Source organism: Gastrolobium bilobum, unplaced genomic scaffold (genome assembly GCF_033153095.1).
Source record: "Gastrolobium bilobum isolate Gb01-03AN ecotype WA unplaced genomic scaffold, APGP_CSIRO_Gbil_v1 utg20650, whole genome shotgun sequence".
In the NCBI taxonomy this organism is placed as follows: Eukaryota; Viridiplantae; Streptophyta; class Magnoliopsida; order Fabales; family Fabaceae; genus Gastrolobium; species Gastrolobium bilobum.
This window is the reverse complement of record NW_026898880.1, coordinates 1-64,178: the sequence shown is the minus strand read 5'-3', so window position 1 is coordinate 64,178 and position 64,178 is coordinate 1. Positions and strand designations below refer to the sequence as shown.

The 64,178-nt window shown below is 35.9% G+C and overlaps 5 protein-coding genes and 3 pseudogenes across 5 annotated transcripts; 5 read left to right on the top strand and 3 right to left on the bottom strand.

Moving 5' to 3' along the window:
• Positions 1-4,104: 4,104 nt before the first annotated feature.
• LOC133285020 (probable long-chain-alcohol O-fatty-acyltransferase 5) lies at positions 4,105-5,176 on the top strand (annotated as a pseudogene).
• Positions 5,177-19,072: 13,896 nt separating this feature from the next.
• LOC133285021 (protein ENHANCED DOWNY MILDEW 2-like) lies at positions 19,073-26,163 on the top strand. Its single transcript, XM_061482167.1, has 12 exons — positions 19,073-19,155; positions 19,633-20,084; positions 20,190-20,286; positions 21,226-21,282; positions 21,417-21,562; positions 22,424-22,520; positions 22,620-22,715; positions 24,029-24,282; positions 24,375-24,458; positions 24,541-24,894; positions 25,044-25,185; positions 25,267-26,163. The coding sequence occupies exons 1-12, from the start codon at positions 19,135-19,137 to the stop codon at positions 25,972-25,974; spliced, it is 2,508 nt and encodes an 835-aa protein (XP_061338151.1). The 5' UTR covers positions 19,073-19,134; the 3' UTR covers positions 25,975-26,163.
• Positions 26,164-28,122: 1,959 nt separating this feature from the next.
• Positions 28,123-29,197, top strand: LOC133285019 (probable long-chain-alcohol O-fatty-acyltransferase 5; annotated as a pseudogene).
• An 805-nt stretch (positions 29,198-30,002) lies between these two features.
• LOC133285022 (V-type proton ATPase subunit e1-like) lies at positions 30,003-32,843 on the bottom strand. The gene is made up of 4 exons (XM_061482168.1): positions 32,808-32,843; positions 32,525-32,660; positions 31,310-31,357; positions 30,003-30,410 (listed from the first exon to the last, which is right to left on the bottom strand). Exons 2-4 carry the CDS (start codon positions 32,620-32,622, stop codon positions 30,344-30,346), a joined length of 213 nt encoding a protein of 70 aa, XP_061338152.1. The 5' UTR covers positions 32,623-32,660; positions 32,808-32,843; the 3' UTR covers positions 30,003-30,343.
• A 9,410-nt stretch (positions 32,844-42,253) lies between these two features.
• Positions 42,254-43,024, bottom strand: LOC133285018 (uncharacterized). The gene has a single exon (XM_061482166.1). It carries the CDS (start codon positions 43,022-43,024, stop codon positions 42,254-42,256), a length of 771 nt encoding a protein of 256 aa, XP_061338150.1.
• A 2,921-nt stretch (positions 43,025-45,945) lies between these two features.
• LOC133285016 (cell division protein FtsZ homolog 1, chloroplastic-like) lies at positions 45,946-49,595 on the top strand. Its single transcript, XM_061482163.1, has 6 exons — positions 45,946-46,288; positions 46,555-46,654; positions 46,788-47,017; positions 47,290-47,457; positions 48,094-48,327; positions 49,177-49,595. Exons 1-6 carry the CDS (start codon positions 46,034-46,036, stop codon positions 49,444-49,446), a joined length of 1,257 nt encoding a protein of 418 aa, XP_061338147.1. The 5' UTR covers positions 45,946-46,033; the 3' UTR covers positions 49,447-49,595.
• Positions 49,596-50,395: 800 nt separating this feature from the next.
• On the bottom strand, positions 50,396-53,284 carry LOC133285017 (syntaxin-51-like). Its single transcript, XM_061482165.1, has 6 exons — positions 53,020-53,284; positions 52,051-52,272; positions 51,250-51,452; positions 51,067-51,167; positions 50,920-50,964; positions 50,396-50,794 (listed from the first exon to the last, which is right to left on the bottom strand). The coding sequence occupies exons 2-6, from the start codon at positions 52,266-52,268 to the stop codon at positions 50,663-50,665; spliced, it is 699 nt and encodes a 232-aa protein (XP_061338149.1). The 5' UTR covers positions 52,269-52,272; positions 53,020-53,284; the 3' UTR covers positions 50,396-50,662.
• A 3,434-nt stretch (positions 53,285-56,718) lies between these two features.
• Positions 56,719-58,192, top strand: LOC133285015 (SKP1-like protein 1A; annotated as a pseudogene).
• The last annotated feature ends 5,986 nt before the right edge of the window (positions 58,193-64,178 follow it).

Genomic DNA, 64,178 nt, shown 5'->3' with positions numbered 1-64,178 from the left:
CAACACACTCTACCCTCCACGGGATACGCCCATGGCTTTACACTAACCCAAACAGATATAAAACTTGTTATTCTTACTTCATTGTAAGTTAATCATTCCCCGTTTGTAGGATCCACTTATTCCATAGTAGTGATGATCATGAGTACCGAACTTAATATAAACTGTTGAAGCATCTATTCTAATATTTGACATTTATTTATATTTTAAAACATGTCATACATTAAAATAAAGTAATTCAATGAAGTGCATGTCAAATTTAAATTACATGACACTTCACGAGCTTCATCTACCTTAAGTAACTTCCAATCTAATTGATAAAATTCAATGCTCGTAAAGGTGATTCAATAGTTAGGTGTGTCAAGTCTTATTACACCCTGAGAAAGTGCCCACATATGTATAGTGCAGCTTTAATGTGAATTTAAATTATACTTTTCCTGATGCATGTTCTTTGGTGGCCTAATGGTTGTTTTTTTTTTTTTTTCCATGTTCTTGTCCATTTTTCCCCTAGTCATCTTATGTGCTTGGATCAGATGATGTAAATGATGGACAACAAGACCAGCGGAATGGAAGGCCACCTCTATTCTCCCTATGGAGCCATCCTGACTGGACCACTAGACACAAGGTCATAGCCCGGGAGAATGGTCACATGACCAGTCAAGTATTACAGATAGAAAACTTTAATACTGAAATGTTGCCAGCTGATCATACTATTGATCGTAATAAAGGTAACAACCTCATGCTAAATCATGATCTCTTAAAGTCAACTAATGATCAGGAAGTTCAAGCATCTATAAATTAAGGTCAGAAAAGAAGTTCACATCATGGTAATGTTAACCAAGAGAGACAACAGGGACAAAAATGTAGGATGAGCAAGTCTCATAAGACATCACGGAAGAGAAAACATATTAGGGAAAATGATACAAGATGACAGGGTGTGGGCTCACCAGCCAAAAGGCAGTCTGTAAATGAAATGACTGAAGGGGTACCTGACCATAGCCAACCCATTCCTATTGATATTATGAATGAAGGTCAGAAAAGAAGTTCACATCATGGTAATGTTAACCAAGAGAGTCAACTGGGACAGAAATGTAGGATGAGCAAGTATGACAAGACATCACGGAAGAGAAAACATATTAGGGAAAATGATACAAGAGGACAGGGTGTGGGCTCACCAGCCAAAAGGCAGGCTGTAAATGAAATGACTGAAGGGGTACCTGACCATAGCCAACCCATTCCTATTGATGAGAGATCCCCAGTTGAAGGTTTTCAGCCTAAATCCGATATGGCCTCTCCACAAGTCGAGGTTGGTGATGACAGTTATCAGTTGGTGATGAGCAAGTCTCTCAAGACATCACGGAAGAGAAAACATATTAGGGAAAATGATACAAGAGGACAGGGTGTGGGCTCACCAGCCAAAAGGCAGGCTGTAAATGAAATGACTGAAGGAGTACCTGACCATAGCCAACCCATTCCTATTGATGAGAGATCCCCAGTTGAAGGCTTTCAGCTTAAATCCGATATGGCCTCTCCACAAGTTGAGGTTGGTGATGACAATTACCAGTTGGTGCCCATCTCAGATGTTGTAAAAACTAATAGTGGGATTACAAATAATAGAAGTGGCACTTTTGAACGTATTGTGCCCCAACCTGGACATCGTTGTGTGCTGAAGGGTTTTGCTTCCGGTCCTCACATTGAATATTCACGCAGGCATTCAGCTGGTTGGCTCGAAGAGTAGTTAAAACATCTGTTGTTTTATTAATTTTTTTTCCTTTACTTCTGCATAATGATGCTACATGTTGTACATAGATGATCTTAAGATGGATGTTGTTTATTTGGTGGTTTATTTAGTTAGGCAGGACCCCGTAGTTATCATTTCAGATCTGGTATGATTAGATTGCTTCTTTGTCCTGGCTTAAATGTTCTGAGCATCTCACCATTGATTATTGTAATCTGATCAAGGAAAGGAAAGAAGCCTTTGAATTGACAGGGTAAATAAATAGTTTATGATGTTTGGTAGTAGTACTGAAATAATTTTTATTGTGCAACATGATAAATCTGCTTCTTTGTGATCATAATCTCAAAACAACATCTTTAAGTAAGGGTAAAAGTGTGGTTGTGTCCGGAGTGATGCACGAGTTGATAGTATTATTACAGTTGATGGATATTTAGCCTTTCCTCAATTTTTGAGGAATGGCGTAGATAATAGCAAAAGGGTTAACCAACCTCAACTTGTGGAGAGGCCATATCAGATTTAGGCTGAAAGCCTTCAACTGGGGATCTCTCATCAATAGGAATGGGTTGGCTATGGTCAGGTACTCCTTCAGTCATTTCATTTACAGCTTGCCTTTTGGCTGGTGAGCTCACACCCTGTCCTCTTGTATCATTTTCCCTAATATGTTTTCTCTTCCGTGATGTCTTGTGAGACTTGCTCATCACCAACTGGTAACTATCATCACCAACCTCGACTTGTGGAGAGGCCATATCGGATTTAGGCTGAAAACCTTCAACTGAGGATCTCTCATCAATAGGAATGGGTTGGCTATGGTTAGGTACCCCTTCAATCATTTCATTTACAGCCTGCCTTTTGGCTGGTGAGCCCACACCCTGTCTTCTTGTATCATTTTCCCTAATATGTTTTCTCTTCCGTGATGTCTTGTCAGACTTGCTCATCCTACATTTCTGTCCCTGTTGACTCTCTTGGTTAACATTACCATGATGTGAACTTCTTTTCTGACCTTCATTCTAATATCAGTAGGAATGGGTTGGCTATGGTCAGGTACCCCTTCAGTCATTTCATTTACAGCCTGCCTTTTGGCTGGTGAGCCCACACCCTGTCCTCTTGTATCATTTTCCCTAATATGTTTTATCTTCTGTGATGTCTTGTGAGACTTGCTCATCCTATATTTCTGTCCCTGTTGTCTCTCTTGGTTAACATTACCATGATGTGAACTTCTTTTCTGACCTTCGTTTATAGATGCTTCTTTTCCGACAATTGAGTTTCAACTTGTAAAAATTGGTTTAGCGCATCATATATGTCATGTTTCTGGCACGTTATTTTGGAAATGATTAGGTGTGACTTGTTTTTTTTGAACCGTGATAAAATTGGGTTATGTAATTAAAATTTTTGAAAAAAATAAACTTGATAGAATTTATTCTATTTATTTTCATTTTATTTCACTATCTTTTTGTGTATTTATGAAATAATTAAATAAAAATTTATATAATCATAAAATATTTAAATAGTAACATAATAAATTTATACCATATTTATCATATTTCGTTTTGTTTTATCTCATCTGTTTTTATTCTGTTTTATTCGTAAACCATCATGTTCTAGTTTGTTACAGCTTAAATGCAAGGCTATACATTTGTTATTCTCCCCTCGTTTTGCACTTCGGACTAAAATAATATAAATCTCAAAGCTCTAACTCGGCATGTGGGTGAATGATATTTCGCAAGAGCGCACGCGTTGTGATCACGTGACATTGCGAAAGACAACCAACCAAGCACATGTGACCACTACATGATGCTGCATTTTTTTTTTTTTTTTGGTTTGTCTAATTACCAAGCTTAAATATTCAGGTCGATGCAAAATAAATAATTTTCTATATATTCACATAAATTTATATTTCTTCAATTATTGTTTTTAAGACTTGATATTTGTCATTTTAAATGACATAAGTTATGTCATTTTAGGAGAGAGATAGACACAAAATGAAAAACATGAGAGAGTGAAAATGAGTGTTTTTTTTTAATTTAAAATTTAAATAAAAAAATTTATTTTGTGTCTATCTCTCTCTTAAAATGACATAACTTTTTTTTTTTGATAACAAAATGACATAACTTTATGTCATTTAAAATATGACAACCACGTTTTCCTTATTTTTAAAATAAGTAATCAAATATATAAACTAAAGTAATTGGATGTCTTTCACCAAAAAAAAAAGTAATTGGATGTCACCATCGTTGATATCAATACAAAAAGTAAAAAGTATTGTAGGGTTGCTATTGCTAGTTGGATTCTTTGTCAACAAAGCTTTTTCAGATTAGAATCATAAGTGGCTGAGCAAAAGAGGGAGAAGGGGCTAGGTACAGAAGAAGAGCATGTTGAGCTCAAAATGTATGGAATTGGAAGTAGAAATTAAGAGCTTAATAAAGGCATGGCTTTCAGTGATAGCCTCTCTATGTTACTGTTATTTCATATCAACAAACATACCCAAAGGCATGTTCAGGTTTCTATCCATATCCCCAGTTTTGTACTTCTTCACTATCCTACCTCTTCAACTCTCCACTGTTCTTCCAACAGGTGTCACTGCCTTCTTCATCACTTGGCTCACCAACTTCAAGCTCCTTCTATTCACCTTTGATTTGGGTCCTCTTTCATCTAACCCACCAAAATCCCTTCTCATTTTCCTCTCCTTTGCTTCCCTCCCAATCATAATCACCCAAAAAAAACATACCCTTCTTACCAAAACCCCTCAAATTTGCATCTTTTTCTTCCAATCAAGGCCTTCCTTTTTGGTCTTTTACTAATTGCCCTAATTCACCACAAACAAAAGTTGCACCCCACAGTTCTTTTGGGTGTTAACTGTAGCCTGTTATATCTATTGGTGGATGTTGTTTTGGGACTCATCAATGTTGTGGTCAATGCTTTACTTGGGATTGAGCTTGAATTGCCGTCTGATGAACCTTACTTTTCAACTTCATTGGGTGATTTCTGGGGAAGAAGGTGGAACCTTATGGTGACTTATCTCCTGCGACACACTGTATACATTCCCGTGAGATTAGTGCTGTCGAAGACTGTATTGGGCCCCCATCGGGCTTCACTGACTGGAGTCATTGCTTCTTTCTAGTGTATGGGCTTATGCCCAAGCTGATATTCTATTACGTCACACGTGCCTCTCCCACGTGGGAGGTCACGTGCTTCTTTGTGCTTCATAGGGCTTGCGTTGTTATAGAGTTTGGTGTCATGAAGTGGTTGGGCCCAAAGTGGAGACTCCATTGGGCTGTGTCTGGACCCATCACGGTGGCTTTTGTCATGGTCACTGCTGCATGGTTCTTCTTTCCACCGCTGTTGCGTGATGGCGTGGATGAGAGATCCATCAAGGAGTTAACCAATTTAGTTGATTGTACAGTGGAAAATTTTTACAGAGGTCCAAGTCTTTTAAGACTGTAGTTTTATGCTATGATGATGCGTTGATACTTTAAAAAATTTAACGTGTTGTCGAAACTCAAAAAAGAATTCAAAAATTGTGTTGCGTAATATTTTTAGTTCCAACTATTAAATTTGTTGTATTACGATTATTATTTTATTGAGTTTAATATAAATATTTGTGATATCTTATGTTTCTTTACAAAATTGATGCGTATTATAAGTTTAATTTTATTTTATTTTAAATTATTGAATATTAAATATAATATATACTACATAAATTAAAAATATTATTTAATATCAAAAAGTGTACTAACGTGTAAAAATCTAAAAAAAATAGAATTAATGTCTTGAAATGCAGTGATGTGTTTTGTGTCCATAGAAAATGACCTATTATTATATTGTTATTATGATCTCATGCATTATTGCACATACCACCTATGATGCACGGACACGGGACACGGGACACGGGACATGACACGACACGACACGCTGACACGTTAATTCTAAAAAATGTCATATTTGGACACGTTTTGATATTAAATAAAAATTTTAATATATATAATATGATTTATATTTAATACATATAAGAATCCATAATAAGTCATATAACCAATTAAATATTTAAATTTTATTACATAAATATAAATATAAATAATTTTTCGTAGTTTGTTAATTTTTAATGTCAAATTTTATAACAGAAAAAAATTAATTTATGAATTATTTTTTTTATATTTAGTTAACAAAAAAAATTTAAGATTTAAAAAAAATAAAAAACAAAAAAATAAATAAAATAAATAAAATAAAAAAAACGTGTCCGAGCGTGTCCCCAAATGTTGACCGCGTGTCTCCAAATATTGACCGCGTGTCGGAACGTGTCGGAGAGTTGACCACGTGTCCTCAAATGTTGACCGCGTGTCGGACGCGTGTCCGAGCGTGTCGGAGTATGTCCGTGTCTGACACGTAAATTTCCAAAGAAAAAGCGTGTCGTGCATGGGAGCATAGCAGTACCACTGCTGTCACCCTTTAGGGGAAAGAAGAATGTCACTCGCCATCAGTTATTTTCTACAGAATTGTACATAAGAAGTCTGAGAGTTGCATGGATGATTTCCCCCTCTCATCAGTTATTTTCTTTATATAGTGATAAACTCCAAGATATAATTTTCTTACATCAACTTATTTCACCAAAATACAAGATACCACTCTACCAACTTCAGAAATGAATAAAAGGTTAAATACAACAATTGCAACATGGTTAATGACAGCCAACAATGGAAAATCCAATTGAAACGCCATTATCCAATAACAAAGATTGTGTTGTGTAGTATTTTTAGTTCCAATTATTAGATTTGTTGTATTACGATTACTATTTTATTGAGTTTAATATAAATATTTGTAATATCTTATGTTTCTTTGCAAAATTGATAAGTATTATAAGTTTAACTTCATTTTTTTGTTAAATTATTGAATATTAAATATAATATGTACTTTTATACAAAAAAAATATAATATACGCTACATAAATTAAAAATATTATTTAATATCAAAACATGTCAAAATTGAGTTGACAATTCCTAGTTGACTTTGTTGATCTTATGGCAGGTTCATCAGAAGATGATTCTCACTCTTGCAGCTAGCATAATGTATTGGTGCTTGCAACAACAAAGTGAAGATGCAGATTCATTTCCTTCACCTGCTGATACTGCTACTACCACCACACCTGAAGCATCCCCAACCCCGTTTGTGGTGAAGATGAAATTTCCTCACTTGGTGGTGAATTCTCCAACTTCAGTGTTGATAATGCCACCTCTGACACAACAGTCTCTTCACAACTTGAGTCTGATGGTGTTCCTGCGAGAGATGAGCTATTATGAGTCTAGTTTGTAAAGCTTTACACGACATGAGATGAGTCTAAAATGTTTTTGTTAGAGCAACAAAATGTAGCAAAGCTCAAGATGCACCTCCTACAAGGTGTCAACCTCCAAAAAAAGTTATAGAATAGATGTGAATAGTTTGTACAAAAATATCTTGTTCTTTGGAGAATAATGCTAAATGAGAGAGAACAGAATAAAGAAGAGAGAGGAAAATGAAAACTGATCTATAGGGGTATATATAATCAACTTCACCCTTGTTGTTGGGTTCTTCTTTAGGTAGCTTCGACTATTGTCTTTTGTATTTTTTCATTCATTACTTATTCATGTTCATGCTTCATTATAAGCTTTAGGCTCATATGAATGTCTCTCGTCTCAAGCTACACGCATTTCTCTATTATAGTAGGGTAATATTGAATGTGTTATGGATTATTATTGTGACAATAGTCTTATTCTCTCTTAAATAATTCCATATTAATCACTGAAATAAGTTTTAAGTTGTTGGCCTTCATTAATGGTTAACGCTAAGATCACATAAGTGGCAAAGTTCTTTTTATCAAATTAATGAGCCTTTTTCTGTTTTTGGCAGTTACATATACTTTTCCGTTATATCTTGAATGCTAATCAATTTTTATTTATTTTTTGGTAGGTAATGCTAATCAATTTTCTTCTAATAATAATATAAACAAAATAGTAAAACTATTTCCAGTCTAGTTTATTCAACATATGAGAAATTACATTGACTTTTGCTCTATTGAATATAATTCTAAATTCACATTGTTATCTTCGCTTGGAAGAACTAGCCCTTAGTTTCCCCTCACAATGCCCAAATGGATTCAACCCCCAACCGTAGGTCGTAGCTATAGGCCGTAGCTATCAAAATGAAATGAATTTGATGTGCTTTGGAGTTAAAACTAATGAGTAATTGCAAAGTTTGCTTTCATAAAATTTATTTTAATTGTTAGAGCTATTTATTACTTTAGATATATTTGATGCTCAATTGATTTGTAATCAATTAGGTTTATTTTAGACAAAAATTTTATTTTCTTTTTACGAGCGTTTAATGTGATTATGTTATGATTTTTTAGTATTTTTTTATTTTCACTTAATTTTTTTTGTACAATTCTTTTACAACATGAAGTTTTTTTTTCTCGTTTTTTTTAAAATATGTGAAGAATAAAATGATTCAAAAAATTACTACACTTAAAAAGTTCATATGTTCATAAATTCTTGTAATTATTACAAAACTATTAACTTTTTGAAATAAAACATTTAATAATGCCATGAATTTAATATAATTAATATATGATATAATAATATTGATATCTTTACAAAAATATATAGTATTAAATAATTATAAATAGCACAATCGTAACGACTAAGGGATTTTTTTTTAAGATAATTAGCGGCAAAATCTTAGCCACGCGTTGAAGTATAATAGCTGTAGGCATTGTTCATTCTCCCTCTCTCCTCTTCTTGATCTCTTGATAGATAAAGTTTTTTCAATTGTCCTGTAATATATAACGGTATAGTGATTTTTTGTTTTCACAGCTAAATTGTTAAATTTTAGTCGTTGATTTCTGATAATCTGATAATCGAATGATTATAATTTATTAAAAATGAATAATTAATTAATGAGAAAAATATCTATCCTTTTAAAAGATATAAACTTATATCATTTTTTATCCTAACCGTTGATTTCCGTCCATCAACGATTATAATCTATTGGATCAAACTTAATGGGCCAAATTTATTATTAATTAATTAATAATTTTGATCCAATAAATTATAATCGTTGATGGACGAAAATCAACGGTTAGGATCTAAAATGATATAAGCTTATATTCTTTAAAATAACAGATGTTATTTCCTTAATTAATTAATAAGTATGACCCAATAAATTACAACCATAAAATTAACAAAAATTAATGACTAAGATTTAATAATGAGAAATAATAAAAAAAAGATAGTAACTATAACGTTGCATTTATAATTTACAATTTGTTTTAATCAATTAAGATGTGAATAATAACCGTTAAAACGTTAAAATAAAAGCCAAATCAAATCTATAATCAAATTTGATTAGATTCTTATATCTGTTCTAAGCGAATTTTCAATTAGGCCCATTGACCAGCAATTCCAATTTGCAAAGTAAGTATAAGATTCTGTTTTGATATGAAGATTTCATTACTATTCGTTAAAAACAAATCTTTAAACAATCTGTGAAGATAATTTCCTATATTAAAGGCCTAAAGCAATGCAATGTATAATCGCGCGAAAATCTGGTGAGGGATTTCAACAATTACAGTTGTATGTAGGCGTTGTTACTCCTTTTAATCCTTATTCTTCTTCTTCTCTCATTGTTTTCTTACACTCTCTTCTCTGTTCTCTCTTTCTTCCAAGTATGGGCTAAATTGTTATGATTCGGTGATAGAGTACTCTTATTGTAATGTAGTCAGTATTGTTTTAACTTTGTTACATGATTTTTGTTTCAGTTGCTTAATAAAGTTCTTATTTTTATTCTTGTTGACTTATCGAGAGAGAGCTGCAAGATAATTAGGGTTTAGGCTATAGAGATATAGGTGAACTCAGAAAGCTATTATGCATTGTGGTTTAACTAATTTAATTAGTTAATTGTGGGTAGAGAGATCATTCACACCACAAAATCAAATAGAACTTGCACTTAATGATTCATAACTATGTTGGCCATAGAGATGTGGGACTTAGTATACATGTAGAGTTGGTGAGAGCCCTTGCATGCATTAGTGTTCTGGTTACTGAATGGATAATTGTTGTAGCATGGTTACTGCATTCTGGTGAAGTTGCAATAATGGGGAAATTGATCCCAATCTATCTTTAATACTTGGAAAACCTATTTTATTACTGCATTCTTTTAGTTAATTATTAGTTTTATTGTTTAATTAGTCATTAACCTCTTCCAAATTATCTTTGTTACCTTGATTGCTTCACATTGATCCCAACTTTATAGTTTTCTTCGTGGGAACGATATCTGGACTCACACATCCACTTTATTACTTGTTGACACATGCACTTGCGTAATGTGTGATTGATAAAGGGGTACACAATTGCACAACAGTAGTCTACCAACAACCGGATAGGGTGCTTAGACAGTTTGGCTTTCGTCAGCCCATCCCCGGTCCCCCCATCGGCTCTTCTGTTCTGATTACTACTACCCTTAGGGGGAAGTCTGATGTCGATTGGTACGATAGGCATGCGGTATACATTGCACAGTGGCATAATAGGGATAACCTTGTGCTGCAGAATCTTGAGGAGATGCACGGTGATGGGAACTTATCAGTCAATAGCACATATATCCAGTGGTATAATAGTGTGACCCGACGCTGGCTGACTTCGACCGTAGCTCAGCAAGGACACGTGGTATGTTATATTATTACGTGACCGCATTTTGAATAATCTTTTTTACATTACTACCAACGTTTTTTACTTTAGAAGCCTTTTAAATTCATTGCAGGTTGATAGAGTCCAGACGATCATCCAGATGGCGCAGCCTCATTCTCAAGATGTATTCACAATGCACCATGTTCTTTATGAGGCAGAGCGGGCATTAGCAGCTTGTTATGAGGGTTACCGCATCACTGAGCCGGGGGAGGATGTTCCTCTGCCTATTACGCGTTAGACACAGGTGCCACCGCATGAGGACCATCGGTCTCGACGTGCACACATCGAGGGATATTCTTTGCACCACATTCGTCCGGTTGTTGTAGATAGGCCCGTCCGTGTGCCCCCTCTTCCAGAGCGACCCCTAGGGATGTTCTTTACTCCTGGGTATCCTTCGGGACCATCGCAGCAGTATTTTTGGCTCCCAGATATTAATCAATCTAGTTCAGGCCCTTCTTGCAGTGGTCAAGCGTATTGTGCACCGCAGAATCCCATGCCCCCTGTAGGAAGCAGTGTACAACCCACTCAGGGCTTAGATCAGTTTGTAAAGGGCTACACGCCTATTATGCATCCAGACCCATATATGGCCACCCCTCCTGCGTATTCCACCAGTTTGTTGACGCCCTCACTAGAGGGTCATATGCCGCATTTTTCACGCGAAGATATTGACCAGGCCATGAGTGATGTGATTCTGCCTGATGATGCACAACATGTGGATGAGCATCCACGCATACAAAGGAACCCTGATAGGGAGGCTAGATATCGATGCTACCTCTCACCCTTTGAGCATAACACTAGACTGTGTCTTGGTGATCATCGGCCCCAGTGACTGTTTTCTATTTATGTTGTTTTTTGATACCATGGTGTGATGTCATGTGATGTAGTATAGACTGTTTCACTTATTTATTTCTTTTGGATACCATGGTGTGATGACTTGTGATATACTATGGACTGTTTTATTACGGGCCTATTATGTTTCGGAATCCATGACGGGGTGATGTCATTTATTGTTATATGGATTGTTATATTGATTTATGTTGTAAATAATATTGATTTAGTTATTATTTAGTTTTTATTTAGTCATTTATTGTTGTATTGGGCCAAGCCCTTTGTTGTATTGGGCCAAGCCCATTAGGTTAAAAGTAGGTCAAATATTCTCTATAAATAGAGAACCCTTTGTACAGATTATTTACAATTCTATAATATATTAGAATACCCTTTTTCAAGTTGGTATCAGAGCTCTCGATCTGAGGGCTTTGCTTCCGCATATATTATCTTCTTTTTTAACAAAACCCTAATTTCTTTGCCTCTTGCCGCCACCGGAAAATTTTTCCGGGGACCTTTTGGACCAAGGGGACCATTGTTGACCTTATTTTTCCTCCGATCTATCATTCTACGCAGTGTTCCTCCGCCACAAACGACCGAAACACCTCCGATCGCCTCCAATCAGATCTGTCTTCACCGTTTGGACCACTTTCCGGCGACTTTTCAACCGCGACCACCCACAGACAGGTGTGCGCTCACCGGACGACCACACCAGAAAAATCTCAGCCGGCGAAGCCCATCCACGCGCTCTCACGCGCCGCCCCTTTCCCGGCGAGTGAATCCCACGCGCAGCTCCTTTCTCCGGCGCGTGGAGGCGCGTGCGGCCGTGTTTTTGGACCGGACCACCACCATTCTTCTCGTCTTCTGTCTGGATCTGTAATTTTTTTTCTGATCAGAGGTCAATTGATATTCTGTTTGGTTGATTTTATCGCTGGTTGTTAACTTTTTTTGTTAAAGAATGGCTGAGCATGATAGTTCTTCGATCTTATCTGGTAAGAGCACACGTTCTATATCTCTTCTTGCTTCTTGCACTGATTTTAAAACCTCATGGATTTTGGATTCTGGTGCAACTGATCATATGGCTTGTCGTACTGAGTTATTTTGTTCTTATCATCCTACTGTTGGTAGTCATACTATATCCGTAGCTGATGGATCCCATAAATCAGTTATTGGTTCTGGTAACATTCAAATTCAACCTTCCTTGTTTCTTAAAAATGTTCTTTATGTTCCTCAGCTTTCTACTAATCTTATCTCCACTCAAAAACTTACAACTGATTTGAATTGTTCTATCACATTTTTTCCTTCTCATTGTCTTATTCAGGATCTTACCACGAAGAAGACAATTGGAGTTGCTAATGAACAGGATGGGTTGTATCATCTCCTTCCAGACCATGCTAGCAAAAATCAGTTATTAATGACACGTCATCCTTCTACTGCAGAGTCTATGATTTGGCTCCATCACAAGCGTCTCGGGCATCCACCATTTAGTCTTTTGAAGTCTATGTTCCCCTCTCTGTTTCTCAATAAGTCGGTTGAGACCTTTCATTGTGATGTTTGTGAATTTGCAAAACACCATCGAGTGTCATTTCCTTCTAGCACTATTAAAAGCAGAGAACCTTTTTCTCTTATCCATTCTGATGTTTGGGGCCCTTCTAAAGTGCACAGTGTTTCAGGTGCTAGATGGTTTGTTTCTTTTATTGACGATTGTACTCGGATAACATGGATATACTTGATGAAAGACAAGTCTGAAGTACCAGAGATATTTATTCGGTTTCATCACATGGTTGAGACTCAGTTTGGTAAGGGTATTAAAAGACTCAGATCTGGTAATGGTACTGAGTACGTCAATCAACGCCTGTCACAATTCATTTCAGACAGAGGTATGATTCATGAGCTCACATGTGTTGATACCCCTCAACAAAACGGGGTTGCTGAAAGGAAAAATCGTCACCTTCTTGAAGTTGCTAGAGCACTACTTTTTCAGACATCTGTTCCTAGTTCTTATTGGGGAGAAGCAGTATTAGCTGCAACTTTTTTGATCAACCGTTTACCTTCACGGGTCCTTAACAATATCAGTCTTATTCATTCCATGACTTCATTCTTTCCTTCTGTTCCCATATTGCAGAGCCTTCCACCAAGAGTGTTTGGATGTGTTGCCTTTGTCCATGTTCATAAACAACATCGGAGTAAGTTGGATCCTAGGGCTCTTAAGTGTGTCTTCCTTGGTTATAACCCTTATAAAAAAGGGTACAAGTGTTATCATCCACCAAGTCGGAAATTTTTTGTTTCAATGGATGTCACCTTTCAAGAATCTGAATCTTATTTCCTGGGTCCTCATCGTCAGGGGGAGAATAGTTCTTCAGAAGACTCGTCCCCTTCCTTCTTTGAGTCTGGATCAATCTTCTCTCTTCCTAGTGTGTCTGCTCCTGGTGTGTCAGAACCTTCAAATACACCTGAGATACAACCCATACTGTCTCACCAGCAACCTCAATCGTCTGAACCACTGGTAAGTCCTGAATCTCCTATTTCTTCTGAATCTCCTGTTTCTGATTCTAATATTATTTCCTCTCATGATTTGTCTATTTCTTCTGATATCTCTAATGACTTACCCATTGCTTCTACTTCTGATGACTTACCTATTGCTCTTAGAAAAGGAAAAAGATCTTGTCACAAGAAAACTTGTTCCTCTTGTCCCTCTTGTACTCAATACCCTATCTCCCACTTTGTTTCCTCTGCTAATCTTTCTGTGCAGCACAAAAGCTTTGTTTCAGCACTAGATTCTATTGCAATCCCAAAATCAGTACATGAAGCCTTGAAAGATAGGAATTGGGCTCAAGCCATGCAAGAGGAGATGAATGCTTTGGAGAAAAATAAAACATGGGAGGTTATTGATAGACCCAACGGAAAGAAAGCAGTAGGGTGCAGATGGGTTTATACCCTGAAATATAATTCTGATGGCACTCTTGAGAGATATAAGGCTCGATTAGTGGCCAAAGGTTACACTCAAACCTATGGCATTGATTATGAAGAAACCTTTGCTCCAGTTGCAAAGATGAATACAGTGAGAATCTTATTATCCCTTGCTGCCCATTACAATTGGGATATAAATCAATTTGATGTGAAAAATGCTTTCCTCAATGGTGAGTTAGAAGAAGAAGTCTACATGGAAATCCCGCCTGGTTTTGATTCTGTGAAGGGGGAAAATAAAGTTTGTAGATTAAAAAAGGCCTTGTATGGATTGAAGCAGTCACCTCGTGCTTGGTTTGGAAGATTTACTAAGGTTATGATGACCTTAGGATACAGACAGAGCCAAGGAGATCACACTCTTTTCTTCAAGCACTCCCAAAATGGGAAGCTTACTGTGCTCCTTGTATATGTTGATGATATTATTATCACAGGTGATGATTTTGTGGAGAGACAGATTCTGCAAACACGGCTTGCCTCTGAGTTTGAAATCAAAGACCTTGGGAAACTGAGATATTTCCTAGGGATAGAAGTAGCTCATTCAAGCAAAGGAATTTTTATCAGCCAGAGGAAATATGTTCTTGATCTTCTCAAAGAAGCAGGAAAGCTCGGGTGTAAACCCTCTAATACTCCTATTGAGCAGAATCACAAGATGGGCTATGAAGAAGAGAGTCCTCCAGTTGATAAAGGACAATATCAACGGCTAGTTGGGAAATTGATATATCTGGCCCATACTAGACCAGACCTAGCTTATGCTGTTAGTGTTGTCAGTCAGTTTATGCACGATCCAAAAGAAAAACACATGCAGGCAGTAGAGAGAATTCTTCAGTATCTTAAAGGTACTCCTGGTAAAGGATTGTTATTCCGACGTGATGGCAATCTATCTTTAGAAGTCTACACAGATGCTGATTATGCTGGATCCGTGACTGACCGTCGTTCTACCACTGGTTATTGCATGTTTCTTTGCGGTAACTTGGTGACATGGAGAAGTAAGAAACAAGATGTGGTTGCCAGATCAAGTGCAGAAGCTGAATTTCGAGCTATGGCTCAAGGCATTTGTGAGTTACTGTGGCTGAAAATTGTTCTTGATGATCTCAAAATAAAATGTGAGGGACCTATGAAGCTGCTATGTGATAATAAGTCCGCTATTTGTATAGCTCATAATCCAGTTCAACATGATCGGACTAAACATATTGAGGTTGACCGCCATTTCATCAAAGAGAAACTTGATAGCGGGTTGATTACCACTCCATACATTCCCACTGGGCGTCAATTGGCTGATCTATTAACAAAGGGGCTTCCTTCAGACAGATTTCAAGAACTTACTAGCAAGCTGGGAATGATAAATATTTATTCCTCAGCTTGAGGGGGAGTGTTGTAAATAATATTGATTTAGTTATTATTTAGTTTTTATTTAGTCATTTATTGTTGTATTGGGCCAAGCCCTTTGTTGTATTGGGCCAAGCCCATTAGGTTAAAAGTAGGTCAAATATTCTCTATAAATAGAGAACCCTTTGTACAGATTATTTACAATTCTATAATATATTAGAATACCCTTTTTCAAGTATTTATTTACTTTTCATTAACATACATACAAACGGTAACATTAATATTTTTGAAAAAAGACAGTTGAATTAACATTGCCATAAACTACAGTAGATCAACAATCCGTAGGCTGGCGTGAAGGACAATTACGTCTATTGTGTCCAACAACCCTACAATAACCGCAATGTGTGCGAGTAGTGGTCCCTTCCCGGATGTCCATCTCATTTTGTATGCAGGTACTTTTAGGCCGACCTTTCTTACGTCTCATAGCTACATCTGGGATAATACTTGGTCCCTGGCTTGGTGGTATGAAATCCTCATTGCCAATCGGGTACCATTGCCTTGAGTACACCTGACATTGATATTGGGCACTATATGCAGGATCAATGTATTGAAATGGGTCATGGTTTGTGGAGGTGCAAGCTGCTATGACATGACTACATGGGTACCTATAAGCCGTGAATTCACCACATTGACATGTCCTATCAGCTAATGAAACCGACCATTTTTTACCGCCCCGATGAGTACGTTGGTTTTACGATTCCTGCACCTCAAATCGTGTCTTTTGAGGATCATAACATGTAACAAAGTGTGTTGCGGCTTTTTGTTGATTTGCAACATATGCTTGCCAAAGTACTTTGGTGAATCGGTTACCCCATTCCATCTCTTCACGGGCCTCTTGGCCATGTTCCAAAAAATATTAAGCTAATCGGGCATATGTGAGTCGCACCAAGGACGTGATAGGAAGGATTCTGCCACCTTTGAGGACCTTGTTTACACACTCTGTCAAGTTAGTGGTCATGTGACCAAACCTTCTGCCCTCTACATCGTATGCAATGCTCCATTTCTCCTTCGGTACACGATCTATCCATGCGGCTATTTGAGGACTAGCTTCTTTTAATTTTTCTAATCCTGCATCAAAATCCAATCGGGAAGTTGTATAACCTGCATAGAATTATAAGGTCAGATATCGATGACACATGGTATGGTTAATCAGATTCCTGAATTATAAGTTGTATAACCTGCATAGAATTATACCTAGCTTCTTCAGTTGCTTCTTTAACATCACATTCTTGAATTTATGGTTAAAATTACTGGCAAGATGTCTAATACAGTACACATGGTATGCTTTTGGTGGTTGCCATCCAAGCGCTGCATTGTTGACTGCAGACAGTATGGCCGCATGTCGAACAGAAATAAGACAGAAGCCATCTTTTTCTGTCACATGCATCCGTATTAATGCTAAAAACCATGACCAATCATCAAGATTCTCTCCAGAAACCACCGCAAAAGCAATTGGCAGAACATAATTATTGCCATCCACAGTTGTAGCAATTAATAGGGTCCCCCGATATTTCCCATATAAGTGGGTACCATCTATCTCAATAACCGGCTTGCAAGACTTGAAGGCGTCGGCACACTGTTTGAAAGTCCAAAATACCCTACGAAACACCTTTCGAGATGTATCCAGCCGATTATCAACAAATTGATCTGCCAAATCCAGCTTCTAAACAGCCCCTTGTGAAAATAGCGACATGTAATCTAACCATCTTGGAAGAAACGCGTAAGACTCATCCCAATCCCCATAAATTTTGACAATTGCCTTTTGTTTTGCCTTCCACGCTTTCCTGTACGATATATGAAACCCATGATTTGTTGCTATCCTTTCTTGGATTAGAGCAATTTTAATACACGGCTCCTCTCTAATCATTCCTGCATTTGTCGAAGATTTATATGTTAAATACTTTAAAAAAATCTTGACACCAATTTTCTGGAGTTTTACAAATTAGAGTCCAGTTGTTTGTGATCTCGAGAAAGAGTTAGGTTAACACAATTATGTTCGTTAACCCATTTGTCGATAACCCATTCAATGCCGCCCCTTTTAACGTGTGCCCTCATCCTCCGCAGACAACCGTTGTTATGATTTTCACATACCATGATTAATCTTTTGGTATCACTTTTTGACACAACAACTGTACGATGCTCAGCCATACAAAATTGCTTTATTGCCATCTGCACATCGTGCTTGTTCTCAAACACTTGATCTTTATACAGCTCTTGACCCATCTTCCAGTTAGGTTCTTGTGTTCCATCCACAGTTGTAATCAAATAGGTTTATTTTAGACAAAAAATTTATTTTCTTTTTACGAGCGTTTAATGTGATTATGTTATGATTTTTTAGTATTTTTTTATTTTCACTTAATTTTTTTTTTGTACAATTCTTTTACAACATGAAGTTTTTCCTTTTTCTTTTCTCGTTTTTTTTAAAAATATGTGAAGAATAAATGATTCAAAAAATTACTACACTTAAAAAGTTCATATGTTCATAAAATCTTGTAATTATTACAAAACTATTAACTTTTGAAATAAAAAATTTAATAATGTCATGAATTTAATATAATTAATATATGATATAATAATATTGATATCTTTACAAAAATATATAGTATTAAATAATTATAAATAGCACAATCGTAACGACTAAGGGATTCTTTTTTTAAGATAATTAGCGGCAAAATCTTAGCCACGCGTTGAAGTATAATAGCTGTAGGCATTGTTCATTCTCCCTCTCTCCTCTTCTTGATCTCTTGATAGATAAAGTTGTTTCAATTGTCCTGTAATTTATAACGGTATAGTGATTTTTTGTTTTCACGGCTAAATTGTTAAATTTTAATCGTTGATTTATGATAATCGAATGATTATAATTTATTAAAAATTAATAATTAATTAATGGAAAAAAATCTATCCTTTTAAAAGATATAAACTTATATCATTTTTTATCATAACCGTTGATTTTCATCTATCAACGATTATAATCTATTGGATCAAACTTAATGGGCCAAATTTATTATTAATTAATTAATAATTTTGATCCAATAAATTATAACCGTTGATAAACGGAAATCAACGGATATGATCTAAAATGATATAAGTTTATATTCTTTAAAATGACAGATGTTATTTCCTTAATTAATTAATAAATATGACCTAATAAATTACAACCATAAAATTAACAGAAATTAATGGATAAGATTTAATAATGATAAATAATAAAAAAAAGATAGCAACTATAACATTACATTTATAATTTACAATTTGTTTTAATCAATTAAGATGCGAATAATAACCGTTAAAACGTTAAAATAAAAGCCAAATCAAATCTATAATCAAATTTGATTAGATTCTTATATCTGTTCTAAGCAAATTTCAAATTAGGCCCATTGACCAGCAATTCCAATTTGCAAAGTAAGTATAAGATTCTGTTTTGATATGAAGATTTCATTACTATTCGTAAAAAACAAATCTTTAAACAATCTGTGAAGATAATTTCCTATATTAAAGGCCTAAAGCAATGCAATGTATAATCGCGAAAATCTGGTGAGGGATTTCAGCAATTACAGTTGTATGTACGCGTTGTTACTCCTTTTAATCCTTATTCTTCTTCTTCTTCTCTCATTGTTTTCTTACACTCTCTTCTCTGTTCTCTCTTTCTTTCTGCCTTTCTTGCTATTCAAGGTTGCTTCACTACTCCATGATGCTGCTGCATTGTCATTCTTTTTCATTTTTTAAATTATTCAAAGTTCTCCTTTTTCGATTTTAGGGTTTAGGGTTCTACTTGTTTTCCGAAGTTTATTCTGTTTCTGTTGATTTCCACTACCGTTGCATGTTGCAATTAATTATGTTTCTGTTGATTTCCACTACCGTTGCATGTTGCAATTAATTACTCCCGTTCACCCATGGCTACGATTGGTGATATCTGGGAAGGATTTAATTTTAAACCCTAAGCCGTTAAGGTTTTTTGTTGTGTACATTTATTTTATCGGTTACTCACTCCTTTATTTGATTTTTTTTTAGTGTGTGAAGCAGTCTTTTGGGATGAGAAGGGATATGGCGTATTCAAATGACGAAGCTGAGGCCGTGTCTTTGTGCGTGTCAAATTACCACCTTGAAGATGAAAAGGATATGCCGGTATCTTTTTCTGTGTTGCCAGTTCAATGGGGTGATTCTGAGAATTCTGATGATGCCAACAAAGAGCAGGTATTCCTGCATGGTTTGGCCGATAATGGGCCGCAGAAGATTTTCATGCAAGTCATGGGGTGGAGATTTGATCTTTCCAATGCGAAACCTGAGATATCCTTGCTATCAAAGGATAGAAAGTGGATCAAGCTTCAGAAACCAAGGAAGAGCTTTATGGATACTATAAGGACCATTTTAGTCACCATTCACTTCCTGCATCGTGTAAAGCTGAATCCCCAAACATCTGCAAAATCTGTCTGGGATAACTTGTGTAAAAATAAGGAGTTGAGGTGTGTTTTTTTTTTCCAGACTTCTGGTTTTTTCATTTTCTGATACTAATTTCTGCAAAGTACATTTCGTGACATACTTTTTTTTTTTTTGGAAATTATTTCTAGCTCTTATGGTTTTAAGCCTTCTCAAAATGATATATCGGAACATATGCCTTTAATTGGTGAAGCTGCCAAAAGGGATGCCGCCTTATCTAAATCCAAGGTTTGTATTTCCTTTTTCAAAGACATTGTGGTATTAAACTAGAAAACTAGCATTTTTTCCCTCTTCTCCTTCTCCTACTCCCCTTTGGAAACTAATGATTAATTATGGTTTGAGTTTAACATTATACTTTCAGTAAATTAGTTAAACTAACTGCTAGTTGCTAGAAGCTAAAATTTATATTTTCCTTAATTTAAAATTTCCTTGAGGTGTGTGTTAGTTGATGCAAGACTTAGAGCTGTTTTTGGGTTATCTTCTTGGTTTCAAGTCTTAGAATGACAGATCATATGATTATACTTTATCATATTTTTTGAGTAGTTCAAGTAAATGGTTTTAGTTTCATAGGTAAGCGAGCATTACATTTTGAAGTAGATTTTTAATGGAGCGGTGTCTATCAAGACTCAGGAGACTTTATTAAAGGAGGATGTTAAGTGGTGGAATTTGTGAATGTCAATAGTCTTGTTAACAGCATAGGTTTACATTGTTAGCAGGAGGGGATGAATGCATAATAATAATTGTATCATAACGAATCCTTTGAATTTCATTTTAAGTAGGCTACATAAACCTTCTTTGTACTTGGAATTAGATCATGGATCTATGACATTTCTAGTTTGAGAATATGGAGTTCATGAAGTGGATTGTGCACAAACTTGAATTATTACAAGCTGTTTGATCTCAGATACTGTCTTACCTTTAGCAGTTTATATTTGTGACGAAGTGTTGGTTGATTCATGTCTCTGTTTCTTTTAATTTTCTCCTTGTTTTGCAACTCTCTTTTTTTCTCCTTTTACTTGGTTCTTTTGCTAAAAATTTTGCTTATACAAACTAACAAAATTTGAATGCTACTTTCCTTTCAATAAAAGCCTTGGTGTTACAAGGCTTGATTGTAGTTGTTCCCATCATATGTGCTTCATTTTAATGACAATTACATGATGATTTCAGCAGTTTTTGCTCTTGGTTTTGGAGAAGAAGTTGGGGATTCAGAAACTTTCGAATGAGGTTTGTTAAATATTTATTTTTCCTTCCATGAAGATGATCTTCTCTGATATTTTTGTTCCTTTTTTTTTTTCTTTTTATTCAAGTCATATTTATTGTTTTTAATATTTTCTTAAGATTTTAATGCTTGATTTCAGAAAGTTAAAGATTTGGCTCAACCTCAATGTATAGTTGATGATAATGACAATGATATGATAGATGAACCTAGTGAAGAGTCAGAAGCAGAGGAGGATTTGTTGGATTCTGTTTGTGCACTTTGTGACAACGGTGGTAAACTTTTGTGGTATGAATTCTTTTTCATATGGGTTAATTTATTATAATGTTTTATTTCTGTCTTGTGTATCTTTGACTATAGATAATTTTGTTAAGAATTATAGGAATAGTAACTCTGAATAGTGATATATTATATTCACATGGTGTGTAATAATGATATATGAAATGCTATTAAAATGGTTCTATTTATACTAATCTTTAAGTCAAGTACTAGTACCATATGACCAAGGTTATCAAATCGTGATTGTGTGTGTGTAAGATTTAAAGACATGTGCGCACACACACTCTCGCGTGCGCACGCACGTGTGTATGTGTGTGTGGGGTGCTAAATGTGTGAATAAAAGAAAAAATCATTAGTCATAAGGTCATATAGTTGATTCTTGTCATCAACATATATCTAAGCTCATAAATAAAAAAATCATAATACATAACTGCATATGTAACCTAGTCTAAAAGTAGTTATCCTCCTACTTATCAGTCATCAAGTCTAGCATTATTACTATAACGATGAGTTGAGTCATCATCTAACATAATTAATCCTTCATCTTCTTCCTCTTCAGTCTTACTATCATCATCTCCTATACCTTATTCATTAGTATGAATGCCTTTTCCTTTATCATTCTTGTGGCAATTCCCTTACTCCTACCCTAACAAGTTGAGGTTTAATGGGGAGTGGTTTTATTTATTTATTTATTTTGGATGACTAATTGATTATATAATATATTCTAAAGAAATTCTAAATGAGTCTAAACTTACTCTAAATAAATTCTAACAAATTCCTTATAATGAATTACATGATTTTCTCATTTGCCTACTTGTAGAATAGTATTTGCTTATATTCATAATTTTAACTTATTGAATGATAATGCAGTTGCGATGGAGCGTGCATGAGGTCATTTCATGCTACTGGGGAGGATGGTAGAGACTCTAATTGTGATTCTCTTGGTTTTACGCGGAAGGAAGTCAATGTATGATAATGTTATTTTCTTTTTATATGTATTTTAGCTGTCCTTTTCCACTTCATATAATCATGTAGAAATTTGTTTTCTTGTGGCAAAAATTTGCAGGTGATCCAGAGCTTCTATTGTAAGAATTGTAAATATAATCAGCACCAATGTTTTGCATGTGGCAAGCTGGGATCTTCTGATAAAGTTAAGTGTGAGGTATGGCTATGGCAAATAAAATCGCTTGCTCTTTACTTGTTGATTAGTTCATTTATATATTTTTCCATAGCCGGATGATGTGCCACCTAATCCTTGTTAGTCTTTTTAATACAAATTATTCTTTGTTACAATTTTAATCGAGGAGAAAGAGCTTTTAGCATATTCGGCTTTGCTTCTACTTTTAATGTAAGGTTTTGGTGATGTATGTGGTGGCACCTTGTTGTAAACGCAAACATCAATGAAGGTCCTAATGGCCACTGAAGATCTCTTGTGCAATTCATTATCTCTATTGCTTTATATTTTGGTTTCTTTGGGGTTTATTGAGTCATGGATCATTCAGTAAATGAGTTGTTTCCTGGCTGGAATGGCTAACCAGAGATCTCAAAAGTTTTGGACGAAGTAGCTATACCTCATTTGAAAGACATGTTTCTGTATTTATACTATTTTTTATTTAATTTTATATTATAGATGCAATGTTTTATTTTCTTTATAAGCCTTCCAGTTCAGATGAGCTGGATGTCAAACGATTTGCACAGAATCTCTGAAAATGATTGGAGCTGATTTTTTTTTTTTTTTTTTGCTACACACATTCTGTAGCCAGCCCAAGCCTGCCTATTGAACAAATTTTTGGGGGAAATACCTTGTATGTTGTAGACCTTATGACCTGAAATGTGAGAAGGGGAAGGGCAATTCCCATATATTTTCCACAACATGCGCTTTGAATCTCTCACTTGCTTTTTGTATTTTTCTCTTCAACAAATATTGACATCCACAAAAATAACCTTCTTTATGGATGCTTTAAATCTGTATTTCAAGAGTTCATGCTGCCTTTATCAGGGATTGAGTTGCCATGATGTTGGTGTTTGACTTTGCAGTACATTGTTTGATTCCTTTGAATTATGATGATTTAAGCCCTATCCAAAAGTATGAGGCAACCTGTTTAAATGGAAAACGCCTAGTTTATAAAAGATAAATTAAATTTTTGCTCAACAGTTTCTTTTACTTATTTTCCGTACAGCCTTGATAAGTTAGGAAAACATTAAGGTTTTGGTGAACCTTGTAAAATTGGCTGTGCTTCCAACCTTACCTTCCACATGCCAAGTTAATTTGTTTATGTATCCTTGTTCTCCTATCATGCATTCCTGTGAAATATTGATTTGAAGACTTAGTTCTCCTGCTTCAAAGTCTGTAATATCTGTTCTTGATTTCGATTGATTTGTTAAGATATTAATGGCTTTTGGAAACAAGAGGCTTTTCTCCGGAGCCTCCTTCTGTTGTACGGAACTAAGTTATTTTGGGAATTCCTCTTTCAGGTCACTAAATGTTCTTCTGCAACCTGTGGCCGTTTTTATCATCCACGTTGTGTTGCGAAGTTACTTCCCATGGTAGTTAAGTCTAAGCATGTTGGAGAGGAATTTGAGAAAAATATCGCCGATGGTCATCCTTTTATTTGTCCTGTTCATTATTGTTGTGTCTGTAAAGAATTGGAAAATAAGATGGAACCTGAGTTGCAAATGGCTGTTTGTAGGCGTTGTCCAAAGTCCTATCATCGCAAATGTTTGCCAAGGTTATTTCTCTCCTTTTCTGTGTTTCTTGTCTTCATTTTAATATTTTAATTGATATTGTCCAGACAACTGACTCTCAAGTTGCTTTTATCAGACAGATCTCTTTTGATGATGAAGATAATTTACCAAGGGCTTGGGAAGGTCTTCTATCAAACAATCGTATTCTTATATATTGTTTGTAAGTGTTATATCGGTGTTTTTGTTTTTTCAATTAGCCCTTTGAGACGCTACTTAAGTTTTTTTACTGTTACTTGGAACAGAAATCATGAGATTGCTGATGAACTTGGGACTCCCAAAAGAGATCATTTAAAATTCCCCAATGTTAAAGGCACTGTTCCAGAAATTAATGGTGCTGATGAGAGGACAAAACCTGCGGACAAAGGGAGAGTTATACTGAAGGAGAACAATGTTGGCAAAGATAAGGGACCTAATTTGATTGGAAGACTGTCATCTGGGGAACTTAGTAAGAAGAACAAATCAAAGTCAAATGAAATGAATAAGGGTTATGAGCGAATCAAGCCTGTCAATCAGGTTGATAATGAGACCCCGTTGGTTGAGCCTATTAGAAAGTTGAGTTGTTCACTGCCTCTATCAGATGCTGATTCAAAGAAGAGGTGTCTAATCTGACTTCTGAGTTGCTTATTTTCTTGCTATTGATTCTTTTTGTTCTTTCAAGAGTATTTCTTTAATGGTTGGCATTATGATGTAATTCCGTTGATTCTTGTCTGAAACTTGAATGCTGACATTATTTCCTCCCATGTAGTTTGTTGGCTTTGTTTAAAGAAGTTAGATCATCAGTTACGTTGGAGAGTGTAAAGCACAAGCTTGCTTCTACTCATACTCACGCATTCAGAAATGTTCTGGAGGAGACCATTACAATGGAGAAGCTGGAAGGATCAGTCGATGTACGTACCCATTTTTATTACTGTGGTGTCTCTTTGTGGATCTTCTTGTACGATTATGTGTTCTGTCTTGTGTATATACAGGCTGCTCGAACACCTCTAAGGAAGCTAGAGAGTGAGTGCAGCATTCAGGATGTAGAAGCTGTTTGTGACCCTGATGTTCTGAAACATACTATTGATCATACTATTGATCGTAATAAAGGTAACAACCTCATGCTAAATCATGATCTCTTAAAGTCAACTAATGATCAGGAAGTTCAAGCATCTATAAATGAAGGTCAGAAAAGAAGTTCACATCATGGTAATGTTAACCAAGAGAGACAACAGGGACAGAAATGTAGGATGAGCAAGTCTCACAAGACATCACGGAAGAGAAAACACATTAGGGAAAATGAGACAAGAGGACAGGGTGTGGGCTCACCAGCCAAAAGGCAGGCTGTAAATGAAATGACTGAAGGGGTACCTGACCATAGCCAACCCATTCTTATTGATGAGAGATCCCCAGTTGCTGACCATAGCCAACCCATTCTTATTGATGAGAGATCCCCAGTTGAAGGTTTTCAGCCTAAATCCGATATGGCATCTCCACAAGTTGAGGTTGGTGATGACAATTACCAGTTGGTGCCGGTCTCAGATGTTGTAAAAAACAATAGTGGGATTACAAATAATAGAAGTGGCACTTCTGAACGTATTGTGCCCCAACCTGGACATCGTTGTGTGCTGAAGGGTTTTGCTTCCGGTCCTCACGTTGAATATTCACGCAGGCATTCAGCTGGTTGGCTCGAAGAGTAGTTAAAACATATGTTGTTTTATTAATTTTTTTTCCTTTACTTCTGCATAATGATGCTACATGCTGTACATAGATGATCTTAAGATGGAGGTTGTTTATTTGGTGGTTTATTTAGTTAGGCAGGACCCTGTAGTTATCATTTCAGATCTGGTATGATTAGATTGCTTCTTTGTCCTGGCTTAAATGTTCTGAGCATCTCACCATTGATTATAGTAATCTGATCAAGGAAAGGAAAGAAGCCTTTGAATTGACAGGGTAAATAAATAGATGATGTTTGGTAGTAGTACTGAAATAATTTTTATTGTGCAACATGATAAATCTGCTTCTTTGTGATCATAATCTCAAAACAGCATTTTTAAGTAAGGGTAAAATTGTGGTTGAGTCCGGAGTGATGCACGAGTTGATAGTATTATTACAGTTGATGGATATTTAGCCTTTCCTCAATTTTTGAGGAATGGCGTAGATAACAGCAAAAGGCTATAGAAGCCTCTACAATGAGCACCTAAAAACCAAAATTGCGACAATTGAGTTTCAACTTGTAAAAATTGGTTTAGCGCATCATATTCTGGCACATTATTTTGGAAATGATTAGGTGTGACTTGTTTGTTTTGAACCGTGATAAAATTGAGTTATGTAATTAAATTTTTTGAAAAAAAATAAACTTGATAGAATTTATTCTATTTATTTTCATTTTATTTCACTATCTTTTTGTGTATTTATGAAATAATTAAATAAAAATTTATATTATCATAAAATATTTAAATAGTAACATAATAAATTTATACCATATTTATCATATTTCGTTTTATTTTATCTCATCTGTTTTTATTCTGTTTTATTCGTAAACCATCATGTTCTAGTTTGTTACAGCTTAAATGCAAGGCTGTACATTTGTTATTTTCCCCTCGTTTTGCACTTCGGAATAAAATAATATAAATCTCAAAGCTCTAACTCGGCACGTGGGTGAATGATATTTCGCAAGAGCGCACACGTTGTGATCACGTGACATTGCGAAAGACAACCAACCAAGCACATGTGACCACTACATGATGCTGCATTTTTTTTTTTTTGGTTTGTCTAATTACCAAGCTTAAATATTCAGGTCGATGCAAAATAAATAATTTTCTATATATTCACATAAATTTGTATTTCTTCAATTATTGTTTTTAAGGCTTGATGTTTGTCATTTTAAATGACATAAGTTAGGGGTGTTCGCGGTCTGGATTGGATCAGTTTTGTAAGTAAAAATCATCCGATCCAATCCAATTTTTTGGATGGGATCGGTTTTCGGTTTTTTAAAAATCCTGAAATTTATTTCATGGTTATTGTGGAAATAACATCTTTTGTATATATTGGCTTTGTAAATCTTATTTTTTTTAAAATACAAAAGAATCAGTAAACAATAATATAATTTTTTTTATGGGCAATGAGATATGAAGCTCTACACAATTAAAATTTTGTTAATGAGATGTGACTAGATTTTTTCTTAAGTTTAGATGATGAATTATGGATCTTGGGTTTAGAAATTTGTAGGCTATGATTTGGAAAAGGCCCATGTAGGTAGAGAGAAATTAATATATTGGATCGGTTTGGATTGGATCGGTTTTCATCAATCAATCCGAATACCGATCCAATCCAATTAAAATTTGCGGTTTTTTTTCGGTCTTCGATTTTCGGTTTTCGGTTTTCAGTTTTTTGGTTCGGTTTCTGCGGTTTGAATCGGTTGATGAACACCCCTAACATAAGTTATGTCATTTTAAGAGAGAAATAGATACAAAAAACAAAAATCATGAGAGAGAGAAAGTGAGTGTTTTTTTTTAATTTAAAATTTAAATAAAAAAATTTATTCTGTATTTATCTCTTAAAATGACATAACTTTATGTTATTTAAAATATGACAAACACTTTTTCTTTATTTTTAAAATAAGTAATCAAATATATAGACTAAAGTAATTGGATGTCTATTTACCAAAAAAAAAAAAGTAATTGGATGTCACCTCACCACCGTTGATATCAATACAAAAAGCAAAAAGTAAAAAGTATTGTAGGGTTGCTATTGCTAGTTGGATTCTTTGTCAACAAAACTTTTTCAGATTAGAATCATAAAAGTGGCTGAACAAGAGGGAGAAGGGCTAGGTATAGAAGAAGAGCATGTTAAGCTCAAAATGTATGGAATTGGAAGTAGAAATTAAGAGCTTAATGAAGGCATGGCTTTCAGTGATAGCCTCTCTATGTTACTGTTATTTCATATCAACAAACATACCTAAAGGCATATTCAGGTTTCTATCCATATCCCCTGTTTTGTACCTCTTCACTATCCTACCTCTTTCAACTCTCCACTGTTCTTCCAACAGGTGTCACTGCCTTCTTCATCACTTGGCTCACCAACTTCAAGCTCCTTCTATTCACCTTTGATTTGGGCCCTCTTTCATCTAACCCACCAAAATCCCTTCTCATTTTCCTCTCCTTTGCTTCCCTCCCAATCATAATCACCCAAAAAAAAACATACCCTTCTTACCAAAACCCCTCAAATTTGCATCTTTTTCTTCCAATTAAGGCCTTCCCTTTTGTTCTTTTACTAATTGCCCTAATTCACCACAAACAAAAGCTGCACCCCACAGTTCTTTTGGGTGTTCACTGTAGCCTGTTATATCTAATGGTGGATGTTGTTTTGGGACTCATCAACATTGTGGTCAATGCTTTACTTGGGATTGAGCTTGAATTGCCGTCTGATGAACCTTATTTTTCAACTTCATTGGGTGATTTCTGGGGAAGAAGGTGGAACCTTATGGTAACATATCTTCTGCGACACACTGTATACATTCCCGTGAGATCAATGCTGTCGAAGACCTTATTGGGCCCCCATTGGGCTTCATTGGCTGGAGTCATTGCTTCTTTCTTAGTGTCTGGGCTTATGCACGAGTTGATATTCTATTACGTCACATGTGCCTCTCCCACGTGGGAGGTAACGTGCTTCTTTGTGCTTCGTGGGGCGTGCGTGGTTATAGAGTTTGGTGTCATGAAGTGGTTGGGCCCAAAGTGGAGACTCCATTGGGCTGTGTCTGGACCCATCACGGTGGCTTTTGTCATGGTCACTGCTGCATGGTTCTTCTTTCCACCGCTGTTGCGTGATGGCGTGGATGAGAGATCCATCGAGGAGTTAACCAATTTAGTTGATTGTATAGTGGAAAAATTTTACAAAGGTTCAAGTCTTTTAAGACTGTAGTTTTATGCTATAATACATTGATACTTCAAAAAATTTGACGTGTTGCCGAAACTCAAAAAAAAGTTCAAAAATTACATTACGTAATATTTTTAGTTCCAATTATAATATTTATTGTATTACGATTATCATTTTATTGAGTTTAATATAAATATTTGTGTTATCTTATGTTTCTTTGCAAAATTAATGGGTATTATAAGTTTAACTTTATTTTTTGGTTAAATTATTGAATATTAAATATAATATATACTACATAAATTAAAAATATTATTTAATATCAAAATGTGTACTAACATGTCAATATTTAAAAAAAAAATTAGAATTAATGTGTTAAAGTGTAGTGATGTGTTTTGTGTCCATATCGATATCGGTGCAACATAGATTTTATGTAACAAAAATAAGCTTTTCTGTGTTTACTTCTTATTCATGTAATCACGCTTCAAAATTAAAAAAGTAAATAGTACTTAGAAAATAAATATTTAATAATTTGAAATTTTAAAAAATATTTAATTATTTGCTTTTAAAGTCAGGTTATTTGTATCTAGCTAGCTCGATAGCATTTTGTGGCGATCATATGATATATGCTGCATATTACCAACTAACCTTATTTCAATCCCAACTTACGTGCTTTTAAGGCACACAATTATATAGATTTTATGCATAAATTTTAAAATATTTAAGAAAACGACCTATTATTATATTGTCATTATGATCTCATGCATTATTGCACATACCACTGCTGTCACCCTTAGGGAAAAGAAGAATGTCACCCGCCATCAGTTATTTTCTACAGAATTGTACATAAGAAGTCCGAGAGTTGCATGAACGATTTCCCCCTCTCATCAGTTATTTTCTTTATATAGTGATAAACTCCAAGATATAATTTTCTTACATCAACTTATTTCACCAAAATACATGATACCACTCTACCAACTTCAGAAATGACTAAAAGGTTAAATACAACAATTGCAACATGGTTAATGACAGCCAACAATGGAAAATCCAATTGAAACGTCATATTATCCAATAACAAATACATATAGATCCACCCATAGAAAATAATGGAATCATTGAGAGCCGAAATCAAATTCCCTCCAGCAGCCAACATGTGATTCATATTCTCTAACTTACATCCGTTCAGACAGAAATTTATTCGCCCTCACTCAGAATAGGTACTATGAGCGGTTTCATCTGTGCCAGATATACAATCGCCCACCTGGTAAAACAAATGAAGCACCAAATTAAGCTTAGTGTGGCATCTTATCACCCAAAAAAAAGTCATCTTAATGGCAAACAAAACAGGACATAGCTATTCACAAGTTAGAGTTACTATTGGACCAAAAGAAAAAGTACTCATAAATTAATGAACAAAAGTTTATTGACAAAAAAAATATTGAAGATTTTGGAATAAACTATCCCAAAAAAATCACTAATTCAACTAAACAATGTGTTGTTACATTACATCTAAAGGCCAATTTCCTCCCTCCCTTATCTATACTGGACATACTGTCAGATAGCATTTATTCTGTGATGAGGAAGTCAACATCCTCTCTACAAGTGTTCACTGAATTTTATTACATTTCCATTTAATAACATCACGACAACTACATTAGAGTGAATTTACACATCCAGCAAAAGCCAAAGTTTCCCATCACATATTCTTTAGTCTCCTTGTGAAATAAGGCGGCAATATGCCCCACTTTATAAACGAAAGTAAAGCAACAAGGCTTATATTGCCTAAACATATCCCAATTTTACGAAGTTCATCTATTCCTCTTCAATCACTTTTACTTAGTGCTGCTACACAGGACACAAAATTTGACTAAAAAACATTCAAAATTCATGTGGCAGTATCATGGCCATAGATAGCAAAAGGACAGGTATGGAAACAAACAGCCTCAACAGAATTGGTTATAGATACATTCAGCCTAAGAAGTTATTCATTTGGGGGGAGGGGGGAAGAAAAGAAAGATGTTTCTTTTAGTGTATTCCTTTTCCAATTGATCCAATACCTTGCCAGAGAAATAAGCGCACATACACAACGTATGCATGTTCCAATTACTATTCTAACTTTATGCAAACTAAAAGAAGAATGTAAATCAAATATGCACTTACATCATCCAGCAGCATATTGTTGCAGTAAGAACCAAAGTTAGGTGAAATCTGTAACAGAATAATAAGATATTAGTTCATACACAGAAAGGTAAGAGAGGAAATTTTAATTTAAAAAATAAAAATAAAGAGAGAGGAGACACAACAAATATTTAAGGGAGTCATTATCAAGAATAATTAAATCTCTTTCTTCTTCCGATCAACTTATATCATTTTAGAAATCCACTTCAGTACTAAATAAATATAAATGTCAGGTTGTAAAATACAGCAAGATGTTGTCATAAACTATTCATAACGAAATCAGCTATTAAATAGAGCAGCATATTCACAAAGATGTTGACAATATCTGAATCATGTAAATGCAGGTATTCGTAAGGCTTATTAGAAAAAAAAAAACATCATAATTCCTTCAATGATACAATAAGATAAAGCCACAAACCTGGAGGCACTGATCCTATATAGTTTTTAACCGATTTAGATTCGAATAAACATTAGAAAGTTGGCATCCAGAAACATCTTTCTAAAAAAATGCACATTTTTCCCTACCTATCAGTTAAGCCAGATTATGAATTTATTTATTTTCATTTTCTGTAAGATATTCCAAAGTATATTTTGAAAATGGGAATTCTTCTCTGAAATGTTAAGCTTGCAGAGTTATCTTATTATCAAGATGTTCGGCTCTATTTGTCCTAGGTTTGATAATGGAAATCCATAAATTTGAACTAAATGAAGTAAGAAACCATAGAAAACCCATTATGAGATTGTCCAGCCATACCCTAAAACAAAAAAAGCACAACCTAATGCTATAAAGCTCCCGATATGCACCCGGGCGGAAAAGGCAGACACATTATGTGAGTCTTTATCCAAAAATCCCGTGACAACAACACTAATCGTTGTGCCAAGGCTCCTTAAAGCCATAACAATAACATAACCAAATTTAAGATTTGTAAAGTTGAGAAGCCCATAACAACATCCTATTGAATGTTTCCACGCCTATATTAAACCCGAAGGGGAAAATAAAACACAATTTATACCAATTCACCAAACACCAATTATTTGGTTACTTCACTGAAACTACCCAAAAAAAAGTTGTAGTGTACTCCAATTTTGTGCATGATACCCTAATTCAAGCATCCGAATCAAGACATTAAGAACGGGTACAAGACAACAATTCCGACAATGATGCAGAAAGAAATGAGGTTTATAGAAGAAGCTTACAGATTAGCAGAAGGTCCTCTGTTGCAGCAAATTCTGGTACAAAGGCACGCAATAATTCCAATCACTGCGAAAATTAGCGTCGTTACCAAGAAACCCATATTGGTCGTACCAGATCCTGATCAGAGAAAATGGATTCCTGCGATGATGGTCGTGATTTCAGATTCGGCAAGGAAGAAAGCAAATGGTGTGAACAAAAAATTGAAAACGGACCCCTAATATAGGATGTTTGGTTGCCGAGAAAGTGTGGGAAAATGCAAGTGAAAACACAACGATAGGAGATTACCTCTGTGCTATGTAATTCGGCGTCGTATCAGAGATCTCCAGCTGCTATGGGTTTCAATTTGATGAGCTCGCATTCACTCAATACCAACTACACGGGCCCAAACACTCCCTCCTCCTTTCTTGGGCCTACTTATTTTATTTTTTATTATTATAAAGTATAATTATTTTTAATCTAATATTACTTTTATGGAAAATATTTTATAATTTTCGAGGAAAATACAATAAGAAAAGTGACTTGGCTTCTTGAAGTTAAATTATCTTAGCTTAGCTAGAGGCATTTGTAAGGATTTTGCAAACCTTCTTCAATATTTACCATGGGAAAAATACTTTCACAGTTAGGTCTCTTCTGAAGTCAGAGAGAAAGATCTAGAAAATTATTAAAAGAACAATGAGAATTTTTATTCAACAATCGATAACTGAGGTTACATTTCTGTTTTTATGCAAACACACCCTTGACTACTATTTCATGCCACATCTCCCTACAAATGTCATATTCCCCTATCATCTATTTGTTACAATATCTTCCTAACAGTAATAATCCCTAAGCTTTGAAGAAGAGATTCTTTCTCTACTAGTTCTTCTTACTGATGGTTCTCCTCCTCTAACATTCACCTTCTTTTGAATGAGATGGAGAACAAGATGAATCAATGGGTAGCTCAAGGAGATAATTCAACACAACTCTGATGTTAGGAAGCCGAAATATGCAAAGTTTCAAAATGATGGAAGGAGAATAGGAGAAAGAGCCCTATCATAAAGAAAAGTTTTAGATTCTACCTTGTGGTACACTTTCTTCATCCTCCCACAAGAAGACTTTTTTTCTTTGATATTGTGTGAGTATGGAAGTTTAAGAGGCTCATTTAGTAGAATATTCCTAAATTTGGAAGAATAACAATGAACATAAGTACAAAGAAGAGAATAGGATAGAGAATTTTTGGATTTTCTCAACAAAAAGTATCGTGGAAAATTGAAGTGTGAAAGAGTAAATGTGATTGGTTTGAATATTTTTGGCCCTAAGGCCAACCCCATCCTAACCTTTTAAATGAGAAGGCCTCGAGGGTTTAGGGCTGAATAACCCCATTGTATTGAGGGCCAAAATTTAATAGGGCTTTATATGGGACTTAATAGGCTGGCCCTAAGGCTAAAGCCTTTCTTAAAAGCTTTAGTCTCACGCACTTTTTTATGCATTGCATGAGACAAAATTATCTCATGTAACATAATAAACATATTCCTTTTATGTTGTGTTAGATAAAATGTCTACGCAACACAATGATGAATCGAAAAAATATTATTTATGTCTACACATTTAGCAGAGGGGGTTCAAAAGAATATAAACAACATTTCTTTAAAACATTTTTTTAAAGAAAATTTTAAATGCATTAAAAACAAAAGAATATAAACAAGAAAAGAAAAGAAAACTTCAACTTAACATAAAATGACTCATCATAAGCAATAATGCATAAAATTAATAATACAACAACAAAGTTGAAACCATATCCTAATAGGTTCGGCCAGAGCCTGACTCAACCAGGCATACAATAATTTTAATAAAAATTATATGGTTTGGTTCAGTAACTTGTGAAAGACAATGAAAGCTAAAGGCTTTAATGCAATTTCACCAGTTAGATTGTAGGAACAACAGTTCCAACTTATCAATATAAACAAAACCAACAACAGATCTATCAAATTTAAGTAATACAATTAAGAAAGAAACCTGAGATGAGGAAAGAATAAAGTGCCTATTGATAGCAATGCAAAGTCTTTCATCTTCCATAACACTCTCTGTTGTCATTAAAGCAGATTTTGGAACTCTGAGAATAGTTTTCCCCCCTCCTAAGGTCTCTCACCGCACCTATACCTCTACCGCAACATTCTCCAAATAATCCAGGGAAAAGGGTAATATTTGTTAACAAAAACAAGTCAAATGCATCATTATTTAGATTATTATCATTAGCTTCGATTAATTAACCCATAAAACACATGTAATGGGCAAGAGGGAAAAAATGTTCCCCCTGTTAATTTTATATCAACACGAAGAAATTCATTCAGTGATGAAATTGTTGGTGTAATAAAGAAGATAAATTTAATGCAAACTTTAATTGGGTATGATGAATATGCATGATGGTCAGGAAATATAGGAAAGACGAGTGAGTACCCGCCAGAGTAAGGAAAATGAGAGACACAAAGAGAAGAACCCAAAAAGGAGAAAGAGTGTTGATGTTGATTAGTGCTTGTTAAGTTTGATATTTCAAGTTGTGTTACCCAAGCAAAATGCCCCCCAATTATCCCCTCTGTAAATAAATGAATATGCAAGTTACCGTATTCACTTGCAGTTAGTGGCAATAGTGTAGGTCCGCCACTGATGAAACATACAAAAAAAGTGGGTAGAACCCACTTTTTCCCTTTTTCTCTCTTATACTTAATGGGTCGCACCCATTTTTTGTGTATTGCATGAGACAAATTTTCTCTTGCAATATGAGAAACATATTTCCTTTATGAGACAAAATGTCTCATGCAACACAAAAAAAATGAGTGGGGCCAATTTTTTTCCTTTCTCTCTCTTCTCCTTAATCGGTCTCACCCATCTTTTTGTGTTGCATGAGACAATGTCTACTGCAATACACAAAAAGTGGGTGAAACTCGTTTTTTTCTTTTTCTCTCTTCTCCTTAGTGAGTATCACTTACTTTTGTGTGTGTTACCTGTGTTAAATTGTCTCATGCATCATGAGAAACATAGTTCCCTATTACTTTTATGGGAAATATTTTATAATCTTCGGGGAACACAAAACACAAGAAGAAGAGTGACTTGGCTTCCTAGATATTTAAATTATCACAGCTTAATTGGAGGCACTTGTAAGGATTCTGCAAACCTTCATCAGTATTTACTGATATCGAATTTTTAATTTATGTAAAGTAACATTCCAGTCCGCTTCAACCTTGCCTTTCAAAGTGGCAGCCACAATAAGAATAACAACGAGCCGTCCTTCATATTCCTCTGAAAATTTCCCCCTAACTACTTTATTATATCAGATGAGACGTTACAAATGCTTGCTTCTTTTTGAAAAATAGTCCAAACTTCTTCATCGGTTAAGATTGATAATAGAATCTTTTGTTCATAATCTCTCAAACTACAAACTTTTACAAAGAGTGTGGTAATGAGAAACTTACAGCCTTAGTGATCTTTACCTGGGGGAATTCCCATGGCTCCAAAATCAAACTTCTTCTAAACATCATCCAAAATAAGAAGAATCTTTTTTCTTGAGCTAATCTCATGCGCAAGTGTTAGACTTTCTCCCCTTCTTCTTTTTTGGGAAATTTAAATGATAGCACACTTGCAAATTTATCTTGGATCCTTCCCATATATACAGTGCTAAACACAAGCACAAAAAGAAGTTTGTCAAAAAGATGCTATGACTCTGCTTTCTTCGCAACTTGCATCGCCAATGTGATTTTCCCATAACCCCTATCCCTTATAATCAGGTAACCTCATCATCTTTCATTGCCTCCATAAGTTGTTTATAAACAGATTGTCTACTGTCAAACTCCAAACATTACTCTAAAGGAAAATGTTGCATTGCCGAGGAAAGTGTAGTAAAACTTTCAAGTTGTATATACTTACTACCTTTTTTAATACATTTTTCAATGTCCACTTTTTTCTGTTCTAACGTCTTGCCATGGTGGTATCGCCAAAACCAATTAGAACAATGCCCAAAACACCACATCTTGTTTGTCCATGCTTCTATAAGTAACTCATCCCCATTGTTTGTCTCTATCTTAGCTTATTTCAACAACTCATCCAAAACTTCAGCATTCTTCATTGCTTGTTTTGTGGCATGTTTAGCACGATTTTTCACGTTATTTCTTGCGATGATCAAGTTGTCTTTCTCTTTTCTAAGGTTTTCAACAACATTGTTTAAGCAGCAAGGATACCTTAATTCATTTATTGCTCTCCACACCAAATCTTTTCCAAAGTCAAATGCAGGGAAGGTAAGAGTAAAAACACTTCAATTTCCTCCACCAATTGCAAGTTATTTCACCTAAACAGAACAACAATGTTCAATTATACAAAGGGAAAAGTCTTTATTTTTCAATCACTTACCTCCATATAATTTTTCATCCAAACTCAACCCTAACATCATTAAAAACTGAATTAATTTATCTATTTTACCCTTTTTAAAAAAAGAAAACAAATTGGTGATAAAAAGAAAAAAAGGAAAAAAAAAATAAGAACAAATATATTGAAAACTTACATCACTTATATAAAAGACTAAAAAAATGGATCAAATATATCTAAATCAAATAGAAGAAAATAACCGAGGACAAAAAATATAGAAGAAAAAAAGGTCCAAACAAGTTGAAAACTTATAATGATAACATAAAAAATTAAAAGTACAAAAAATAGAAAAAAATCTAAATCAAAAAATAAGAAAATAGACCGAAGACCAAAAACAAATAGAAAATTTTAAAATCAAATATATCTAAATCACGAAAGAAGAAAATAGATTAAACACAAAAAAAAAGAAAAAAATAGGAATTAAAAATATATATCGAAAACTTACAAAACTAATTTATTTTTCTTCTACTTCCTGTTTGTTGTATTCTCTTTGTCTTATTTTTTCTATCTTTTAATAACGATAGAAAAAAATAAAAGTGAAAAAAATAGAAGAATAAAATAACAAGTATATCTAAATCAAAAAGAAAGAAAAAATTAAGAACAAAAAAGCAAAAAAAAAAGAAATTAAATATGTTGAAAACTTTTAACAATATCATAAAAGACTAAAAGTAAAAATAAAAATAGTCTTAATAAAAAAATAAGACAAAAAAGAAATAGTAAGAAAAAGATATTTTCCGGAAATATGTTTCTTATATTGAATGAAAAAATTATCTTACACAACACATAAAAAGTGAGTGAGACCTATTTTTTCTTTCTCTTTCTTCTCCTTAGTCAGTCCCATCTAATTATTATTTTTGTGTTGCATAAGATGAATTATTTTATACTGCGAAACATATTCCCCTTTATAGAAAGTATGTTTCTTTGTTGCATGAAACAATTCTGCCTTATCCAATACACAAAGATTAGGTATACCCACTTTTATCTTTCTCTCTACTTCTTTATATGTTACATAAGATAAAGAGTAAAGTCTATTTTGGATCCCTAACAAAAAAATACGGTCCTCACTTTAGTTCCTTACAAAAAAATAGTCTCAGGTCCCTATGAAATTCAAAGTGGACCCATTTTAGTCCTTTTAAGGGACTAATGTGAATCTTTTTTGAATTTATGAGAGATCACGATTTCAACTAAATGGATCCACTTTGAATTTTTTAAAGACCTCGGGACTAATTTTTTTTAAGAAGGGACTAAAGTAGAAACCAAATTTTTTTTAGGGACTCAAAGATAACATTCAACATACCCTACTTTTATTTTATTATATGGTTCATCCAAAGTCAACTAGTTTGAGTTTGAGAAAACGGTAATGCTAAAATCAACTTCAATGATCAAATGATGGTAGCTCAGTTGACGCTTGGGAGCTGAGCAGGTGGGGAGAGAGCATGTGTTCGAATCTCCTTAGTCCCACAGTTGGGAGGGGTTTTGTTCTGTCCTTGAGACAGAGATGTCCAGCCCAATAGGATGGTGCGTTTATCTTGGATCTAGTGCCCTCTCCAAGGTATCTATGAATGAGATACCCTTGAGTCAAGCAGATCACTGTGCACAGAATACTATGACGGCGTTAGCCAATGAGGTGTGTGTGTGCGCTCAGTGACAACATAACAGTAAGAGAGAGCGTACCGTACCTTTAGAGTTTACCTTGTATTTATAGAGGTTACCTGTGAGTAGTGTGGATGGGCCTTTGGTGCCTCTGGTGAGGGACCATGCCTGCTTGCTATGCTGTCGTATTAGGATTAGTATCCTTGATGGATATCTATCCCTTGTTAATATCAATTTGTATCTTGGATTGCCCCTTGTTGGGCCTACCACTTAATGAGCCCATTATATGGGTCCATAACAGTTGCCCCTCAGTCCGGTTACCTGGGCGTTCGGGTAGTCGGGGTGAACTTATGTGTTCATTTCTTCAGGTTTTTGCCCTTGAATATATTTGCATTTTTGCAAACTTTGCATGCTCCGCTTATTCTGGAATTTTTTCCACGCGGGGTGTCCCTTGCCCCTTTAGTCGACGGGTTGAGCATCAACCCGGTGAGATATTTTGCGCATCCCACCTTCTGGGCCGGGTATAATCTCGAGTTGTCGGGTTAATGGTCGTGTTGTCCCTTAACTCCAGCCTTTATGTTTATTTTGAGTTCTTGGCTTATTCCATATTCATCACCATTTTCCTTCGTTGCATCCCTTTGCAGGTTGAGCATCTTCCATGTTTCCACTCCGGGTTAGGAATAAGCTTAAGTTGTTTGAATCGCATTGGCGGGTTGCCCTCGAGCGCTATACCTTGACTCGGAGTGTGACTTTATTCCTATTTCATTGGTCGACGGGTTGTGCATGAACCCGTCGAGGCGTTCATGGAGTAACCGGGTAGAAGATGCGCTTTAGTAGTCGTGAGTCGACTATTGAGTTGCCTCAAGCGTCAACGTTTAACCCGGTTAACAGCTGCATGCATATATATCTTGTCTTGTCTATTGGTTTTTGAATTGTACTCATTTCAATTTGCCACGTGGTACAACCCGCATGCTTTAGCGTGCTGCAGTCGTTCTATGCCGTCGTTGCGTTTCGTGCGCATTTATTGCAGCATCGTTTCAGTTGTCTAATCATTGCTTTTTGGTGTGAATTGACATCAATGCCCTTGCCCCTTGGCTTTCTCCGTGCTGTGGTTTCCACGTATGATAATTGCGGTTTCCACCCACGATTGTGGCAGTTATGAATTGGGGAGCGGAAAGACCTAAATAGCCTTGACCTTTTCTATTCACGACCCAGTGGGTAGTTGTCATGGCTATATAAGCTTCTGCTGCCCTTTACGTGCTTTCGTTTCGCTTCTGAGCATTGCGCACCAGGCTCATTCTGCTTGCTTTCGTCTGTTTTCCTTCTGAGTATTGTGCATCATCCTCATTTCGTCTGCTCTTTAGCATTTCAGCCTCAGTTTTTTACCTTCTTTTCAGCAGGTACTTTACACATCTTCACTGTTTTGTTGCTTCTGTTTTACGGTTCTGCATTTGAACATTTGTTTTCAGTATTCATTTGTAAATTTGAAGTTGCATATTTTTCTTCTTCGGTTTTCTGATATTTTTCTAGAATCCGCAAAAAACTTCCATAACTTGCGTTTCTCAGAACATTGTGTTCTTTTGTCGTTTTGGTGGTTATCAGCATGTCCTCCTCTTTATCCTCCCTTCTACTATTTGACATTTTAGCCTTTTTCAGTTTCTTGACCAAATGAGGGGGGAAAAACCCTTCTTCTGCAGCTCTGTGTCTTAAAGGGAAGAGGGAGGAGGATCTTGATTTTTTGAATAAGATTCCCCCTGGTGCTCGTTTCTGGCTTTGGGGGATTCTTAGGATTGAAGAGGAAGAGCAGGAAGCTATGCTCCGAGGTTGCCGTGGTGGTAACTCTCGGAGAGTGTCCGATAAATCGAGTCGAGGATTGGGGCGTCGAGGTAGAGGCTCGTCTTGCCGGGTTAGGGATCATCATATCAAAAATAAGCGTGTGTCACACTCATTTCCCCAACCCAGAGCTAAGCCTTCTAGCCGACCTATCATTCATCCGAGATCTTTGTCTCACACCCAGACTTCGCTGCCTCCTTCTTCCCCAAGGAGTGTCCCATGTTAATCTTGCGTTTATATGAGTTCAAAGCTTGTTAGGCAAGGCTGCGACTCTTTGGCCGAGTCGACGCTGGCTACGTGCCGACATGGAGATAAGCCCGTCTCCGCATTAGTAGGAGCAAATGATCCTATTGCAGTATCAGATTTATCATCATCTAGTGATTCTTCTGATAGCCTTTGTGACTCAGGTATTCTGACTCTTTCCTGATTCCTGCCTTTCCTTGTTTTTAGGTTTTATGGCATCCCCTCCTCCAGAGGTAGTAGAAGAGTCGAGTTCCACCGAGTCGTGTCCCCCACATCCCTCTCCCTCTTTAATAGCCCAGTTTCCCTGGGTTACTCATGAAGTTTTAAATACTATTTCGAAGATGGGTTCGGACGACGTTGCGGCCCTTTCAGTGGGGGAGTTAGAGAATTTTGACATAGCCCCTCCTAAAAAAGATGAACCCGTCTGCTCTAGTGGGAGGTCAGGAGAGCCCCATTTCTTTTTCTTTTTCTGAGATGTCGTGACGCAACTCGGCGTCCGCTTCCCCTTGACGGATTTTCAGATTGATGTTCTGAATTACCTTCAAATAGCTCTCACCCAGCTTCACCCCAATGGTTGGGGTTTTATCAAAGCCTTTGAGCGTTTCTGCTTATATCTTGCTATTCCTGCTTCTGTATGTGTATTCTTTTTCTTTTTTCAAGTGCTTACCCCTCGGACTGGTCGGGAACCGGCCGACCGAAAAAGGTGGGTTACCATTCGAGGTATCCCCAAGCGTAAACTTTTTCAGGTATATACTGATTCTTTTAAAAAATTTAAAGACAAGTTCTTTAAAGTTTCTGCCCATCCCGACAAGAGTGTTTGGTTTGTTGACACCTCTCGTGTCGAGGATGGTGAGGGAAAATTCCCTTTGCACTAGTCTTCTAACCATTATCAACTTCCCCCATCTAGTTACCGTTTCCAAGTTACCGAATTGGGTTCGTCTGATATTGACAGTGCCATTGCTATTGGCACGTACCTTCTGTCGCATAAGCATGCTAGTGTCGCATCTCTTCTGTTCAAGTCCCAGGAGGAACTTTATGCTGAATTAATTATGGATTATTTCCTGCAACCCTATGCCTGCGTATTGGTGGTGTTGCCTTTCATATATTTCTCTTTTGCAGTACCCGACATGGATAACCAACAAATGATCCTCCTAATTGGTTGGTCGCGCTGAACCAAACCAAGACGGGTTCCACCGGGTTGACGAAGAAGAGGAAGGCGGCTGAGTTGTCCCAAGGCAATCTTGGTAAGACCAAGGATTCGTCAACGGGTACTCCAGTCGCAGCCAGTGCCAAAGAAAAGTCGAATGCTGCTGATATTCGTGCTTCACCTGGCGCCCGTCAAACCCTGAAAGCCCCTCCTCCTCCAACACCTGAACTTTTTAAGCATATGGTATGGAGGGGAAAAACAAATAGTACTCTCCGGGATGCAGTGTGCGCCCCCCGAGTCCTTCTACAACTCATCCGCTCTTACCACGGCCCAAGTTAGGGAAGTGGAGGAATTGGAGCATTGTTGTTTGAAGATGGCCGAGTTGGCCAGACCCTTGCTCATTCTTAAGCAAAAGTATCTGCGTTCATTAAGTGATGCATCCACATCCCGGGAGGAGAAGGCTAAGACATATGCTTTTGTTGTTTTTGGACCCTTGGGTTTTGATCACGTATTGACGCAATCATCCATCTCTCACAAATTTCTCCACCGCATCTCGGAGATCCCAGCATTGATCAGTTGTGTGGCCCGACCCATCATGGAAGGCACAATATTTGGAGTTGTCCAAACCTCCTCTGTCAAATATAGGCCGGGGTCGGTCCACCTTCTTCATTTCTGTCATTGCTACTTCCCTCCAGATTTGAGAGCGCGACGCATTCAACGGCGTATACTTGTCATATCTTCCAACCCGATCCCTCATGTCCGGGACTCTAGCGCGTGGGTCTTTTTTCTTATTGTCCACCCGTTCTTTCCCCTTTGGGGCCAGGCTCCTCCTTCTCGGGCTAACTCTTTTGCCCTCTTCAGATTGCGCATTTGCAATCTCCATTTGCTCCAGTTCGAGATATTTCTTCGAACGAGTTCTGAATTCCTCCAACGTCCTCATCGGGTCCTTGTAGACCGACTTGGCTAGCCTAGAAGCACCATCTAAACCAGCCACAATGAGGTGTACGTGGACATTCTCTTGCAACCTGGGGACCTGCAATGCAATGTCTTTGAACCGATTAAGATATTTCTGGAGGGTTTCTCCGGGTTGTTGTCGTATCTTTTCGAGAGCGAACTCGGATTTGGGATGCTTTTTGCTGGTTGCAAAGTTTAAGAGGAATTTTTGTCCGAATTCCTCGAATGAGCCTATGAAATTAGCAGGAAGAGTTGAAAACCACGCCTGTGCTGCCACAGTTAGGGTTATGGCGAATATCCGGGATATGAGGGGTTCGTCAATTCCTCGGATATACATGTCCGTGTCGAAAGCGTCTATATGGACTTGTGGATCTTGACTCCCATCGTACTTTGGCAGACATGCCGAGTCGAAGTCCTCCGGGAAGGGAGCGTTCTGTATTTCACCAGTAAAAGGGTTGTTGTTGCACTGCCCCCTACTGTACTTCCTTTTGTATCAGCCGGGTTCCATCCATCCTCGGATGATCCGAGCATTCTGGTCATGATGAGTCCTATTCCGGTCCTCCTGGCCATTGGCCTGTGCCAGATGGTTTTGAGCATTTTGGCCCTCGGCAGCCCGGTTCCCTGGGTTTGGGTTTGCTGCATTCGTTGGGTTGGGCCTTTCTTGATTTTCCACTTCAAGAACCCTGTTTGGCAGGATTAGGTTTCGAGTTCCTTCTCGGCCATTGGTAGGCTGGCCTTCAGTTTCTGTTGCTCCCGGTCCAGTCAGCTGTGTTAAGCGCTGTTCCAGGTCTCGCATTCCCCTATTACTTTCCTCCCATATCGCCCGAAAGTCCTGCTGCCGTTACAGGTTATTACGAGTTTCCAATTCTGCAATCCGCTCCATAATCGCAGCAAATGCATTGTTAGCCAACCGAGTATCTGGATCGGCTGATTGGGCAATATGCGCAGCAAGATCTCCTGGGTGCTGGGAAGAGTTGTTCCTTATTGGAGCCATAATCGCATCAGCCCCCCTGTCTCGACGCGCTGGAGTAGACGCGGTGTCTGAGACGTCATCCTCAACCTGGACATGGTCATAGTCCACGTTGTTTCCGATCTGGTTCTGAGGCTGATTTACCTCTTCCAAGACCGGATCCAACGGTTGATTCTGGTTCTGGGGTCACTGCTGGCTATTACTCCTTGTATGGATTGCCATCCTTTGTCAGGTTAGTGGGGACTTCCAATTCAATGAAGATGAATTCCCCACAGACAGCGCCAATGTTCTGTCCTTGAGACAGAGATGTCCAGCCCAATAGGCTGGTGCGTTTATCTTGGATCTAGTACCCCTCTCCAAGGTATCTATGAATGAGATACCCTTGAGTCAAGCAGATCACTGTGCACAGAATACTACGACGGCGTTAGCCAATGGGGTGTGTGCGTGCGCACAATGACAACATAACAGTAAGAGAGAGGGCGTACCGTACCTTTAGGGTTTACCTTGTATTTATAAAGGCTACCTGTGGGTAGTGTGGATGGGCCTTTGGTGCCTCTGGTGAGTGCTCAAGCCTGCTTGTTATGTTGTCGTATTAGGATTAGTATCCTTGATGGATATCTATCCCTTGTTAATATCAATCCGTATCTTGGATTGCCCCTTGTTGGGCTACAACTTATTGAGCCCATTATATGGGTCCATAACAAGTTTAAAGCCTTAATCCTGGACCCGTCCCGAATTGGATTAGTTGCGAAGTGATGAACCGATTGAAATATTTTCTAAAATCAACTTCAATGAATAATTTTTATTTATTTTTTAACTAAGTGAATGACTCACTAAAGACACAATTGTAAGTAAGACACGAGCTATTGTAAATACACCTTGAACATCCATACATCTATAAAACCATATTATAAGATTTTTTTTTGTTATAAACATATATTGAACTTAAGCACAGATTGTGTGACCTATGATAGAACGACCAAGTTAAATACATATTTATGCAAATATATCTCAACACCTTGGATTAGATAGTGTAAACTGTGATTCTGTGAGTGAGATTCTAACCAAACTTTTTCCATACATCACTTAGAGCCTCTTTGTTTGGTCTTCTCAAGAAAGTAACTTTTATCTCTTTCTTATTTTAAAAGTATTTTTTACAAAAGTTAAAGCTATTTATATTTTTATAAAAATATTTAGTTTTTTAAAAAAATATTCGACTTATGACTTCTGCTTTTTTTAAAAGTTAAAATTTTTAACTTTTGAAAAAAATAAGTTTTTAACTTTTTTTTTGTGACTTCTGCTTTTTTTAAAAGCAGACATCTAAATGAACTAAAAATGATAAGTGTTTTTTTTCAAGAAAAAATAGTTTTTAAAGGGGGGAAAAGCCTATCCAAACGGGCCGTATTTGAATATTTTATTCGTAAATTCAACATGTAGTTAATTAAAAAGAAAAAAGAAAAAAGAAAAAATGAGAGCGTGATAGGAATTCGAAGAAAAAATGTGGGGTCCGTTTGTTCTTAAAAACAGTTTTTTAATTATCCGAAAGAAAAAAAAAACCTCATAATGCTTATTTTATAAAAAGTTTTAAAAATTATATAATCAAATTTAAAAATGGGATAAGTTATTCTACTTATTATTTTTTCCGCCTACAAATCTAAAAGATCATTAGATCAGAATTTTAATTTACATTTTCTTTCTTTCTCCTCTTTAAATTATTGGAGAATGACATATAAAGATAGACAGAAAAAATAGGAGATAGAATAACTTATCCCTTAAAAATATATCTATGTTATTTTTTTGGGGAATGTTATTGTAACAACCAAGTTGTGTTACTACCAATCAATCTCACCGTTAGATCGATTATGTTGATTCAACGGTTATATTTATTTTCATCTTTGTATGGTCATGATTTCTCAAATTTAATACTTTATATTTATTTTCACCTCTGTATGGTTATGATTTTCCATATTTAATGGTTTCACTTTAAATATGGGGAATCATAACGATACAAAGATAAAAATAAATATAACTGTTGGATTAACATAATCGATCTAGAGGTGAGATTGTTTGGTAGTAACATGGTAGTAACACAACTTCGTCGTTACAATATCCTTCCCCTGTTTTTTTAATATTAAAACAAACTCATTATTTATCCGACGAAATAATTTTAATAAAAAAACAAAACATAACACAGTCGACGTCGCTGGTTTCTTTCCACAACAATGAACGGTTACTTTCCTTTGTCTGGTTCCAAATTTCCAATGCAACCAAGTAAAATCCACTGAAAATTGTAGGGAAGCTTTTCATTCTGCACTAAAACCCTAATAAAAAAATAAAAAAAAACCCCCACTGGCAACACTACTAGCGAAGGGAAAAATGGCCATGCGTCCCCTCACAAACCCAAATGAGTTTATCTCATCCTCTCCTATCTACCACAATGCATTATTGTCTCCCTCACCTTCTGTTTCTCTCAACCTGAGAAAAACAATAAATGCTCCGCAACGCCTCAGTCCTCGTTTGCGGTCGGTGAGATGCTCCTTCTCGTATGAAGATAACGCGAAGATTAAGGTTGTCGGCATCGGTGGTGGTGGCAACAATGCCGTTAATCGCATGATCGGTAGTGGTTTACAGGTGGGTGGCTTCACTTTCCATTCTTTTCTCGATAAAGTTTTGTTTTTTTACCTTGTCCTTCAGATTATAGGTCAACTGGGTATCATGTTTCATACCCGATTTGGAATATCGTTAATGGGTTATTTTCATTTCTTATTTTTTTTTAAAAATAAAATTCTATTGAGTTGTTAAAACTTTTTGTAGTGGCACTGTTCAGTGAGCAACCCTTTGTGTTTTGCTGCAACCAAGTGTATACTAATGTTAAATTCTGCTACATTCTCAATCAGGGTGTAGACTTCTATGCAATAAATACTGATGCTCAAGCACTGTTGCATTCTGCTGCTGAGACACCTATTAAAATTGGAGAACTTCTGACTCGTGGATTAGGTCGGGCACTCTTCCTCGCTTGTGTTTTGACTATGACATGATTTGTTTGTGTTGCTTCACTCCAGTTTCCTTGCTAATTTTGTTGTGAAATTGAGGGGTGACCTTTGATTCAAATTACTTGATAGAGATGCAGGTACTGGTGGGAATCCACTTTTGGGGGAACAAGCTGCGGAGGAATCAAAAGAAGCTATTGCTGATGCTCTTAAAGGATCAGATTTGGTGTTTATAACAGCTGGGATGGGTGGGGGCACAGGTTCTGGTGCTGCTCCGGTTGTGGCCCAAATATCAAAAGAGGCAGGTTACTTGACTGTGGGTGTGGTTACCTATCCCTTCAGCTTTGAAGGACGTAAAAGATCCTTGCAGGTAGGTGTCTATTGGTTCCTTATTTGAGAATATGATTATTGAATTTCTTCTACTCTTACTTAATAAGTAATACTGCTCTCTTTAATTTGTTGCAAAACAAATTGGATTTTTCTTTTCTTTTTTTCTCTTTTCAATTAATACACATTTACAGTTTATTTTATCCTGATTATATGGTTACTTATCTGAAGTTTATTTTATCTAGCAGACAAGAGCCTACGGTTTATCTGAAATTTTAAAAATAACTCTCCAGTTTTCTTTTGAATTTTCTTCAGGCATTTGAAGCCATTGAAAAGCTGCAGAAAAATGTTGATACGCTTATAGTGATTCCGAATGACCGTCTGCTTGACATAGCAGATGAGCAGATGCCTCTTCAGGATGCTTTCCGTCTTGCCGATGATGTTTTACGCCAAGGAGTACAGGGAATTTCAGACATTATAACAGTGAGTTGTTTGGCAAACTATGTATTCATACTTTTTGTCTGGTCACTATAGCACACTTAAAGTTCCTAATGGATCCCACTAGATCGGTAATTAGCAAAGTGAAAAGGTAAACAAATAAGGCTTGAACCATTCTCAACCTCTTTTTCCTCACTACTTTTGAGTGGTCACCCCTTGTTGAGATATATAGTCCCACATTGATTGGATGGGCAACTAATATAGCCTTAATAAGGCTTTGGGCACTCCCACCCCTTAAGCTAGCTTTTGGGGTGGTGATCTCAAGGTTCTTAACATGGTATCAGAGCCTCACTGTCCCCCGCTTTAAAAAGTAGAATTAAAATAAGAATAAAAAGCACAAAAAGGTAAACCAAAAATGGGCCTGTGCAGTTTCCACGCTTCTTGCCTAAAGGGCTCTTGCGTGAGGGGGCGTGTTGAGATATATAGTCCCACATTGATTGGATGGGCAACTAATATAGCCTTAATAAGGCCTTGGGCACTCCCACCCCTTAAGCTAGCTTTTGGGGTGGTGATCTCAAGGTTCTTAACACCCCTCCTCCATAATTGGGCTTGTATTTATGTCAACAGTCTGTTCATGCAATATTTTTTCTAGATCATATGAACTGTTGTGCCTTCTTGCAGATACCTGGACTTGTTAATGTGGATTTTGCGGATGTAAAAGCTGTGATGAAGGACTCTGGTACTGCAATGCTTGGAGTAGGTGTTTCCTCTGGTAAAAATAGAGCAGAAGAAGCAGCAGAACAGGCTACTTTGGCTCCTTTGATTGGATCATCTATTCAGTCAGCTACTGGGGTAGTGTATAATATTACTGGAGGAAAGGACATAACCCTGCAGGAAGTGAATAGGGTGTCTCAGGTATTTTAGGATTTTATCAGCATCTTGCTTAAGGAACATTTTGTTATTCCTTTTACACTTTAATGTCATGAATTTGTTGCGAACATGATATTTTTAGTTTGTAAACTACACCTAGAATGTCGCTGGATTTAGTGTTTATGACTTCAAGTAGAGTGCTGTAAAATTTGAATATGTTGCTATTTTGCATTCATTTTAGTGTTATATGTTGAAAAATCATTAAGTATTTGATACGATACTACCTTTAAGGGCATTCAGGGAAAGCAATTTGGATGAGTCAGCGAATGAGTTGTTAGGTGGGACTAAAAGAAAACGGCTAGGAAGAAATGGAGGGAAAAGCTAAATAAGTAGTGGAGGGCTGGGAGCATGAGAATCATCTTGGATATTGCTTGGACTTGAGACTTGGGAGAGAGTAGAGCCTCTCTAATTGCTCTACACTATCATTTTCTTTTTCAGTTTCAGTTGTAATTTTTTGCCATTACTGTTCTTTCTGTATTGTTGATCTACTTCAATTTCTTTTACTGCTGAGACTAATACCAATAATGCAAGCTTCTGTTTTCATCTAAATACAGACTTTAGTTCTGTTTTCTGTTATTATTGGCTGAGTTCTTATCAGTATTCCTCTAGATTAGATCCAGTCAAGAAGTTTAGCAAACCACCCAACCCCTCCCTGGAAGATAAGAAAAGGATATATGTATACTCTCCCCTCAAGGGTTTGCTTTTCTTTTCTGTTTGTGCTTCATATTAATGATTGGTGGTAAAACTACCTCCATTTATCACTAATTTTGCTTCTACATTTTCTTCCCTTTTTCTTCGTATGTGTCCTGTTCTTAACATGTGTAACTTCTGTAGGTGGTGACTAGTTTGGCTGATCCTTCTGCTAACATAATATTTGGGGCTGTTGTTGATGATCGCTATACTGGGGAGATTCATGTGACTATCATTGCAACGGGCTTCTCGCAGTCATTTCAGAAAAAGTTGCTAACAGATCCAAGGGCTGCAAAGCTGCTTGACAAAGTGACTGAGGGCCAAGCAAGCAAGGCAATGCCCCCTCCCCTCAAGTCCTCTGACTTACCTTCCACAGTTGAATCTAGAGCATCCCCTCGAAAGCTCTTTTTTTAGTTGCTTAGTTCTTTTACCTTTTTTCATTTTTCTAATTATTACTATATTGTAGTCATTCAGCTATGTGATGATTTTGAAGCTTATTTTATTTATTGAGATAGTATTCTCTTGGATGTTATTTCCTCCCGAATATGCTCGGTTATTTTCAAGCTCCCTTTTTTCAAGAAGTTGGGTATTGTCATGACTCATTACTCATTTGGTTTAGTGTAACCAATTGCTTTAAGTGTATGTATCTAAAATACAATTTTGGTTAATGAAACGGATATATGTGTAACCTTAATACCTTATATACAAAGTTAACAAGTACAGGTGTATTTATTCTTTTAGCCAGTCAAGATCATGAGGCATTATAGATTAAATTAAAAATGGATATATAGTACATGATATGGCATGTTGATCTAGCATCATGGGGTTCTTACATCTAGAGCTAATGTGTAAATATCGTCATCTGGATCTAAGACAGTTTTGATGTAATGCATATAACTAATCTACATGTCCTGAAAGGATAAAGTGAATTTATTCAAAGGAATTTAGAAATATCTATTCTTATAGGGAATTGCACTTTAAGCTAGGATAGGCTGTAGCCACGTTTTATAATTCTTTTCAATTCCTAAGATGGTGAGACGTTTACCGTTCTTATTTCACAAAGGCACATCTTTCTTTCTTTTTTTAATAAATTACATGTATCCTTCACAACAAACAATCTTGTTTAAATCGAAAACATCTATATCATGCCAATTCCAAAAAGACGGCATTTTATCAGGTTTCAGAATCAAAACAAAGGAGCGTGGAATTTCCGATTCTGGAAAATAAGGTGAGGAAGACACGTGACTTAGTGTAGTTGGGGCATCTGCAAATTATGTAACATGTCATAAACATTTCTTCCCTCCCAACCCGTGCAATTACCTACAGGTGATTGAGGCATTAAAGAAAGTCATGCACATAATACTTGTGCATAATCTAATTAAAATTGAGCAATGCGTAAAAACACATCCAGACTGACACTCCAGCCAGGAACTTCAACTTTTGTATTTTTACATGAGAAAAACACACGATAGGTAGACTCTTAAATGTGCCAATTACAATACAAAGCCCAAATTACATGTAATTGGAATTTATATAGAGAAATCAGGAAACCCGGTTATGATGTTTCAGAGGACAGCACACATACAAGAAACACAGACAAAGAAGCTTGATGGGTACGGTACTTTTATTATTACAAATATTTGACCAACAGCCAAATGACAACCACCAAAACCACTATACCAATCACTGATAAAAGCAAGCAAAAGCAGGAGCAACCACCCTTGGTTCGTTTATTTAAAACTGCCAAGTTCTTCTGCACCCGCTGTTTTTCACAACAGAAACATATAAGAGAAGTTGTAAGTAAATTTCAACAATATTAACATAATTAACTTTGATATGACAAAACAAGAGATTTGGTCCCAATAAAAGTTACTATAAGGGCGTTACCCTAAGCCGAGAATCAGTGACATCTACATGTTGGTCCAAGTCATCCTGGCAGACGAAAAGAAAAGACTCAATTTTAGAAGCGAGACACAAAGGAAATGACCCATAAAAAACAAGAACAAAGAAAATTAATGCAGGAAGAGAACATACAATGAGTCTAGTGTGTAGATCCAGCTCTTCGTTCACTGCTAACGCAATATGTTTCGTGCTTGTTACTGTCTTCTCCAATTTCTCAAGCCCATCATCTTGTTCTGCTTGAATAGCAATGCACTATAAGATCCAAAGAACAGACTAGAAGTACCAATATATTTTCACAAAATTCAATCAAATGACCTTTTATAATTTGACGTTGAAGTCCAACAAGTCCACTGTTGTCCAGACCAACAGTTCTGCTCATTGCATCTGGTTTTGTTTCTGGCCCAAGCAAACTATCCCTATTTGCAAAGTTTGACATATTCAACGTGGAAGCCATTTGGTTAACTTTTGATCTCAAGTTTGCAAGCATGTCCTTGCGACGATTCATCTCCTTCTCAGATCTGCATCATTGAAATGAAATACACTTCATAAAACAATAGTGCCACTTCATCATGCACCTTCACAGCTGAATTGAAGACATTGTCTCTTCTATTGATAACATCTATCTCCTTATTCCAGTACCACAGATATTAGTATTACTCTGCTAAGTGCTAAAGACATCCCAAGAGAGAGATAGTTAACATCAGGAGAATTCTTCAAAACATATATGGAAAAATGTTTCTCTTGCACATGAGATAAAGTTATTTCTAGCAACACTAAAACGACATCACTTTGGTGTTAGGAAAAAAAATGTTGGCAATTTTAGTCATTTTACTTTTCTTTTGTATCATGTAATTTTATTAAAATGCCCTGCATTTTTTACCAAACCCCAAAAACGACATCATTTTGCAAGAAATAAATTTATCTCATATGACAGGAGAAATGTTAATCCCAACTCACACACACACATATATATGTGTATATATAATTTTTTTTTTTATAAATAAATAAAAAGAGAAAGCATTACAAAACAACAGTGCATAGTGTTCCAAGTCCTAGTTGCTCTGTTGTAACAGCATAACCTTTTTTAATCAGCATAATCAACAACTACACACTCACATAGGCTGCTTTCCAGGAAGCTTTGACAAAAGGGATTGCAAGCCATCAAGCCTGGTCCCCAATATTGTAATCTTCCTTCTTATAGCAGAAGCATGGCGCTGAGTTTCTGGTCCAGATGCGGGAAATGAACTCAGCTCAGAAACCATGCCACTGATATCATCAGCAAGTTTAACTGCTTCATTATATTCCTTCACCCATGAGTCCGAAGAGGAAGCCATTGGCCTGAAAGAAAGAAAATTCAATAAAGAATCAAATAAATATCCAGAAGAAATGATCAATAGAACTTCTACTTGTTAGATTTTTCATTGCAAGACATAAAAAATAACACAATAAATATAACCAATGAACTAGAAAGGCCCAGAAATCTTCAAAACATCATGGGACATGATAGAGAACTTTTTCAGTCCATTTGATTAACACAAGATAAATTCTACTTGCTCAGTAAAACCCAGGAAAAGGATCACAATCTACTAGCAACCCTGTTTAAACCATAATACTTATTACTTGTCTTATCTCAACAAAATTTTCCTCCATTAAACAAGAATTGCTGTTTACAGCGAGGAAAAAAAGAGAGGAATGGCTAATAATTACTATAACAATTAAAGTAAGAAAGAACAGCATGAAGAACCCTTAAAACTCATGATCGCAGAGAGCAAATCATGGAGCCATCCTACTATTCCACAAAATTCCCATCTGTCTAAAATCGACCACCTTTAACACGAAGTGCCCCATGCAATGGACCCCGAAACGGAAATAATTTCAGAATCAGGCATCAAACACAAAATTCTCAGAAAAAAGATCATAACAAGAGCAAATTTCAAAATCAGGCACAAAAAACAAAATTCTCAGCAAATAATCATAAAATGGGACAAGCGTATTACAATCCACAAGGAAAATTGTGTTGATAACGGAAAATAATTGGAAAGAGATTAAGAGAGGGGAAAGATCGGAGAGCGGAGAGTAAATTACCTTTCTTTGGGAAGCTAACGACTGTGGCTTTGAAGATGAGGAAGGAGGTGATGGATGCGACGTCGTTTTAGGAAGATGGTGATGGTGATGGATGGAAAGTAGCGTACGGCAGGAGCACCACCAACCGGCACCGTCGTCGTTTTTTACCTCGTGGGATTATGGAAGCTGAAAGCAAAGGCTTCGAATAATTCATTCACTGCGGCGTCGTTTGCGGTGTCCTTTTACCAAGTATTGCATCTCTCATTCTTCACTGAGTTGGAACAAATCCAATAGCGTCCACTTCATAAAGTTCGATTAATTATATATAATTGCGTGTTGGAACACATCCAATAGCGTCCAATTTGTACACAACCTAATTATTTATTGGGAAATATTTTCTCACGTTGCAACACATAAAAAAATAGGTAATATTTATTTTTTTCTTTTTTTTTCTTAGTGAATTTTACTTACTTTTTATGTGTTGTATGAGATAATTTATCTCATGCAACATGAGAAAAATATTTCCCTTATTTATTATGATAAGATGTTGTGTCTATATGATATATTCAGAATCTTCTATGATAATCATCCGCGTCTGAAACGTATTTTAATGCCAGAAAGTTGGATAGGATGGTTGTTGCGTAAAGATTATATTACCCCTAATTTTTATGAAATACAAGATGCTCATTAAATGTAAATGAAAAAAATAAAAAAAAACGAGTCGAATTACATTTATAATTTATCTGAGATGAATTTAGACTGTTCAAACCCCGAAACTCTTCCATAGATTTTTTTTTTCATTTATGTCTACTCTAATTATGCATATCTAATTAGTGTATGCAAAAAGAATTCAAGTTAATAGAAGTTATGGGAAGGAGAAGAGGAATAAGGAAGTTATGCTTTTAAACAAATGCTGTAATTAAATGAGTTAGACGATTGGATATATTACATATTACTAACATTTTAATGGACAATAAGTCATATTTTTAAAAAATTGATATGGGGTTATAATTTTATTATAGATTAAAATTTTGAAATATGACAATAAATCATATTATGTGAACTAATAAAAATAAAGTTACTACAAGTTTGTACTGGTTCTAGAATGTTTAATTATATGGACAAAATTTCATGAAATACAATAATTTCATTTTATTTTAATTGGTAAGATCCTTATTACTCAATTGTTTACTCATTAATAAGAAATTTCAAATGTATTATATGATGAATTTTAAGTGAGTTATAATAGTCTTTACTATTTTAATTTTTTAACTCCAAAACAAGATCGTTTCAATGAACATGAAACAAAATTTTCTAAAATAACATTAGATACTTTTTTCCGTATATTTTAAAAAAACATATTTTTACTTTTGTTGCAAAAATAATTTGTCCATCACACACTCACACTACATAAGAATGAGTGGACTCCATCAAAATTTTCTCTCTCCTCTCTTGACAATAGGACCCACTCACTTTTATATGAGTGTGATAGACCAGTGTTATTAAAACCGGCCCGGCCCGGCCGGTCGGACCGGTTGGCCCGGAAACCGGCCCATCAACCGGTCCGGTTTCAATATTGGACCGTTTAAGCATTTGACCTGGTATCAACCCGGTCATAAACCGCGGTTGAACCGGTGTAAACCGGTACCGGTTTTACCTTTAAACCGGTTTTTTAAAATAAGTTACAAAATATTCCAATTTTTGCGCCAGGTGGGAATCGAACCCGACCCTTTGATGTGAGGAGCGCACCTTCAAACCACTACACTATCATTACCTGTTGAATATAATACACCATTTAATATACTTATTATATAACTATTAAGTTAATAGAATTATTTCAAAAATTGCATCTAAGAGGAATCGAACCCCTTACATTGAGGATAGGCAATATAGTAATTACCACTAGACTACATCAGGTTATTGTTTCAATTGCACCATTTAAAATATTTATTATATAATTAAGTATAAAATATAAATTTATATATATATACCCGGTTCATGCGGTTCAACCAGTGACCCACCGGTTGAACCATTGACCCAGTGACCCGGTACCTCGACCGGGTCAATGACCGGTCCGGTTCTAATAACATTGTGATAGACACAATATAATCTACCATGTTATCTTTTTTTCTTTTTTTTGGTAAACAATGTTATTTTTTTAATTTTTCACCTTTGACACTTTTGTCTTTAATAAAATAATATTTTGTTAGACTAGTAGAAATTTTATTTTGTGCATGCTTTGTGTGTTGAGTTTCCATATTTATTTTAACTAGACTAACTTAATATGGGTTTTATAATTCTCATTTAACATGAGAATTCAAATTTTCCTACACACCCTTCGATTTCCGTACTGACATGGGTCCTACATATAAATTTTTCTAACACATGGGTCCCACATACTTTTTATCTCTACAACATGAGAATTGAATTCTCATTTAACATGAGAAAATCAAACCCCACTTAATATATATCACAAAATTTGGACGACAATATTAATACAAAGCGAATCTTTTGAAAGATTAAATTAGTGGTTTAGTCAAGAAGAAAAAAGTATAAGTTATATTTTTGTTACATATTATACTTTTCTTATATTATGGTAATTACATTATTATATTAAGTATTATAAAACATTAATATATGCTCTAAAGTTATGCTAATACTAAATAAAGAGAAATATCAAACTAAATAAAAATATCGATTTCTTGATTGGATGCGCCGGCTTTGTTTAGGTTTGAAAAAAAAAAAAACATGAAAATTGTGAGACTTGATGAGATTAGTGAAATATTCATGTATGTGAGTCATTGCTTGTAAATTTATTATTATTTTATCACCCATGTGTTGTTATATACGTTTTACTTTCCCTTGTGAACTTTGTAACAAATTTTACATTACTATTAAGTGTTTGTTATATAATATTGATTTACAGAACTGTTTTTGTTAGTTAAAAATAGAACTCATAGTAGAAAAACCTTAAAACAATATTTATATATGAAAGGAAAAGTGTGATAATTATGTTTCATGTAGCTCCGTAACGATATTGTTTGGGAAAAAATACACAGTGTTTTGAAAATTTTGCGTATTTTTTGCGACATGATTTTTTTTCTTTCAAAATCATATCATTTTGGTTTTAGAAAATAACTTATATCCTATAACATTAGAAACACTATTTGAAAATGTAATATGTTAACAATTTAATTAAGAAAGAATGTTTCGAAATGATGAGGTTAAAAAAATACAAGATGTTTTAGATTTTATTCTTCTATTGCAACATATTTTTTTTCTTCAAAATACTCAATATTTTCCCCCCGAAACTATAATATTTTTTAGGTTTCAGAAGATAAAATTTTGAAAGAAGAGACACTAAATTCATTCAATTAATTAAAATAAAGAGAACGACTCAGTCATTCCATCATTAAGTCAATTAGAAACTCCAGTCCAACATGGGCTAAATTACGGTGATAGCCTCTAAAACCCTACAGGTTGCCCCTTGTTGAACTTTTTGTAGTTATGTTATAGGATATCATATCATAAACTGCACAGCTTTTAACGAGTTAGAATTCTTCTGGTCCTAACCTGGGTTGGGCTTACCCGTAAATCAAGCTTTATATAATTCCTAATTGTTATTTTTTCCAACCCCTAATTCCTTCTATAGCTTTTTCCGCGGCACTCAAACAAAACCACTTTGGCCGTCATTTCCGCCACACTCAATCACTACTTTTGATCTGATATCCGCTACAAACTAATGGATATGGTGGCCAAGTTACATAACTTTGATGACGATAAAGAAGATGAAGGATCGCTTCTTCCTTGGTTGAGATTACGTGAAATAGATGAAGAAATTCTTGAGTTCTATATGCGGCGAAAAGTGAAGCAGCAGCCTGTTGCAGTTGAACTCATCAAACAGATTGACAGCGACAGATATGATTCACGGGAACTTCTTACAAGTAAGATCTGCTTCCCCTTAATAAATCTCATGAGTTTTCTTACGATTCATCACCATCCAATAATTAAGGACTAGAGTGTCTGATGAAGCTAAATTGATGTAATTGAATGAAACAACAAGATATAGAAGCTAGCACAATTGAGCTTAAACAAAGCATATACGTACTGTCTCGGAGGAGGTATCTGAACTTACCATGCATATATCTTAATTATTATATGATTATATCGATATACCAAAACATTCATTAAATGGTTTAATTGATGTGTTAACATTTTGCCAAGTTTTCATGTGAATATCTAGAAACTCAAGCGTTATATAATAATGTGTTATTCAATAAAATATAATTAGCAAAGGAAGACAGATATTTGGCATGCATGATATATACCATGTGTTTCATATATCTAGGCTAGCTAGGTGCAATTAATGAATTAACCCCATTTTTATTTTATTTTTATATATATTATATAATTAATTCATGGTTTCTGATCTCAAGCCTTTGTTTATTTCTATGCTGTAATGTACAAAGAACTTGCAGAATGTCACCAAAAAAAACAAAAGAACTTGCAGAAGAGTCTTCTACGCGGGAGATTAATAAACCGTGTTTCTTCCTCCCCAGGGGGATAAAATACAAGAACAACATATCTCTAAATGATTCTACTGGATAGGAGCTCTGCCACCTGTCAATCAGGAGTTCTCAGGAACCTAATTGATTCTCCTGACAGGAACATAATTGATTCTACTGGCGGTCTAGATGAGATTCTCTCCCACTCCATCCTCTCAAGCGTCATCGAATTCTGCAAGAAGAATCACAAATTCCAAAAGCGTGTGGATAGCGCTGTGAGGCTCTTGAAGAGTGTTCTGGATCCCTACCAGGACTGGCTCACACGATTCCTTAGCAATAATATATAAACCCATTTTGTCCGACTTGCACGAAGTAAGTTATGATATCTACTTTATTATCATAGCTTGGATTTCCTTTAATTTTGACTTACCACTTTGCAAAACGCGTTAGTACTGTTTCTGTGTTTGTACTTTGTAGGCTGCCAACTATCTCAACATTCCTAATCTCTTGGAGTTCACTTCACTAGTCATGGGAAACATGATGGAAAACAACGTTGAAGAGATATCAGACTGGTGTGGTAGATCTATTTTAGGAAAGCTCTCTCCCCTCGGCATCATCGGAGTTTGATCTTTCACCAAATGCTCTCCCTAAAATACAAGAAACCCATCCCCTAATAATTTAGTTTTTCTTTGGATGGGACTTTTTTTGTCTCCTAGCTGATTGAAGCCATTGCCAGTTTACCAGCCTTTGGGATTTGTATTGGGTTTGCTCTTTTATTAAAGCCCAAATGGGTTATTAGTATGAGAAGAGCCCAAGGAACCTAGAGCCCAATGAGCTAGGGTTTCTTGGAACCCATATAAATAGTACCTCTTAAGTCATCAGCCTCTAAGGTCTTTTTTGTGAGAAAGAGGCAAGCTCAGAATCTAATCAGTGCCCACACACTTCCCCTTCCTCCTCGAGAGATAGTCTGGAAGATCTGCCACAGTCCAGCTTCAAGGAGGTTGTTCGTGCTGCGGCGCTGAGGTGAGCTGTTCGTGAAGAGGAATCCTACAAGGGAAGATTCTACACGAGACCTGTGCACCGAGAGGTAATTGTGAAACAATGATGATTCGGTAAGCATACCAATGTACTAGGTCCTAAATCGCTTCCGCATAAATCTAAGATTTCCTACAATTGGTATCAGAGCCTTGGCTGTACATTGGTATGTGAATCTAGTTTCACTATTCATGTAATTAGTTTTGCTTCTTGAAATGTGGCACCTAGGGTTCTAGGATTATGGTATGAATCTAGCATGTGTATTTTATAATTCATTTTCATAAAAGTTTAAATTTTAATCGGTAAAAATGCTTTAATCCATGGTTAGGGTCTCTCGTGTATTTCTCGATTTGTAACAAGGAGGCTAATCCCATATGATTAGGTTTCCTCCTTGCTGTTTTTGTTTATTTTTGGAATTTCTGTGTATTTTTTTCAATATTTTGTAAAAGTTCAAGATCGAGAAATCGCGAGGAAGATGCGCAGTCAGCACTGTCGGAGATTTTTCGAGGACTTAACGATCTCGAAATGGGGCGATCTATATATGGTTGGAAAGAGGACGGAAAGATGAACGCAAAGGTGGGTGGATCACCACCATCGGAGACTCCACGCTCTACCACGCGCCTCCACAAGAGGCTGAGAGTGGCCGCCACTCTCCGGCAAAGAATGGGAGAGTGAGGGAGCGTCCAGCCACCTTTTTTGGGTGGTTCCGGCGGCGGTGCACTCGTCTCTACGTGGCGGTCCTTCCCCTGGAGTTTCAGCGTGATTTGACTTCGGGTGACGGCGCGACAGACCTAACGGCTAGGGTTCCTCTTTCGCGTCCTAGGGTTTCTCGCCAAAGGATTGGGTCTTTGGGTTTTTGGGCCCATGAAACCCTAAAAGGGCTTGAGACAGATACTATGGGCTAGGCGAAAGTCGAATTCCAAAGTTGTATTATTTAATTTAATTTAATTTAATTTTGTTTAAAATAGGAAGGTCATGGATTAAAGTAATTATGATTTATTATTTAATGCTTTTATTGATTGGTATAAATTATATGATTGATAACATGCTTTATTGTGATAACATGCCATATAGAATAGGTGGTGCCATATTGTTGCATAACTTGTATGATTGCATGAGCATAATAGCTATTATGTCTTCAGCGACTAGTATGATAGTTATTATGGGATTATTTTGATTTTAAATCATCCTAAGAAATTAATTAATAATTATTATGATTTTTATTAAAAATCTAGATTAATAATTGAATTAATTAATTTTGGATAATTAACATCAAGACAAATAATCGTTATGGAAATTATTTTGATTTCAAATTATCCTCATAAATGATAATTATTATGATTGTTGCAATCTAGATTAATAATTAAGTCAGCTATTTGGATGATTTAAATCTAGAAAAATAATTAGAGAAAATTTCCTAAGAGAATTCTTTTATTTTGCGAGTAATTTGTGGGTTTTCTGAAATGGTCATGGAATAACACACGCTGCATACAACATTCATGTATCATGATTGTTTGGAGCACACGCTGACGTAAAGTGACCGGATTTCAGGACCTTAATGCTTTCAAAATTATGTTAAGCTTAGTGCACGTTTATCGGCGCTATTACTTATATAGTTTTTGAAATCAAACAAAGAATACTCTCAATTAAATAATTCTTGGAAATTAGAAAATGTTGCTTATGTTGAATGGAAGGAGATTTAAATTAAGATATTAATTTAACCTTCAAGCGCATTATAGGACCATTAATAAAATAATCATGTGAAGTCCCATCGAATAAGCATGATTGGATTTTATTAGATTGGACTTAAATATCTATGGGAGGAGATTTAAATTAAGAAATTAATTTAACCTCCAGGCGCATTGTGGGCCTATCAATAAAATAATCATGTGAGGCCCCAACGGATTAGCATGATTGGATTTTATTGGGCCTTAATAATATCAAAATTTTAATAAAGTATTGTACGACCCATCGTCGATAATACTAAGTTATTAAAGATAATTTTGAAATTAAACAATGAATTCGACTGGGCTTATGAAAATTCTCAAACAAAAATGTTGAATGGGTGAAGGTTTTAAAAATTTATTAATTTTAAAACCTGTGGGCTCCATTTGTGGGTTTATTAGTGAAATGGTTATCGCTGAAGCCCCATCGGATAAGGATAATCAGATTTCACTAGATTAAATCTTAATAATTTCAAAATTTTAGTAAAGTATTGTACGGCCCATCGTCGGCAATGCTTAGACACTAATGATAATTTTGAAATTAAACAATGGTTAATTACATTCAACTTTGGTAAAATTGTTAACCCTCCCATCGAGGCTCTGGCAATGGCACTGAAGGCCCAAATAACAATTTTGGTTTTTACAAGTGACTTGCCCATCGTAAGCCTTGTAAAGATAAACTGAAGGATTGTTAACAATAAACAAGAGTAGTTATGAGAATCTACTTGCACTTCGTTTGTTTATTGCATTATTTGTTTGTAATTGTGTGCTTTATATGTTTTTCAGAAAATATCTTAGAAATGATTTTGAGTCGAAAACCTCTAGATGGTACCAACTATGAATAAGTGAAAAGCAAATTTTTTGATATTGTTCTAAAACATGGAAGCTAAAATTTGTCCTGACAATGCGAGGGCCATAGGTAGATATGGTAGTTCGCTGCTATATTATTGTCAGTCTTTCCAAATACTTGCAGAAGCAAGTGTACATGATTAAGAGTGGAGTAAAAATGCTTCAGACTCTTAATGACATGTTTGCTGCGTCTAGCAGCTCTGCTAGACAGAATGCAGTCGGTGCAGGTTTTGCTAAGAGTCTTGTTAAATCCAAAGGGAAACCCAAGGGTGGTAACAAGAACAAAATGACTTGGTTATCAGTTGTCAAACCAGTTGCTATGAAGAAGCCGCAAGGCAAGTTCTTCAAGTGCAGACTGAAAGAAAAATTGCCCAGAGGTGATGAAAAGAACCAGACATGGGTATATTGAGGCCTGATCAGTGAATGAATTATTGATTCAGGAATCACTGATTATGTTTGTTACTCTTTGTAGTAGTTCAAACATGGCATACCTGTCAGCAATGGACATAGATATTTTAAGCTTGAAAATGGGAACTTGTGTCTGCATTTGCAGTAGGACAAGTTATTTATAAGACTATGGTTTTGGGTGACTGTTTATTTGTTCCAGATTTCAAGAGGAATTCAATTTTTGTTAGTTGTTTTGGTTAAAACATGGGTTGATAATGCAATTGATTCCTCAGTTACATTTCGAAGTTCATCTTCGTCTTGTTTTTTCTGGTACATTGTTTAAATAGTCTTTATTACATATGTCCTATACCCTTTTTTAAATTTGTTATGTTGAATGGAAAAGGTGATGAACAAGAACATTCACCAAAGAAATAAAAGTTTCAAATGAAACATAACTTTGGCCTTTGTGATTGAGTCACATTATCTCAAGTAGGAAACATGTTTTAGTTAAAAGAGGGACTGAAAGTTCAAGAATCTTTTAACTAACAGCTACATGTTAGTCTTATTTGGAAGGTAAAATGGCCAAGCAATCCTACAAGGGCCAAAAAGGTTTGCGCAACTATTCAACTGGAACTGGTACATACTAATGTATGTGGACCAATTAGCGTTCAGACCAGAAGAGGTGATGAGTACTTCATTATATGAATGTTTACTCTGGATTTGGACAGATGAACCAAGTGCGTCGTAAGTCTAAAGTTTTTGGAAATTTCCAAGAGGTTTAGTCTGAGGCAGAAAAGCATGTAGGTGTTCAAATCAAAAACACTTTGGTCTGACTAAAGTGTTGGCTGCTTATCTGGTAAGTTCAGGTCTTACCTGATTTAAGAGGGGATAATTTTTGTAACTGTCAACTCTAAGAACGCGTTAGTTGAATGAAGTTGCAGTATGCAAAAATCAAATATTTCTAAACTTGGTGAAGATCATGTTCAGTTATTCATCTTTGTCAATGTTGTTCAAGGGAGATGCCTAAAAGAAGGAAATGTATCTTCTTAACTTGATTCCGTCAAAGTTTGTTGTAAAGACACTTAAAGAATTATGGAAAGGGTGCAAGCCCAGATCAAACCATATTCAGATTTAGGGTGCTACGACACACGTCCTACAACAGCAGTCAAATGAGATGGAATCTTGTATGGAAGAGTGCATATCTTTTGGCTACCCTAAGAGAACTAGGGATGATTTCTTATTTAGTCTTAAGGAAAAGATAATCTAAGTGAGCACTCACAAGATTTTCTTAAAAGAGGACTAGATAAGAAATTATAAGCTCTTAAGTTAGGTTATTCTTGATGAGATTTATCTCAGATCAAGAATTTTCAGAATCTCTAGAAGCTCCATCCACTGTTCCCTTGATTGTTCAAGAGGGGATAGATATATCTCTAGGTGAACAAACAAGAGAACCGTAATTGGAAATTCAACATGATAATATATAAGTGAAACTAGTAGAAATATTAGTATCACATGTAAAGGAACAATATCAAGGATAAGCGGATCCTCAAGAAATTGAAGATCCATCATTTGACTCACTCTTTGTTTTACCTATAAATACACAAGGTCTAGTGCAGTACATTCGTAGTGGGAGAGAACCTTGTTAACTCTCAAGTTGTCTCTTGTTGAGTGACATTGATCCTACTAGTTACGATAATGCACTAGAAAATGTTGTTGATTAAGTGTTGCTCAAGCTATGAACAATGAGATGAAATACTTGTACTTCAACTCCGTTCGGTCCTAGTAAAAACACCAAGAGGGGTAAAACCAACAAGGTGCATGTGGACATAAAAGGCAAAGAGAGGATGGACAGGAAGGTGAAAAACTTCAAAGCTAGCTTGGAGGCATTTTTTGCCAGACGCCATGCTTGAGTCTATCCAGATTCTCTTGGTTGCTATAAGTCTCAATTATGAGATTTAATTTTGGGAGTTGGATGTCAGGATATCTGCATACTACAACCAAAAAGGGTTTATAGCAAATGGGTAGAAACACACGGTATGCAAGTTGTGAAAGTCTATTTCATAGTCTTAAGAAAGCATCCAGGTCTTGGAACATCAGTTTTGATCAGGTTATCAAAATTTTGATTTTGAGAGAACCTTGATGAATGATGTGTATTTGTATGTAAAGGATTCAACGGAAGACAGTAGTTTTTCTGGTACTTTATGTAGATGATATGCTCCTTATTGGAAACAACGTGGAGGTAATATCAAGCATAAAGAGTTGGCTAAGTTAGTGTTTTGGTATGGAAGTACTGGGGAAGCCAATTATATTCTTGGTATAAAACTCTTATGAGGCCGGAAGAATAAGTTGTTGGCATCACCTCAGGCTACTTACATTGACAAAACTCTTGCCAAAATTCAACATGAGAATTCTAATAGAAGAATTATAATTCTCAGATGTGGAATTCATCTTCCTAAGGAGTAACCAAAGACTTCTCTAAGAAGAAAGAATGCATGAGTAGGATATCTTATGCTTTGGCAAAGGTAGACTCATGCATATCATGTTGGGCATTAAACCAGACATCTGTCACGCAGTGGGAGTAGTGAGATAGTACCATTTTGAACCTAGGGGAATACTAGATTATTGTTAAGCATGTACTCAAGTATCTTTGGAGAACGAGAGATTATATGCTGGTATATTC

Excerpts from the sequence above, each read along its gene's own strand:
- LOC133285021 (XM_061482167.1), top strand. The coding sequence starts at position 19,135 with ATGTATAATCGCGAAAATCTG. Across the intron at positions 19,156-19,632 it reads TGTATAATCGCGAAAATCTG|TGTGTGAAGCAGTCTTTTGG; the intron begins GTGAGGGATTTC and ends ATTTTTTTTTAG. Across the intron at positions 24,283-24,374 it reads CATCGCAAATGTTTGCCAAG|ACAGATCTCTTTTGATGATG; the intron begins GTTATTTCTCTC and ends TGCTTTTATCAG.
- LOC133285022 (XM_061482168.1), bottom strand. The coding sequence starts at position 32,622 with ATGGGTTTCTTGGTAACGACGCTAATTTTCGCAGTGATTGGAATTATT. Across the intron at positions 31,358-32,524 it reads AGAGGACCTTCTGCTAATCT|ATTTCACCTAACTTTGGTTC; the intron begins GTAAGCTTCTTC and ends ATTCTGTTACAG. Across the intron at positions 30,411-31,309 it reads ACAATATGCTGCTGGATGAT|GTGGGCGATTGTATATCTGG; the intron begins GTAAGTGCATAT and ends TTGTTTTACCAG.
- LOC133285018 (XM_061482166.1), bottom strand. The coding sequence starts at position 43,024 with ATGTATATCCGAGGAATTGACGAACCCCTCATATCCCGGATATTCGCC.
- LOC133285016 (XM_061482163.1), top strand. The coding sequence starts at position 46,034 with ATGGCCATGCGTCCCCTCACAAACCCAAATGAGTTTATCTCATCCTCT. Across the intron at positions 47,458-48,093 it reads GAATTTCAGACATTATAACA|ATACCTGGACTTGTTAATGT; the intron begins GTGAGTTGTTTG and ends GCCTTCTTGCAG. Across the intron at positions 48,328-49,176 it reads AAGTGAATAGGGTGTCTCAG|GTGGTGACTAGTTTGGCTGA; the intron begins GTATTTTAGGAT and ends TAACTTCTGTAG.
- LOC133285017 (XM_061482165.1), bottom strand. The coding sequence starts at position 52,268 with ATGGCTTCCTCTTCGGACTCATGGGTGAAGGAATATAATGAAGCAGTT. Across the intron at positions 51,453-52,050 it reads CTTCCTGGAAAGCAGCCTAT|ATCTGAGAAGGAGATGAATC; the intron begins GTGAGTGTGTAG and ends TCAATGATGCAG. Across the intron at positions 51,168-51,249 it reads TCAACGTCAAATTATAAAAG|AACAAGATGATGGGCTTGAG; the intron begins GTCATTTGATTG and ends CTATTCAAGCAG.